This window comes from Cervus elaphus, chromosome 1 (assembly GCF_910594005.1).
Source record: "Cervus elaphus chromosome 1, mCerEla1.1, whole genome shotgun sequence".
Lineage (NCBI taxonomy): Eukaryota > Metazoa > Chordata > Mammalia > Artiodactyla > Cervidae > Cervus > Cervus elaphus.
In genome coordinates, this window is record NC_057815.1 from 95,192,640 (window position 1) to 95,264,728 (window position 72,089).

The 72,089-nt window shown below is 38.4% G+C and overlaps 2 protein-coding genes and 1 pseudogene across 2 annotated transcripts; 2 read left to right on the forward strand and 1 right to left on the reverse strand.

Annotated features, from left to right (window-relative positions):
- The first annotated feature begins 10,542 nt into the window (after positions 1-10,542).
- LOC122700613 (olfactory receptor 8H1-like) lies at positions 10,543-11,490 on the forward strand. Its single transcript, XM_043913619.1, has one exon. It carries the CDS (start codon positions 10,543-10,545, stop codon positions 11,488-11,490), a length of 948 nt encoding a protein of 315 aa, XP_043769554.1.
- An 18,408-nt stretch (positions 11,491-29,898) lies between these two features.
- Positions 29,899-32,997, forward strand: LOC122703231 (annotated as a pseudogene).
- A 2,096-nt stretch (positions 32,998-35,093) lies between these two features.
- LOC122700622 (olfactory receptor 9G4) lies at positions 35,094-36,032 on the reverse strand. The gene has a single exon (XM_043913656.1). It carries the CDS (start codon positions 36,030-36,032, stop codon positions 35,094-35,096), a length of 939 nt encoding a protein of 312 aa, XP_043769591.1.
- Positions 36,033-72,089: the final 36,057 nt, after the last annotated feature.

Consider the following 72,089-nt stretch of genomic DNA (forward strand, 5'->3'; position numbering starts at 1 on the left):
ATACAGTGCCTCACATAATGTTATCCCCATTTCATAGATGAGCAAAATAAATCTTTTGTTTAAATTATCTGTAATACTAAATACTGCTTTTTATTTTAAATTTTGTATTATGTAGTCTCACTTGCATAATGTGAAATTAACTGGGACAATCCCATTTAACTTCTCTCTTTCTGCCTCTGTCTCTGTCTCTCTGCCTCTCTCACACACACAAAATCTAAGCACATTAAAAATGACTGTTATATATTTTTTTTTTCCAGAGTGTTTCTCACATTGCTCTGGCATGGGAAATTGTGAAAATGGTGTCTTTCTCTCATCAAAATATCTTCTTTAAACCTTCCTCTCTCTTTCCTCAAAGTTTCATTTCAAATGTGTTTGTCTGTCTGACCAGATCTCCCTTTTTCCTTCTTTGGCAACAGAGTCACTCTTGTATTGTAAATAACTTGTCCGTCCCACACCTGGTAGGGCTGTCAATCATGAGACCCCGCCTCCCCCAAATCACTGAGGTAAGTACTTGCTCCAGCAGAGGAAATCAGTGAGGAAACCCCAGCACTCTGGACGCGGCCACCAGATTACTAAGCACGAGCTGGGTCAAAATCAGCATTTGTTTCTCTTGAAGGGGGTCAGATGGAGAGAGAGATAGTAAATGGAAACTATTTCTTTACTATCTTCTCTGAATATTACTATATTTTAATGCACTAAACCTAAAAACCAAGTAAACAGTCAACCAAAGTATGGTACAGATATGCTGTTTCCACCTTCTGCCTCCAAAATAGGCATCTGGGTTAATTTTAATTAGGATTGTCTATTCTTATGATATAAAACTCAGAATCAGCTCAGCTCAGTCCCTCAGTCGTGTCCGACTCTTTGCGACCCCATGAATTGCAGCACGCCAGGCCTCCCTGACCATCACCAGGTCCCTAAGTTTACTCAAACTCATGCCCATCGAGTTGGTGATGCCATCCAGCCATCTCATCCTCTGTCGTCCCCTTCTCCTCCTGCCCCCAATCCCTCCCAGCATCGGGGTCTTTTCCAATGAGTCAGCTGTTCGCATGAGGTGGCCAAAGTACTGGAGTTTCAGCTTCAGCATCAGTCCTTCCAATGAACACCCAGGACTTATCTCCTTTAGGATGGACTGGTTGGAACTCCTTGCAGTCCAAGGTACTCTCAAGAGTCTTCTCCAACACCACAGTTCAAAACCATCAATTCTTCAGTGCTCAGCTTTCTTCGCAGTCCAAATCTCACATCCATACATGACCACTGGAAAAACCATAACCTTGACCAGATGGACCTTTGTTGGCAAAGTAATGTCTCTGCTTTTCAATATACTATCTAGGTTGGTTGGTCATAACTTTCCTTCCAAGGAGTAAGCGTCTTTTAATTTCATGGCTGCAGTCACCATCTGCCATGATTTTGGAGCCCAAAAAAATGAAGTCTGACACTGTTTCCCCCGTCTCCCCATCTATTTCCCATGAGGTGATGGGACCAGATGCCATGATCTTAGTTTTCTGAATGTTAAGCTTTAAGCCAACATTTTCACTCTCCTCATCCACTTTCATCAAGAGGCTTTTTAGTTCCTCTTCACTCTCGGTCATAAGGGTGGTGTCATCCGCATATCTGAGGTTATTGATATTTCTTCTGGCAATCTTGATTCCAGCTTGTGCTTCTTCCAGCCCAGCGTTTCTCGTGATGTACTCTGCATATAAGTTAAATAAACAGGGTGACAATATACAGCCTTGATGTACTCCTTTTCCTATTTGGAACCAGTCTGTTGTTCCATGCCCAGTTCTAACTGTTGCTTCCTGACCTTCATAAAGGTTTCTCAAGAGGCAGGTCAGGTGGTCCGGTATTCCCAACTGTTTCAGAATTTTCCACAGTTTATTGTGATCCACACAGTCGAAGGCTTTGACATAGTCAATAAAGCAGAAATAGATGCTTTTCTGGAACTCTCTTGCTTTTTCAATGACCCAGCGGATATTGGCAATTTGATCTCTGGTTCCTCTGCCTTTTCTAAAATCAGCTTGAACATTTGGAAGTAAACGGTTCACGTATTGCTGAAGCCTGGCTTGGAGAATTTTGAGCATTACTTTACTAGCATGTGAGATGAGTGCAATTGTGTGGTAGTTTGAACATTCTTTAGGATTGCCTTTCTTAGGGATTGGAATGAAAACTGACCTTTTCCAGTCCTGTGGCCACTGCTGAGTTTTCCAAATTTCCTGGCATATTGAGTGCAGCACTTTCACAGCATCATCTTTCAGGATTTGAAATAGCTCAATTGGAATTCCATCACATCCACTAGCTTTGTTCGTAGTGATGCTTCCTAAGGCCCACAGGACTTCACATTCCAGAATGTCTGGCTCTAGGTGAGTGATCACATCATTGTGATTATCTGGATCATGAAGATCTTTTTTGTACAGTTCTTCTGTGTATTCTTGCCACCTCTTCTTAATATCTTCTGCTTCTGTTAGGTCCATACACTATCTGTCCTTTATCAAACCCATTTGTGCCTGAAATTTTCCCTTGATATCTCTAATTTTCTTGAAGAGATCTCCAGTCTTTCCCATTTTGTTGTTTTCCTCTATTTCTTTGCATTGATCACTGAGGAAGGCTTTCTTATCTCTCCTTACTATTCTTTGGAACTCTGCATTCAAATGGGCATATCTTTCCTTTTCTCCTTTGCTTTTTGCTTCTCTTCTTTTCACAGCTATTTTTAAGGACTCCTCAGACAACCATTTTGCCTTATTGCATTTTTTTCCCCCAGGGGATGGTCTTGATCCCTGTCTCCTGTACAATGTCATGAACCTCCGTCCATAGTTCATCAGGCTCTCTGTCTATCAGATCTAGTCCCTTAAATCTATTTCTCTCTTCCACTGTATAGTCATAAGGGATTTGATTTAGGTCATACCTGAATGGTCTAGTGGTTTTCCCTACTTTCTTCAGTTTAAGTCTGAATTTGGCAATAAGGAGTTCATGATCTGAGCCACAGTCAGCTCCTGGTCTTGTTTTTGCTGACTGTATAGAGCTTCTCTATCTTTGGCTGCAAAGGATATAATCAATCTGATTTTGGTGTTGACCATCTGGTGATGTCCATGTGTAGAGTCTTCTCTTGTGTTGTTGGAAGAGGGTGCTTGCTATGAACAGTGTGTTTTCTTGGCAAAACTCTATTAGCCTTTGCCCTGCTTCATTCTGTACTCCAAGGCCAAATTTGCTGTTACTCCAGGTGTTTCTTGACTTCCTACTTTTGCATTCCAGTCCCCTATAATGAAAAGGACATCTCTTTTGGGTGTTAGTTCTACAAGGTCTTGTAGGTCTTCATAGAACCGTTCAACTTCAGCTTCTTCAGCATTACTGGTTGGGGCATAGGCTTGGATTACCGTGATATTGAATGGTTTGCCTTGGAAATGAACAGAGATCATTCTGTCATTTTTGAGACTGCATCCAAGTACTGCATTTTGGACTCTTTTGTTGACTATGATGGCTACTCCATTTCTTCTAAGGGATTCCTGCCCACAGTAGTAGATATAATGGTCATCTGTGTTAAATTCACCCATTCCAGTCCATTTTAATTTGCTGGTTCCTAGAATGTTGACATTCACTCTTGCCATCTCCTGTTTGACCACTGCCAATTTGCCTTGATTCATGGACCTAACATTCCAGGTTCCTATGCAATATTGCTCTTTACAGCATCAGACCTTGCTTCTATCACCTGTCACATCCACAACTGGGTATGGTTTTTGCTTTGGCTCCATCCCTTCATTCTTTCTGGAGTTATTTCTCCACTGATCTCCAGTAGCATATTTGGCATCTACCGACCTGGGGAGTTCCTCTTTCAGTATCCTATCATTTTGCCTTTTTATACTGTTCATGGGGTTCTCAAGGCAAGAATACTGAAGTGGTTTGACATTTCCTTAAAACCTGGTTCATGGACAATGCCTAGCATACAGTGACCGCTCAGTGACTAAAGATTTCACTGTGGCTGCTTAGGAATATGCCCCTATAGATGGGAATACTGTTATAGGAACAAATGTATAAAATAATGCAGGCTATCTATTCACCTCCAAGTTCTTTTTAATGTGTATTAAAAATGATGACCTTGAAAAGAAAAGTATTTAAAGGAATTTTTTTTTGCCACAATATAGGACTAATAGAGTTGTACAAGGTATCAGGGATATGAATGCTTCCTCATGGTCCAAAATGATTGCTCAAGTTCCAGCCATTAAAGCTGCATTCCAGGTCTCAAAGGGGAGCTAGCTGAGAAGAAAGGCACTCTCTGAAAGTATAAGAAGACTTCCTATAGGTACCTCACAAATCTTCCACTTACCTGTCAGGACTTAGTAACATGTCAACACCCAATTACAAAGGACAGTGAGAAAGGCAGTCTTTTATACTGGCTTCCCCGGTAGCACTAGTGGTGAAGAACCCACCTGTCAGTGCAGGAGACATAAGAGATGTGGGTTCAATCCCTGGGTTGAGATCCCCTGGAGAAGGAAATGGTAACCACTCTAGTATTCTTGCCTAGAGAATCCCACAGACAGAGAAGAGTCAGACACAATGAAAACGACTTAGCACGCATGCATACAGGTTTCAATGTACCAACCAAACATAGGTCATCTATTAAAGATGGGCAGAATGAAATATGGGATCTCTCTTGAGTAGTTTCTGCCACAGAAGTAGATGGGGTCCGTTTGACTTCTCCTCATCTATTATTTTTCCTCAGTGATCTGACTATGATGATGCCATCAAAACAATAGCTAGAAGTATAAGCTTTACTGTCTGAGGGTCCAAGTCAGAACCCCCAGCCCCACTGCAGACCAGCTGCATGATCCTGACTCCACTGCAAGATGCACCCCACCCCTCACGCGCTCCTTCTGTGGTAGTGCTGGCCACAGTTTGGTTTGTCTTTATCTGCAAGCCTCTCTCCTCTCAATGCAATGTAAGCCCCATGGAGGAGGGGTCTTTGCTTGTGTGGCTCACAGATAAATCCTCAGAACCTGGGATACTGCCTACCAAGCATCATGCTGTTCTAAGTCATCACAAGTGTATTTGTTAATTGTATGAATTATTTTGGCAATTAAAGCTCCTGTTGAGAAGAATATTTAATAAGAATAGTCCAGTTAAAAATATTTAGGATTTATGATTTAAATAGGCAAAATAATATTCCATAAGAAATCTTTTCAAATATTATACATACATACACAGAAAAATACTGGAAGAATGTAAACAAATGATTTAACACAAATGTTCTGTACAGACCAACCATATTATAAAGGACTTTTGTTTTTTAATGTCCCATTATCTCATAAAATAGATTGTAAACATTGATATATTTCTGAGTTCTACATATATTATACAAATATACATATACAAGAAATAACTGAAAAAAATATATGAAAATATCTGCAGTTTGTATATGTGACTAGTACAACTACATATGATTTTTTATCTCTTTCATGTTCTATTTTCCAAATATTCTAGAGTGATGTTAAGTACCAGCTCCAGAAGTGTCTTTTATTGTTTTTCTTAGACAACGACTAACCCTTGAATAATGTGTTGGGGTGCCAATCTTCTTGTGTAGTTGAAAAATTGATGTGCAATTGAGAGTCTTCCCTCTGTTTTTGTGTTTTTGTGGGTCATCCAGTTCTGCAAATTCAACTGGGGATCCTTTAGTAATGCAGTAGCTACAATTGAAACAAACTGATGCATAAACGGACCCCTGCAGACAGAAGAGGCGATGTTTAGATGGCATCGGTGACTCAGTGGACATGAGTCTGAGCACGCTCGGCAGTTGGTGGTGGGCAGGGAAGCCTGGCGCACTGCAGTACAGTTCAGTCCAGTTCAGTCGCTCCGTCGTGTCTGACTCTTTGCGACCCCGTGGACTGAGGCACGCCAGGGCTCCCTGTCCATCACCAACTGCCGGAACTTGCTCAAACTCATGTCCATTGAGTTGGTGACACCATCCAATCATCTCATCCTCTGTTTTCCCCTTCTTCTCCCGCCTTCAATCTTTCCCAACATCAGGGTCTTTTCAAATGAGTCAGTTCTTCACATCAGGCGGCCAAAGTATTGGAGTTTCAGCTTTAACATCAGCCCTTCCAATGAATAATCAGGACTGGTTTCCTTTAGGATGGACTGGTTGGATCTCCTTGCAGTCCAAGGGATTCTCAAGAGTCTTCTCCAACTCCACAGTTAAAAAGCATCAATTATTCACCACTCAGCTTTCTTTAGAATCCAAATCTCACATCCATACATGACTGCTGGAAAAACCATTGCTTTGACTAGATGGACCTTTGTTGGCAAAGTAATGTCTTTGCTTTTTAATATGCTGTCTGGGTTGGTCATAGCTTTTCCTCCAAGGAGAAACCATCTTTTAATTTCATGGCTGCAATCACCATCTGCAGTGATTTTGGAGCCCCCAAAAATATTCTCTCACCATTTCCATTGTTTCCCCACCTATTTGCCATGAAGTGATGGGACCAGATGCCATGATCTTAGCTTTCTGAATGTTGAGTTTTAAGCCAACTTTTTCAAGCCTTAATTAGTTACTGTGTGAATATGCCCTTTGGGACACAGGGAAAGTCTAGGAGGGTGAAAGTCTTCTTTGTACAAATAAAAAGCTGGGGGACAATGTTTTTGTACTTGAGAGGGCCCCATGGGTTCCTCTGCATTTCAATCCCACTTTTTTTGATAATCTTCAACCTTGTGGGGAACAAGTGATGGACAAGAAAAGAAATGCCATGTGCATAGAGATGTTAATCATAAACTCAGCAGGGGAGCTCAGTTTTAGGAGGACCTGCTTTCAACTTGACAAAATAAATGGTATGAGTGGACTAAAAAAAATGTACAACTTGAGAGTTGTGAGTTAAGTTTTATTGGGGGCAAAATTAGGACTGCAGCCCGGAGGCAGCATCTCAGATAGCTCTGAGAGACTGCTCCAAAGCGGCAGGGGGTTGGTCAGTATATAAGATTTCAGTGAAGTGAGTTCAATACAATGAAGCATTTAGTCTACAAAAGGTTTTTGTTAGTCATAAGGATCTGAGGTCACCATGAAGGGATTTAGTGCTTAATGCTTCTCTAGATATGAGGAGATGCAAGGACTGAGATCATAAAATTTGTTCCTAAAAATTCCAACTATCTAAAGACCTCTCCCACCAGATTCCCTGGAGCACAGAGTGCCTCACTCCACCCTGAACACCCTCAAGGGATGTTGAAGGTCAACGTCTATAGCAGCATGGAGTTCAGTCTCCATAGAGGAAGATGGCAAATGCCTTTGTTGTTCAGTCATTGGCAATGCTCTTGGTAAGTGCCAGTTTCTATTTGACATATGAGAGTAGCCTGAAGACATACCATTAAATGTGAACAAAATGAGTTTCAACTTTGGGACATCATTGAGCAAGAAAACCTTGGTCCTGGTAATTTTGAAGTTATCATTGTTACAGAGGTGGTATTTACATTAAAAATTACCATTAGTTTCTCAATCGCTGGCTTAACTCTCACAGTTGCCTATTGTCAAATAGGTTTACAATGCTTTTTTTTTTTTTTAATTTCCAAAGACGTCTGTTGTATCAAAACTAAATTTGTTGAGTAGAATCGCCCTGCAAAAATATAACACATACAAAAGTAGCTCCTTTATCAACACCAATAAGTTATCACCTGAAAGTGCAGTATGAGCAGCCTTCCTTCTCTGTAAGAGTCACTTTTAAATCTATGTTAACATGGATTTAATTATCACAAATCAGCAGAAACTTTATAATAATATTGTAAGCTATTCTTAGTCTGTCCCTTTTAGACTCTTCCTTTGTTTCCTCATCTTGCTAAATCATCCTCAATGCAATACTTGTCCTGGTCTAGGCATGGGTTGGAAAAGAATTTCCAGACAATAGACAGAATGAGAGGGAAATAAAGTTTATTAGAGCGGGAGACACTGTTAGAACAGCAGGCCAGCTCAAGGGAGAACTGACGTTGAACACAGGTCCTTAATCCACTTTTATACTAAGGGTACAAGGGGTGGGGTAGGGGTCTTGAGGGTCATTTGCTGACTGGATGAGGCAGGTATACTGAGCGGGGGTACGAGTAAGGCAAATGCCTTCTCCCCTCCTATGGGGCAGCGGGGGAGACAAGTTATACTGCTCAGGAGGACCTGCAACCCATTAATAGTTACAACCTGGGGGAGGGAAGGATGATAAGGGTCTGGTTTTCCTGTTCCTGCATTCCAGGACCGTCCTTGCTTTTATCTGCTCTTTCATCCTTGGTTCACCACAATGCAGTATTTGATGAACATCTCTGGAAGAAAGTTGGTCATGGAGTATCACTCAATGCATAATGCATGAAATTATGGGTTTTATGACAGGACAGCATAACATTGGTCATAGTATGTTGTGAAATTTTAGTTATATAATGCAGATGGATACTAAATATACAGTATGATAAAAAGTATGCAAATCTAGAGGCACCCAAATAAGCATTTATGAACCAGAAAAATTAAGAAAACTTTATCAAATATTACAAGAGGTTGATTATTTTCATATCATTTTTGAATTTTATTATATTCTCATTTTGTATCTTTATTTTCACTGATATGTTTTAGTATGCAACAGTTATTTTAGAAAAATCAGTTGTTATCATAAATTATACATATGCAAAAAAGAACACAAGGACATTTTTGGAGATTTTTGGATAGGTTTAGAGCTTTGATTGTGGTGATGGCATCATGGATATATACAGAAGTCCAAACTCATCAATATGTACCTAGTAAATGAGTGCAAATCTTCCTGTATCAATTATATTTCAATAAAACTTTAAAAAAATTAGTTCTTACCTTGCCTAGAATTCCCTTCACATTTTGAGATTTCATTTTGTTTCTAATAAACATAGTAACTCCTATAATGTTACAGATTTAAATATAAAAGTTTCATTGTGAAAAATGTGTCATTTTGTCCCTAATGGTTCCAGTCATAAAGTAATCAAGCATTTTTCTAGAAATAGTTTCTCTATCACCACATGCATAAAGCTAGAGCATCACAAAGGAAGATTAAGCCATCATGCTCTTCACTGTCTGACTCCTAAGAGAAAAGATAACTAGCTTTTGAAAACATTAGCATAGCTACACTTAGTTTAAGAAATATTGCCCTTGGGGACATACAAAATAATATTCCTTGAAACTAGTCCACAGAGATGATGAAATTTTGCATTAACATCAGTCCCCAGTATGTGAGGTACCTTGAAATTGTTAATATAAGAGGCAAGACATACTCTGCTCTGTTTACTTACATGGTAGAGCCTTGATGTTCTTTTTAGACACAACTTCCAGGCAAAATTTACACATGATCACCAGCTGAACAAAATTTCTATGTTGATTAACTTTTCTCTCAGAATAAAGCAAAATGAATGCACTAAGAAGTCAAAAGAACTTATCTCAAAGAAAACAAATATTACAGAAGTTTTTGACTGAAAAGATCTTCATGTTTCATTGTGAGCAAAATTTGAGTTTGACATACTTCTAGACAGATAATATTAGAAGAAAATGATTTTTCACTAACTTGGCCTCCTGGTAAGTACTATTCTCAAATTTGTTAGGTTCTTTTTTGTTAGACTTTTGTTAGGTTCAAATATAATAAGGAATTATCAGAAGTCTCTGCATACAGATACCATTTTTTAAATGATATCTGTATCATTTCTCACAGATATCATTTAAATGATTTCTATATCATTTCTTACTGACATTATTTGAATGATTACTTGCTCTATCATTTCTTCTTCTTACCCTAAGAAGTTCCAGGACTTGTGGATCCAGAAATATAAAATTGATGTAATTAAGGTCTGCAAGGAAATTGCTAATTTTAGAAGAAATTTGATTTTAATAGTCAAATTAGGAAAATGCATATTTTGGAAATTAATATGAATATGAAGCTATAATTTTGACACTGTTTACAATTAAGAAGTCAAGAGGTTGATATTTATTTTTCATTAGTATTGAAGAATATTTGAATGCAGTGAACAGTACATAATACATTAAAACAATTCTACCACTGTTCCTTTTATATCTAGCATTTATTTTCAGATTTGCTGAAATTAATTATAAATAGGAATAAAGCATCATGAGCATACTCTCTGGGATCAATTCTATCTTGGTAGAATTACAGAGGAAACATGAAATAGCCCTGACTGGAAAAATTATCTAAATTCTCTGTGCACTTTTTCTCACCTAAAAAATGTGGGTAATAGTAATACCTATGATGTAATAGTCTAATGAAAATTAAACATTTTAACAAAAGGAAATGGTGTTAGGGCTATCCTAATTGTTTTTAATATATTAGCATTTATTATATTATATCCAAGTGTCAGTTTATACCTGTTTCTATATGTATATATTTGGCAATCAAATTAAGATGTTTCTCTTCATACTCTACACACTTCATTATTATCACATCCTAGAAACACTAAGCTAACATAAATTTGTCATGTCATCAATGAAAATGCAAACTATTTGAAGACATTTTCCCTGAGTATCAACTTTGATATCTCAACAGTTTGGAGCATTTGGACACTATGGGCAGAAGGAATATCACACATGTGTCTGACTTCATCCTCATGGGACTGACAGACTCTGAAGAGATCCGGCTGGTCCTCTGCACCCTCTTTCTCCTGATATACCTGATCGCTGTGCTGGGCAATGTGGGGATGATCCTGATAATCCGCCTGGATTCCCAGCTTAACATTCCTATGTATATTTTGCTCAGTCACTTGTCATTTCTTGACCTCAGCTACTCAAGTGTCATCACCCCTAAAACCTTAGACAACTTACTGACTTCCAACAAGTATATCTCACACCTGAACTGCTTCATCCAGATGAATTTTTTTATCTTCTTGGCTGCCACTGAATGTTTCCTTCTCTCCTCCATGGCCTATGATCGCTATGTAGCCATCTGCGACCCTCTGCATTACCTGGCTGTTATGTCCACTAGACGCTGCTGCTCCATACTTTTTGGATCTTATTTGATTGGCTTTATGGACGCCTTTGTCAATGTGCTTTGCATGAGCAGATTGCATTTCTGTGACTCCAATGTAATCTATCACTTTTTCTGTGAGACACCCCCGATCGTAGCGCTGTCCTGCACTGACACGCACGCCATTGAAATCATTATATCCACATTTGCTGGCTCCACTCTACTGGTGTCTCTTATCATGGTGTCTGCATCCCATGTGGCCATCTTGTCTACCATCCTGAAAATTACTTCCACTTCAGGGAAACAAAAAGCCTTCTCTACTTGTGCCTCCCATCTCCTGGCAGTCATCGTCTTTTATGGCACTACAATTTTTACATATGCAAAACCAAGTAAGTCCTACTCTTTGGGAAAGGATCATGTGGCTTCTGTGTTTTATACTATTGTCATCCCCATGTTAAATCCACTCATATATAGTCTTGGAAACAAAGAAGTGAAAAATTCTCTCAGAAGAGTCATGCAGAAGAGAAAAGGCCCCAAACAATTAAAATAACAGTGATGAAAAATTTTAAAGCTCATTTTTCCCCATCCCTATAGTGTATTTCCTTGCTTTCTCTACAGAAACAAATGGAATTAATAATATTTATTATTTATGTATTTATGTTGTTATTGAACCATCCTGATTAACTAAATACAATGTCAAATATTTCTAAGAATATGCCTTTAGAAATCTACATTGTAACTGGAAATCATGAACCATGTTAAATCATGGTCTATATACATACATTTTTAAAGGCAACTGGTTTGCAAAGTGAAAGATTAGTTTTCATCTTTGAAATTATATCAAACAAGTTCACATGCATAAACCAACTTCCCAGAATTTTATGATGGAAAATAGCTCAGTTCTGGGAATAGTAAATTATTTTGGAAATTATTTCCTTTACTTTGTGGAGAATCAACATAACAGAGTGATTATGAGCACTTGCCCAAACCCAACCAACCATTCCAGAATTTAGATTCTAGATCTGCTGCACTTTTACTTATATAACCCTTTAAAGCTTGCTGAAAGTTTAAGTTTCAAGTTTCCTTAAGAAAAATAGTAATTTATCTTGCTCAAGATAAATAATAATTCCAGGTCCACAAATATTCTGTAAAGATTAAATCAGATAATGATGGCATTTAAGGACGTACGAATAAGCTCTGGCCATTATTGTTTGAACACTCATAATCCTGCAGTATTTTATATGTACATGGCTTTTTCTTATTGAATATTCACTTTTTTATGAATTACTTTTGATTGATTTGGTTATTTTCTGCAATACAATGAACTAAATCAGGTAGATACACACACATCCCCTCCCTCTTGGATTGAACCTCCCCCCAAAGAAATCATTTTAAAAGGCTTACTTCTGTGACATGTCAACAAGCTTCAGTACACTCCTTCTTCATTGAAATTCTATGTATTTTAAGACCTCATTGCTTTTCTCCTGATTTCTATAGGTTTGGCATGATTATTAAAAATAGTTTTTTTTTTTACTTAAACGCTTGTCTCATTTGTATTAATATTTTTAGCAAAGACAAGTTGTAAAGCTACTAAATTACACTGAAATCAAATGTTGCAGCAACCTATTAGCTTTATCAGGTAGAGTGCTAAAATTTCCTTTATTTAAAAATTTTGTACATTACCTTTAATTTTCTCTACATAAAGCATAAGAATATATTAAAAATTTTCCAACTATTTCATAATTTTCTATATTTTTGTAATTAAATAGATCATTATATTCAAATAATAATGATTACAAACTTTTTTTTAAATTTATATTGGTTTCTATCTAAAATGATATCTTTTTTTTTTTTTACAAAGTACTTTTTAAATGTTAAAATTCAAACTCTCTTTTAGGAAATAAATGTTTAAATTATTTTTACCAAATCAAAACTCTCGATAAATTTATTTGTCTTGCATTATTTTCCCCTTCTTTATTTAAAAAATTTCCTTTCATATTTGAATGCCATTAAATTATGAAGATTTATTTTTGCTCTCATATTCGCATTTCCTAGACTTTATATTTACAGATATTGTTACTTGCTTTCACTTGCATATGTTTAAGAATAACTTTTTGGCTCCTCTCTCCTCTTTCAAAAGCATATTACCTCATTTTATTTTTATGGGCAATTTTTTATTTTTCTAGTCTATTTGACAAACTGACTTTACCTTGATATCAAAGGGATACATTTTTGCAGTGGTTGTTGTTCAGTTGCCAATTCGTGTCCAACTCTTTGAGACCCTATGGACTTCAGCACATCAGGATTCCCTGCCCCTCACCATCTCCCAGAGTTTGTACAAGTTATACAGTGAGGTATAGCATAAAACAGCAAAATTTAATTTCTTTTTTTTTTTTTTTTTTGAGATTCAAGGTAATTCTTTTTTTTTTTTCTGTTTTTTTTTTCCATTTATTTTTATTAGTTGGAAGCTAATTATTTTACAATATTGTAGTGGTTTTTGCCATACGTTGACATGAATCAGCCATGGATTTACATGTGTTCCCCATCCTGATCCCCCCTCCCACCTCCCTCTCCACCCGATCCCTCTGGGTCTTCCCAGTGCACCAGGCCCGAGCACTTGTCTCATGCATCCAACCTGGGCTGGTGATCTCTTTCACCCTAGATAATATACATGTTTCAATGCTGTTCTCTCGAAACATCCCACACTCGCCTTCTCCCACAGACTCCAAAAGTCTGTTCTGTACATCTGTGCCTCTTTTTCTGTTTTGCATATAGGGTTATCGTTAACATCTTTCTAAATTATACATATATGTGTTAGTATACTGTATTGGTCTTTATCTTTCTGGCTTACTTCACTCTATATAATGGGCTCCAGTTTCATCCATCTCATTAGAACTGATTCAAATGAATTCTTTTTAATGGCTGAGAAGTATTCCATGGAGTATGTGTACCACAGCTTCCTTATCCATTCGTCTGCTGATGGGCATCTAGGTTGCTTCCATGTCCTGGCTATTATAATACTTAATCCCTATAATGTGTCTAAGCTCAAAGAATTGATAACTTTTAAAGACTAGAAATAACAAGGGAATATTTCATGCAAAGATGGGCACAACAGACAGAAACAGCAAGGACCTAAGAAAAGCAAAAGAGAGTAAGAAGAGGTGGCAAGAATATACAGAAGAACTGTGCAAGAAAGGCCTTAAAGACCCAGATGACCACAATGGCATAGTCACTCACCTAGAGCCAGACATCCTGGAATGTGAAGTCTAGTGGGCCTTTGGAAGCATCGCTATGAACAAAGCTAGTGGAGGTGATGGAATTCCACCTGAGCCATTTAAAATCATAAAAGATGATGCTGTTAAAGTGTTGCACTCAATATGTCAGCAAATTTGGAAAACTCAACAGTGGCCACAGGACTGGAAAAGTTCAGTTTTCGTTCCAATGCCAAAGAAAGTTCAAACTACAGTACGGTTGCTCTCATCTCACATGCTAGCAAGGTAATACTCAGAATCCTTCAAGATAGCCTTCAACAGCATGTGAACCAAGAACTTCCAGATGTACAAGCTGGATTTAGAAAAGGCAGAGGAACTGGAGATCAAATTGCCAGTATCCATTGTATCAGAGAAAAAGCAATAGAATTCAGGGGGAAAAAAATCTTCTACTGCTTCATTGACTATGCTAAAAATTTTATATGGATCACAACAAACTGTGGAAAATTCTTGAAGAGATGGGAATACCAGACCAGCTTACCTGCCTCCATGAAAAACCTGTATTCAGGTCAAGAAGCAACAGTTAGCACCAGCCATGGAACAATGGATTGGTTCAAAACTGGGAAAGGAGTAGGTCAAGATTTTATATTTTCATCCTGCTTATTTAACATCTATTAAGAGGACATCATGTGAAATGCACACCTGGATGAAGCACAAGCTGGAATCAAGATTGCCGGGAGAAGTATCAACAACCTCAGTTGTGAAGATGATACTACCCTAAAAACAGAAAGTGAAAAGGAACTTAAGACTCTCTTAATGAAGTTGAAAGAGGAGAGTGAAAAGCCTGGATTAGAACTCAACATTCAAAAAACTAAGATCATGGCATCTGGTCACATCACTTCATGGTAAATAGATGGCAAATGTAAACAGTAACAAATTTTATTTTCTTGGGATCCAAAATCACTGTGGATGGTGACTGCAGCCATGAAATTAAAAGACACTTGCTCCATGGAAGAAAAGTTATGACATGGAAGAAAATCTATGACAAACCTAGTCAGCATATTAAAAGGTGAAAGATTTATATGATCTGAAGAAAAACCAGAATATAGACAGCATATTAAAAAGCAGAGACATCACTTTGTGAACACCTGTTCATATAGTCACATCTATGGTTTTTCCAGGAATCCTGCATGGAGGTGAGAGTTGAACCATAAAGAATGATGAGCACTGAAGAAATGATGTTTTCAAACTGTGGTGCTGGAGAAGACTCTTGAGAGTCCCCTGGGCAGCAAGGAGATCAAACAAGTCACTCCTAAAGGAAATCAACTCCAAATATTCTTTGGAAGGACTAATGCCGAAGCTGAAGCTCCAACACTTTGGCAACCTGATGCGAAGAACCAACTCATTAGAAAAGATCCTTATGCTGGGAAAGATTGAAGACGAGAAGGGGTGATAGAGGATGAGATGGTTGGATGGCATCACCAACTCAGGGCACTTGAGTTTGAGCAAACTCCGGGAAATAGTGAAGACAGGGAAGCTGTTTTATTGCCATCTACACAATCGCAAAGAGTCGGACATGACTTAGCAACTGAACAACAATGATATGCGTGTTTGTGTGTATGTGTATAAACATGAAGTGCTAGGTATAGAATATCACTGCGACATTTGCAAGGTATATTTAGAGACTCTCATTTCTCCCGATTGGGCAGAAAAAATTCATTAAATCTATAGTATTAAAAAGAGAAACTGGGTTTTCCTGTTATTTTTCCTTGACAAGAGACTTGAACATAAACCCTGTTTAATGTACTCTCTCTTCAACATTGATACAAAATGGCCCCTGGAAAAGATGAAAGTCTCAGTACTGCTTTAATTGTGCGTGAATCGTTTAGAAGTAATGGAAGTTGGGTAATCTTATTTAAATGTTTATTGAAAAGAACTGAAAATTAATCCATAAAGTACTTATTAGGAGAAAATATGTGGGATTGTACTTCTCTCTCTCAGACAAGATTGTAAGTTTTTTGAGAGAAGAGTCTGTTTAGTCATAGTTTGGCTATTGCTATCCACAGCATGAAACAAACACATATGTAGTATTTATGATATTTACAATAAGTAAATGTATTCTTTGCTCTTTTTGGCTTGTGGAAACAAAGTGATGAATTTATTAAGATCAATGATTCTTCCTTAATCATGTTTATAACTTGCCTTGGAATTTGGACCATCCTGTGCATATTAGCACTCAAAAAAACATTAGTTCAGTTGAAAATTCTATCTAGAATTCTTTCAAAAACATTGCTTACTGGTATATTAAAAATGGCATAGAGATTAATAGACTTTTGAAAATGATTTTTACCTTTAGTGGTTAGGATATGGAAATGAGTGTACATAGATCTGTATTTGTTCATATGATTTCAAATCATTGGAGTCAAGATTTTAGGATTTCTTTTGTATCATACATCGAAAAGAAACTTCCTGTAGTGATAACTGATCTTCAGTTTTGGGATAATTGAAGACAATTCATGTGAAGGGATCTATGAGTACACATATATATGTTTGGTTTAAATTTTTAATTTTCTTCTCAGATATGTATTACTGGTGCCTGATGCCAGCAAACTTCATTTTACAATAAAAATATTTACATTATAAAATATTGTAAGTGACAACTGATGAAACACACTATGCATTATTTTAAAGGCTTATTGAGGATACTGTCTTAATTCATCACTCATTCTCTTTATTAATTTAACATTGATTTTTTTTCCTCTAAGCACCATGTCTGAGTCAGAGTAGTTGCCTTCAAGATATTTCATTATCATTATTGAAAATTATTAAAATGATTATATTCTTTCTCAACCCGGGATTTTCATCCATGCGTCATAACTACAATGCTCAGATTTTGATAATTGTATGAAACATCCTCACCGTTGAACCTTCTTTACATTTACTGTGGTTCTAATTGTATATATATTTTCATTTTCACTTGTATTGAATATATACTGTTCTGTAGATAATTTCAAGATTTTGAATTTATTTAATGCTAATAAAATCAGGTATCTAATTTTTATTTCTGTGCTTTAATATTGCCTTGCTATTCTCTTTCTAAGAGAAAAACAGGCCACACTTTTTTTATTAAGCATAAGAAGTGGAAATATATTTTATTTGTTCAGAGTTATGATTAAATGTCCATATATATTTTTCAAAATGTCCTAGTATTTATCCCTGGTATGCTTTCCATCATTCTAGATTAAGGAAAAAAGGAATATATATATATTTTATACAGATATATCTGTATATATATATGGAAGTGATAGTGTTAGGCACTCAGTCATGTCTGACTTTTTGCAACACCATGGAATGTAGCCCTCCAGCTTCCCTGTCCACTGACTTCTCCAAGCAAGAATGCTGGAGTACATAGCCATTCCCTCCTCAAGGGGATCTTCCCACCCCAGGGGTCAAACCCTATTCTCCAGCATTGCAGACAGATTCTTTACCATCTGAGACACCAGGGAAGCCCATATGCATATATATATAGCATAGTTAAAACTTAATCAATTAGGGAATGAAGCTAGACCATCATTAAATTAAGAGAGATTTTAAAAATCTCTGATCATGCTTTGGTTTCTGACATGACACAGTGAATGGTATAAGAATAGTTTGAAATCAGGAAAAACACTAAAATGAACATAATGAGTTCCAGTGCTAGAAAATATTAAGTAAGAAAAACTTTCTCCTCATAGTTTTGCATTTATTATGGTTTTTGAGGTGGCTTTTAGTTATAAAATGAGAGTGGATACTGAATATACAGTATGATAGTGATTATGCAAATCTAGAGGTATACAGATAAGTACTCCATGACAAAAATAATTGGGAGAAATTCATTAAATTGTTACAACAGTTTTGGGTTTTTTCATATCATTCTTTGAATTTTGTTGTATTCTTGCTTTCTTTTTAACAAACATATTTACTCCCTAAATAATATTACACATTTAAATATCAAACTTTTTTTGTCAAAACGTATCACTCTGCCCCTGACGATTTTAGTCATAGAGTAGATATTTTGCCAGAAATAGCTTCTCTACCAACCTGGGCATAAATATAGAGCATCACAAAGGTAGACCAAGCCATTAGTCCCTTCATTTTGTGGCTCCTAAGAGAAAAGATAACTAGCATCTCAAATCCCATCATAGCTGCTTTTGGTCCTTGAACTTTTGTCCCTGGAGACAGGCAAAGAAATCTTTCTTGATAACTGGTCCACAGGGATGAGCAAGCATTTCATTATCAACAATTCCCAGTATATGACCTACGCTGGAAATATTAGGAGGAGATGAAAAGCATGCTCTGCTCTGCTGATGTACCTATAGAGTGGGGCCCTGAAACTCTTTCCAAGCATAACCTCCTGGAAAATTTTACATTTGATCAGGAGCTGAATGAAATTTCTAGTTTGATTTACTTTTCCCTACAGAAGAAAACAAAATGATTGCATTAAAAATTAAAAATAATTTATCTCAAAAAATAACCATGTTTACTACAGAAAATTTCAACTGACATGATATTCACATTTTATTTGTGAGAAAAATTTATGGCTGACATACTTCATAGACAGATAATATTGAAAGAAGTATATTTCACCAACCTTGGCCTCCAGTAAGTATTATTCTCAAAGGTAGAAGGTTTTAGGTAGAATCAAATAAAATGGAGATATTTTCAGAATATGTACAGTGATATAATTTAAACCTTTCCCTAAGTAATACCAAGATTTGTAGAACCAGAAATACAGAGTTGACGTTATCAGGGTCTGCAATTAATGTGTGTATTTAGAAACAAAATTTTGGAAGAGATTTAATTTTGAATTATCAAGTTGTACAAGCATCCTATTGCTTGAAGATTAATATCAATATATGGTCTATAATTTAGTATATGCTACTGAAGTTCACTAAAGTTAAAATCAATATTTCATTAATACAATATTAAATATATTGGAAATGAAAGAACAGTGCATGGTGCATTAAACTGTATATATCAAACAATTATATATATATATGAATTTATCTATATCAAATTATCAATTATATATATCACAAACAATTTTTTTGTGTTTTTTTTAATTTTTGTTCATTTATATTTATTAGTTGGAGGAATTACTTTACAATATTATAGTGGTTTTTGCCATACGTTGACATGAATCAGCCATGGATTTACATGTGTTCTCCATCCCGATCCCCACCCCCACCTCCCCGTTCCCTACCCACCCCTCTGGGTCTTCCCACTGCACCAGCCCTGAGCACTTGTCTCATGCATCCAACCTGGGCTGGTAATCTGTTTCACCCTTGATAGTATACTTGTTTCAATGCTGTTCTCTCTGAACATCCCACCCTTGCCCTCTCCCACAGAGTCTAAAAGTCTGTTCTGTACATCTGTGTCTCTTTTTCTGTTTTGCATATAGGGTTATCATTACCATCTCTTTAAATTCCATATATATGATTTAGTATACTGCATTAGTCTTTATCTTTCTGGCTTACTTCACTCTGTATAATGGGCTCCAGTTTCATCCATCTCATTAGGACTGGTTCAAATGAATTCTTTTTAATGACTGAGTAGTATTCCATAGTGTATATGTACCACAGCTTCCTTATCCATTCGTCTGCTGATGGGCATCTAGGTTGATTCCATGTCCTGGCTATTATAAACAGTGCTGCGATGAACACTGGGGTGCACGTGTCTCTTTCAGATCTGGTTTCCTCAGTGTGTATGCCCAGGAGTGGGATTGCTGGGTCATATGGCAGTTATATTTCCAGTTTTTTAAAGAACCTCCACACTGTTCTCCATAGTGGCTGTACTAGTTTGCATTCCCACCAACAGTGTAAGAGGGTTCCCTTTTCTCCACAGCCTCTCCAGCATTTATTGCTTGTAGACTTTTGGATAGCAGCCATCCTGACTGGCGTGTAATGGTACCTCATTGTGGTTTGGATTTGCATTTCTCTGATAATGAGTGATGTTGAGCGTCTTTTCATGTGTTTGTTAGCCATCTGTATGTCTTCTTTGGAGAAATGTCTGTTTAGATCTTTGGCCCATTTTTTGATTGGGTCATTTATTTTTCTGGAATTGAGCTTCAGGAGTTGCTTGTATATTTTTGAGATTAATCCTTTGTCTGTTTCTTCATTTGCTATTATTTTCTCCCATTCTAAGGGCTGTCTTTTCACCTTGCTTATAGTTTCCTTTGTTGTGCAAAAGCTTTTAAGTTTCATTAGGTCCCATTTGTTTATTTTAGCTTTTATTTCCAATATTCTGGGAGGTGGGTCATAGAGGATCTTGCTGTGATTTATGTCAGAGAGTGTTTTGCCTATGTTCTCCTCTGGGAGTTTTATAGTTTCTGGTCTTACATTTAGATCTTTAATTCATTTTAAGTTTATTTTTGTGTATGGTGTTAGAAAGTGTTCTAGTTTCATTCTTTTACAAGTGGTTGACCAGTTTTCCCAGCACCACTTGTTAAAGAGGTTGTCTTTTTTCCATTGTATAGCCTTGCCTCCTTTGTCGAAGATAAAGTGTCCATAGGTTCGTGGATTTATCTCTGGGCTTTCTATTCTGTTCAATTTATCTATATTTCTGTCTTTTTGCTAGTACCATATTGTCTTGATGACTGTGGCTTTAGAGTAGGGCCTGAAGTCAGGCAGATTGATTCCTCCAGTTCCATTCTTCTTTCTCAAGATTGCTTTGGCTAATCGAGGTTTTTTGTATTTCCATACAAATTGTGAAATTGTTTGTTCTAGTTCTGTGAAAAATACCTTTGGTAGCTTGATAGGGATTGCATTGAATCTACAGATTGCTTTGGGTAGTATAGTCATTTACACAATATTGATTCTTCCAATGCATGAACATGGTATATTTCTCCATCTATTTGTGTCCTCTTTGATTTCTTTCATCAGTGTTTTATAGTTTTCTATGTATAGGTCTTTTGTTTCTTTAGGTAGATATACTCCTAAGTATTTTATTCTTTTTGTTGCAATGGGGAATGGTATTGTTTCCTTAATTTCTCTTTCTGTTTTCTCATTGTTAGTGTATAGGAATGCAAGGGATTTCTGTGTGTTAATTTTATATCCTGCAACTTTACTATATTCATTGATTAGCTGTAGTAATTTTCTGGTAGAGTCTTTAGGGTTTTCTATGTAGAGGATTATGTCATCTGCAAACAGTGAGAGTTTTAGTTCTTCTTTTCCAATCTGGATTATTTTTATTTCTCTTTCTGCTCTGATTGCTGTGGCCAACACTTCCAAAACTATGTTGAATAGTAGTGGTGAGAGTGGGCAAAATTCCAGCATATTGAGGCTGAATTTTTTTGTTATTATATACCTAAAATTTTTGCAGGTTTGCTGAAATCAATCATAAATAAGAATATAGATACTATTATGGATATTCCTTCTGAGGTCAATCTACCTTGGTAGAATATCAGATCCAATATTTAATAGCTCTGACTGTGGTTGGGTTAACTAAATTCACAGTGCTTTTTTTCTCATATGAAGAATGTGTCAAATGGTACTAACTATGGTATAATACTCTCATGGTAATTAAATGAATTTATAATGACAAGCTTCCAAACACTATCGGTCATTCTAACTATTCAACTGTACTAGGTTTTCCTACATTATACCCTAATATATAGTTACCCTTATATCTATATTTGGTAGTCAAATTAAGAGTTTTCTTTTCATACTCTCTACAACCTTGTTCTGACTTTCTAGAAACATTAAAGTATAACATCAAATATAAATATATCATGTTGTTTATAAAAACTCAAAATTTGGGGGGAGGAGTCAGGATGGCAGAGGATAGGATGGGGAGACCACTTTCTCCTCTACAAATTCATCGAAAGAACAATTGAACGCTGAGCAAATTTCACAAAACAACTTCTGATCGCTAGCAGAGGACATCAGGTGCTCAGCAAAGCAACCCATTGTCTTCAAAAGGAGGTAGGACAAAATATAAAAGATAAAAAGAGAGACAAAAGAGCTAGGGATGGACACCCATCCTGGGAAGGGAGTCTTAATAGAGGAAGTTTCCAAACACCAGGAAACCCTCGCACTAGTGGGTCTGGGGGAAGTTTTTGAACCTCGGAGGGCAACCTAACTGGGAGGAAAAATTAAATAAGGCCCACAGATTATGCGCCTAAAAGCAACTCCCAGCAGAAAAGTACCCCAGACGCCCACATCCGCCACCAGCAAGTGGGGGTGGAACGGAGAGGAGCGGGCGGCATTGCTTAGGGTAAGGACCAATCCTGAAGGCCCTGAGAGCAATTGGAGGGAGCTTTTTTAAACTGTGGGATAGCACGAGAGAAAATTAACCAGTCCAAACACACTGCCAGCTGTTCACAAAACAAAGGGACTGAGAAACTCCAGAGAAGAGCTAGCCAGTGGTGGACCGGTCCATCCCCGCCGGAGGTAGGAGGCAGGGGGGAGGGGAAAGGGGCAAACTCGGCCCCAGTGGTGGCATCCCCTCCCATACTGCAAAGAGGCCTCCAGTTTCTATCCAAAGACTTCCTGAGATTCTGGATGGTCGACATCCCCCACCGCCAGGAGTGTCGCGGCTAGAGGCCAGCTCCTGAGAACAAACACAAGCTGCTGGCACCCAACCTGCGCGCGCAGAAACTGAGGCTGGGGCCGCGGAGGGGAGAGTGCGCCCGTCAAGCCCCTGGCTGCCTGAGCCTCTCAGGCCAGGGAAAGCACAAAACGCAGACACAACCGAGTCCGTACTTTTGTGGAGTACCCGAAAACTGGAACCCCACGCAACGCAGGGCCCGCTCCATATAGAGCAGCTGGGAGCCTGAGCAGTGTAGACGGGAAAGCACACACACCGGTGAGCAGGGGCAAACCCAGTGTGGCGGGAAGACGGTGAGTGCTCCCCACACACAGCGATATCTGTCTGCAGCGCCCCGCCATCCCTGTATAGCAGGACTGAACTAGCAAACCTGAACAAGAGACCACCTCCGCCCACCTGTGTCAGGGCGGAAATTAGACACCGAAGAGATGGCAAACAGAAGCCAAATAAACAAAGGGAACCGCTTCTGAAAGGAGCGGTGCAACAGATTAAAATCCCTGTAGGTAACAACGACTACACCGGAAAGGGCCTATAGATATCGAGAAGTGTAAGCTGGAATGAGGAGCTATCTGAAACTGAACTGAACCCACACTGACTGCAACAGCTCCAGAGAAATTCCTAGATATATATATTTTTTTTATTTAAAAAATTTTTTTCTTTCCTTTTCTTTTTTATTTTTTCTCTATTATTTTCTTTTAAAATTCCCTATTATTCCCCCATTACTCCTTAATTTTCATTTTCATAGATTTTTACAATTTTTTTAATTAAGAAAAATATTTTTTTCTTTTTTTTTTTTCTTTTTTTTCTTTTTCTTGTTTTTCTCTTTTATTTCCTTTTAAAGTCCTCTAATACTGTGTATTATTCCTTAATTTTCATTTTCATTTCATTATAACCTTGCAAAAAAAAAAGAAAAAGAGAGAGAGAGAGAGAAGCCCTATTTTTAAACTGAACTTCATATATATTTCTAAAATTTTTTTTGGTGCTTTTGTTTTTGTTTTTAAATACTGTATTTTAAAGAGTCTAACCTCCATGCTAGATTTTTAATCTGTGTTTTTTAGTATGTGATATAAATTTTGGACATTTAAGAATCCAATATTCAGTTCCCATTTCTATTCAGGAGTGTGTTGATTACTCTCTCCCACTTTTGACTCTCTGTTTTCTCCCTCAGAACACCTCTATTTCCTCCTTTCCCCTTCTCTTCCCAATCCAATTCTGTGAATCTTTGTGGGTGTCTGGGCTACGGAGAACACTTTGGGAACAGATAACTGTGTAGATCTGTCTCTCTCCTCTTGAGTCCCCTTTTTCTCCTCCTGCTCATCTCTCTCTCCCTCCTCCCTCTCCTCTTCTTCATGTAACTCTGTGAACCTCTCTGGGTGTCCCTCACGGTGGAGAATCTTTTCACCATTAACCTGGAAGTTTTATTATCAGTGCTGTATAGTTGAAGAAGTCTTGAGACTACTGGAAGAATAAAACTGAAATCCAGAGGCAGGAGACTTAAGCCCAAAACCTGAGAATACCAGAAAACTCCTGACTACACGGAACATTAAGTAAAGAGAAACCATCAAAAAGCCTCCATACCTACACTGAAACCAACCACCACCCAAGAGCCAATAAGCTCCAGAACAAGACATACCACACAAATTCTCCAGCAATGCAGGAACATAGCCCTTAGCGTCAACATACAGGCTGCCCAAAGTCACACCTAACACATAGATGCATCTCAAAACTCATTACTGGACACTCCATTGCACTCCAGAGAGAAGAAATCCAATTCCACGCACCAGAACACTGACACAAGCTTCCCTTACCAGGAAATCTTGACAAACCAATCGTCCAAACCCCCCCCCCTCCAATGGGTGAAACCTCCACAATAAAAAGGAACCACAGACCACCAGAATACAGAAAGCCCACTCCAGACACAGCAATCTAAACAAGATGAAAAGGCAGAGAACTACCAAACAGGTAAAGGAACACGAAAAATGCCCACCAAGTCAAACAAAAGAGGAGGAGATAGGGAATCTACCTGAAAAAGAATTTAGAATAATGATAAGAAAAAGGATCCAAAATCTTGAAAACAAAATGGAGTTACAGATAAATAGCCTGGAGACAAAGATTGAAAAGATGCAAGAAATGTTTAACAAGGACCTAGAAGAAATAAAAGAGTCAATTAAAAATGAATGATGCAATAAATGAGATCAAAAACACTCTGGAGGGAACCAAGAGTAGAATAACGGAGACAGAAGATAGGATAAGTGAGGTAGAAGATAAAATGGTGGAAATAAATGAAGCAGAGAGGAAAAAAGAAAAAAGGATCAAAAGAAATGAGGACAACCACAGGGACCTCTGGGACAATGTGAAACGCCCCAACATTCGAATCATACGAGTCCCAGAAGAAGAAGACAAAAAGAAAGGCCATGAGAAGATACTCGAGGAGATAATAGCTGAAAATTTCCCTAAAATGGGGAAGGAAATAGCCACCCAAGTCCAAGAAACCCAGAGAGTCCCAAACAGGATAAACCCAAGGTGAAACACCCCAAGACACACATTAATCAAATGAACAAAGATCAAACACAAAGAACAAATATTAAAAGCAGCAAGGGAGAAACAACAAATAACACACAAAGGGATTCCCAGAAGGATAACAGCTGATCTATCAATAGAAACTCTCCAGGCCAGAAGGGAATGGCAGGACATACTTAGGGTAATGAAAGAGAATAACGTACAACCTAGATTGCTGTACCCAGCAAGGATCTCATTCAGATATGAAGGAGAACTCAAAAGCTTTACAGATAAGCAAAAGCTGAGAGAATTCAGCACCATCAAACCAGCTCTTCAACAAATGTTAAAGGATCTTCTCTAGACAGGAAACACAGAAAGGTTGTATAAACGTGAACCCATCAATATTGTCAAAATGGCTATTCTACTCAAAGCAATCTATAGATTCAATGTAATCCCTATCAAGCTACCAACGGTATTTTTCACAGAACTAGAACAAATAATTTCACAATTTGTATGGAAATACAAAAAACCTCGAATAGCAAAAGTAATCTTGAGAAGGAAGAATGGAACTGGAGGAATCAACCTGCCTGACTTCAGACTATACTACAAAGCCACAGTCATCAAGACAGTATGGTACTGGCACAAAGACAGAAATATAGATCAATGGAACAGAATAGAAAGCCCAGAGATAAATCCACGAACCTATGGACACCTTATCTTTGACAAAGGAGGCAAGGCTATACAATGGAAAAAAGACAACCTCTTTAACAAGTGGTGCTGGGAAAACTGGTCAACCACTTCTAAAAGAACGAAACTAGAACACTTTCTAACACCATACACAAAAATAAACTCAAAATGGATTAAAGATCTAAATGTAAGACCAGAAACTATAAAACTCCCAGAGGAGAACATAGGCAAAACACTCTCCGACATAAATCACAGCAAGATCCTCTATGACCCACCTCCCAGAATATTGGAAATAAAAGCTAAAATAAACAAATGGGACCTAATGAAACTTAAAAGCTTTTGCACAACAAAGGAAACTATAAGCAAGGTGAAAAGACAGCCCTTAGAATGGGAGAAAATAATAGCAAATGAAGAAACAGACAAAGGATTAATCTCAAAAATACACAAGCAACTCCTGAAGCTCAATTCCAGAAAAATAAATGACCCAATCAAAAAATGGGCCAAAGATCTAAACAGACATTTCTCCAAAGAAGACATACAGATGGCTAACAAACACATGAAAAGATGGTCAACATCACTCATTATCAGAGAAATGCAAATCAAAACCACAATGAGGTACCATGACACACCAGTCAGGATGACTGCTATCCAAAAGTCTACAAGCAATAAATGCTGGAGAGGGTGTGGAGAAAAGGGAACCCTCTTACACTGTTGGTGGGAATGCAAACTAGTACAGCCGCTATGGAGAACAGTGTGGAGATTTCTTAAAAAACTGGAAATATAACTGCCATATGACCCAACAATCCCACTTCTGGGCATACACACTGAGGAAACCAGATCTAAAAGAGACATGTGCACCCCAATGTTCATCGCAGCACTGTTTATAATAGCCAGGACATGGAAGCAACCTAGATGCCCATCAGCAGATGAATGGATAAGGAAGCTGTGGTACATATACACCATGGAATATTACTCAGCCATTAAAAATAATTCATTTGAACCAGTCCTAATGAGATGGATGAAACTGGAACCCATTATACAGAGTGAAGTAAGCCAGAAAGATAAAGAACATTGCAGCATACTAACACATATATATGGAATTTAGAAAAATGGTAACGATAACCCTATATGCAAAACAGAAAAAGAGACACAGAAGTACAGAACAGACTTTTGAGCTCTGTGGGAGAAGGTGAGGGTGGGATGTTTCAAAAGAACAACATGTATATTATCTATGGTGAAACAGATCACCAGCCCAGGTGGGATGCATGAGACAAGTGCTCTTGCCTGGTGTACTGGGAAGACCCAGAGGAATTGGGTGGAGAGGGAGGTGGGAGGGGGGATCGGGATGGGGAATACGTGTAAATCTATGGCTGATTCATATCAATGTATGACAAAACCCACTGAAAAATAAATAAATAAATAAAGGGGAAAAAAAAAAAAAAAAAACGTGAACCCAAAACAACAAAGTAAATGGCAATGGGACCATACCTATCAATAATTACCTTAAATGTAAATGGTCTGAATGCCCCAACCAAAAGACAAAGACACATACAGACTAAAAGTGAAGGGCTGGAAAAAAATATTTCACACTAATGGAGACCAAAAGAAAGTAGGAGTCGCAATACTCATATCAGATAAAATAGACTTTCAAATAAAGGATGTGAAAAGAGACAAAGAAGGACACCACATAATGATCAAAGGATCAATCCAAGAAGAAGATATAACAATTATAAATATATATGCACCCAACATAGGAGCACCACAATATGTACGGCAAACACTAAAGAGTATGAAAGAGGAAATGAATAGTAACACAACAGTAGTGGGAGACTTTAATACTCCACTCACAACTATGGATAGATCAACTAAACAGAAAATTAACAAGGAAACACAAACTTTAAATGACACAATGGTCCAGCTAGACCTAATTGACATCTATAGGACGTTTCACCCCAAAACAATCAACTTCACCTTTTTCTCAAGTGCACATGGAACCTTCTCCAGAATAAATCACATCCTGGGCCATAAATCTAGTCTTGGTAAATTCAAAAAAATTGAAATCATTCCAGTCATCTTTTCTGACCACAGTGCAGTAAGATTAGATCTCAATTACAGGAAGAAAATTGTTAAAAATTCAAACATATGGAGACTAAACAACACGCTTCTGAATAACCAACAAATCATAGAAGAAATCAAAAAAGAAACCAAAGTATGCATAGAAATGGATGAAAATGAAAACACAACAACCCAAACCTATGGGACACTGTAAAGGCAGTGCTAAGGGGAAGATTCATAGCATTACAGGCCTACCTCAAGAAACAAGAAAAAAGTCAAATAACCTAACTCTACACCTAAAGCACCTAGGGAAGGGAGAAGTGAAGAACCCCAGGGTTAGTCGAAGGAAAGAAATCTTTAAAATTAGGGCAGAAATAAATGCAAAAGAAACTAAAGAGACCATAGCAAAAATCAACAAAGCTAAAAGCTGGTTTTTTGAAAAAATACACAAAATTGACAAACCATTAGCAAGACTCATTAAGAAACAAAGGGAGAAGAACCAAATAAACAAAATTAGAAACGAAAATGGGCATACACACCGAGGAAACCAGATCTGAAAGAGACACGTGCACCCCAATGTTCATCACAGCACTGTTTATAATAGCCAGGACATGGAAGCAACCTAGATGCCTATCAGCAGACCAATGGATAAGGAAGCTGTGGTACATATACACCATGGAATATTACTCAGCCATTAAAAAGAATTCATTTGAATCAGTTCTAAAGAGATGGATGAAACTGGAGCCCATTATACAGAGTGAAGTAAGCCAGAAAGATAAGGACCAATACAGTATACTAACACGTATATATGGAATTTAGAAAGATGGTAACGATAACCTTATACACAAAACAGAAAAAGAGACACAGATATACAGAACAGACTTTTGGACTCTGTGGGAGAAGGCGAGGGTGGGATGTTTCAACAGAACAGCATCGAAACATGTATATTATCTAGGGTGAAACAGATCACCAGCCCAGGTTGAATGCATGAGACAAGTAAGTGCTCGGGCCTGGTGCACTGGGAAGACCCAGAGGGAGCGGGTAGAGAGGGAGGTGGGAAGGGGGATTGGGATGGGAAATACATGTAAATCCATGGCTAAATCAAGTCAATGTATAACAAAAACGACTACAATATTGTAAAGTAATTAGCCTCCAACTAATAAAAATAAATGAAAAAAAAAGGTTAAAACTCAAAAATAAAACTATAAAAGCAATAAGAAATTCAAATGATGTAGAAATTTATAGTACTTTGTTACTTATGCAGTAATTACAAATTACATTTAAAATTGATTCTTTAGAATATTGTTATATATTTTTCCTTACTGTCAATTACATAAAACACATAGGTAATTCTGTGTACTTTATAACCCTTTTATTATATACCACCCCTCTGTATATGTTTTCCCAAACATATACGTGTGTAGGTTTGTTATTTATTTTTCCATGTAATTTAATATTTTCTTATCCCAAGAGATATTACTAAGTTGCATGAATCTAGAAAGACTGTAAAGTGTCCCAACATATAAAAGCACTTAAAAAATACTTTACTGTTTTAAAAAATATGTAAAATAGGAAAGTCTACATGGATATAGAGAACAGATTTGTAGTTAGCAAGGGTGAGGGATTGGGGGGAGGGATGGAGTAGTAGATTGGCTTTAGTAGATGTAAGTTATTTTATACAGAATGGACAAACAACAACATCTTAATGTATTGCAAAGAGAACTATATTCAGTATACTATGATGAACCATAATGAAAAAGAATATAAAAATGTATATATATTTACACACATATATATATACATGATGAATACACACACACACACACACATATAAATGAAGTGCTACTTCATTTATACATGTACTTATAAATGAAGTACTGTAGAAAGAATGCAACATTGTTGTACTTCAATTTGAACAATAAATGGAATTAATATTTGATATAAACAAGTAAGTAAATTTTAAGCTATGAAGTAACACATTTAATAAAAAGGAAAATAGACACTACAAAGAGCACCAAAATATAAAAGACAGATATTGCAAATACATCCTCTCTTTATTTCAACAATCTTTCAGTTCAGTTCAGTTCAGTCTCTCAGTCTTTGAGACCCAATGAACCGCAGCACACCAGGCCTCCTTGTCCATCACCAAACCCTGGAGTCCACCCAAACTCATGTCCATTGAGTCAGTGATGCCATCTAACCATCTCATCCTCTGTCATCCCCTTCTTTTCCTGCCTTCAATCTTTCCCGACGTCAGGGTCTTCTTCAATGAGTCAGCTCTTTGCATCAGGTGGCCAAAATATTGGAGTTTCGGCTTCAACATCAGTCCTTCCAATGAACACCCAGGACTGATCTCTTTTAGGATGGACTTGTTGGATCTCCTTGCAGTCCAAGGGACTCTCAAGAGACTTCTCCAACACCACAGCTCAAAAGCATCAATTCTTTTTTATTATTATTATTATTATCTTTTTTTTATTAGTTGGAGGCTAATTACTTCACAATATTGTATTGGTTTTTGTCATACATTGACATGAATCAGCCATGGATTTACATGTATTTCCCATCCCCATCCCCTCTCCCACCTCCCTCTCTACCTGATCCCTCTAGGTCTTCCCAGTGTAAAAACAAAACAAAACAAACAAACGAAACATCAATTGTTCTGCGCTCAGCTTTCTTTATAGTCCAAATCTCATGTCCATACATGACTACTGGAAAAACTATAGCCTCGACTAGATGCACCTTTGTTGGCAAAGTAATGTCTCTGCTTTTTAATATGCTGTCTAGGTTGGTCATAATTTTCCTTCCAAGAAGTAAGTGTCTTTTAATTTCATGGCTGCAATCACCATCTGCAGTGATTTTGGAGCCAAGAAAAATAAAGTCTGTCACTGTTTCCATTATTTCCCCATCTATTTGCCATGAAGTGATGGGACCGGATGCCATGATCTTAGTTTCCTCAATGCTGAGCTTTAAGCCAACTTTTTCACTCACCTCTTTCATGTTCATCAAGAGGCTCTTTAGTTCCTCTTCACTCTCTGCCATAAGGGTGGTGTCATCTGCATATCTGAGTTTATTGATATTTCTCCCAGCAATTTTGATTCCAGCTTGTGCATCCTCCAGCCCAGCATTTCTCATGATGTACTCTGCATATAAGTTAAATAAGCAGGGTGACAATATACAGCCTTGTCATATTCCTTTTCCTATTTGGAACCAGTCTTTTGTTCCATGTCCAGTTCTAACTGTTGCTTCCTGATCTGCATACAGGTTTCTCAAGAGGCAAGTCAGATGGTCTGGTATTCCCATCTCTTTAAGAATTTTCCAGTTTATTGTGCTCCACACAGTCAAAGACTTTGGCGTAGTCAAAGGCTTTTGACATTTCATGCAAAGTTCAGCTCATTAAAAGACAGAAATGGTATGGACCTATCAACAATCTTTACTAAAGCAAGAAATAATAGCCAACTTCAGAAATTTAGAACTGCATACTGTTAAAGTTCATGGGGTCACAAAGAGTCGGGCACAACTGAGCGACTGAACTGAGCAGCTAAAGTAATTAAACTAAGAAGGTATTAGACTGAGGAGGCTCTAAAGTCTCAGTAGACTGTACACAAAATAAAACCCAAATCTGAGAATACAAAGATCAGAAAATGAAACATAAGAAAGAAAAAACAATCACAAACAGCTAACTCTACTTTCCCCAGGAAGGCAACAGCTTAATATGTAACCAATGAAATATTTTGTTGTTTTGTTGTGATTCCACATCTTCTGTATAAAATTTTCTCCCCTAGCTCCTAATCCCTGGAGTGTTCCTAGCTATTTTCAGTTTGGAGCTGCCTGATTCAAATTGGAGTGTGCTTAAAGAAAGCCTTGAAAATTCCCATCTGCCAAAGTTTATTTATTAACAATATATATGTAATGGCAAGGTCTGAGTGGTTTTCTTACAAGATGAAAACTCTTTTTAGAATGATCACTTTCATTATTAGATCCTGGACTTCAAGGTTCACTGTTGATACACTGACATTAATTTAACTATTTTCTTTACATTGAGCCCTGTGATTGAAGCAGGACTCCCATTTTCTCTCCTTTTAGGGGAGATTCTCTTCAGCCACAGAGAGAAGCGGCCACGCGGTGGCTGAGTCCATCCTTTGTTGGCTTCACAACAGAAGCCAGGACGCCGCTGGTCCAGTTTGAGGAGCTCCTTGGTGTCCACTCTGCACTGTGCTCCGTGACCCTTCTAGTGCTAATCTGCAGTGACTCTCAACTGCACTCACCCAAATGTTTTTCCCCTGGGAATCTGTCTTTTCTGGATTTCTGTTATTCCTTTGTGTACACACCAAAGGTCCTAGTGACCTGCATCTCTGAAGACAAGAGCATCTCCTTCACTGGCTGTGTGGTCCAGTCTTCTTCTCTGCAGGGCTGGGATACAGTGAGTGTTATCTGCTGGCTGCCATGGCTTTTGACTGCGAGATGCCCATTTCCAATTCCCTGCTCTCTGCTCAGGTCATGTCAAGGAGACTGTGCATCTGTTTGTCTGTATATTCCTATACTGGGGGTTTTGTCAATGCAATAATAAGCCCCAGTAACACACTCAAACTGAATTTTTGTGGTGACAATGCTATTGGTGACTTTTTCTGTGATGTCCCTGGTGAGGTTGGCATGTGATGTGAAAGAGTCCTACCAGGATATACTGTACTTCCTCCTGACCTCCAATGTGATCATTCCCATTCTGCTCATAATTGCATCCTACCTCTTCATCATGACCACCATCTGGAGGATCCGCTCCACCCAGGGCCGCCTCAAGGCCTTCTCCACCTGCTCCTCCCCCCACCCCGATTTCTGTCACCTTGTACTATGGCTCCCTTCTCGACATCTACTCCTCCCGTCCAACTTCCAGCTATCCCTCTGAGAGGGGCAAGATAGTGTCTATATTTTACACCATGGTGTTCCCCATGTTGAACCCCATGATCTATAGTCTGAGGAATACAGATGTGAAAGAACATCTGAAAAAACCCTTCATATTAACATAATCTAAAGTCTAAATTGACATGAACTTCTCAAATCAGTGCTCAGTGATAACAGACTTCTTTAACGGAAGCTTGGGTCAAAGAATTAAAGAATACCAGGTTGAGAAGATATTGTTTTGCTTTAGTCATCATATTATAATCTATACTTTAAAACATAGGTTCAATTTAATATTACTATAATTTTAAAAGCAGCATTCATAATTAATGCAAAATACAAGTGTGCATATTTTGTCTGGAATTCAAAAGGCTTGAATTTTACTTTACTAACCCCCCCCTCCCAGATTTGACCCAATTAATTTTCTTTACCTAGTGGGATTTATGGGAATATGAAGAAATTGTCTTATTGATTCTGGGGGGTTTAGGGGGGAAAAAAAAAAACTTACTTCTCATCACGTACTTAGAGCTTCTGTGGAAATAAAAGAATAAGCAATGTTTGCATTGCAATGAAAACAGAATGGCCAGTGGCTTGTTACTTAAAGAATGTATATGGAAAAGAAAGAGCAGATGCATCAGAGCTAGTACAGTGAAGTGGCTGCAACTATTTGGTTTAAATTTTTAATTTAAATGTGTTTATCAATGTCAGTACTACAAAAGTAGCTAAAATTTTTCAATAGCAAAGTTCTAACTCATGAGATGCAGGCTGCTCATTCATGATATGTGACTAATAATCCTTAATTTGCAGGGTTGTAAAGAGTATTAAAAAATGCCAACTGACCCTGCCATCCACTGAAAATGGAACTGTAAGTTTCTTTGTACTTAATATTTTCTGGCGGGAAAAAGGCCTTGGGTCTAGAACACAGTGGGGCTTGTTTATTGGCTTTTCAGTTTCCGTTTGTTCTCCTTGTTATTTTCCTTCAGGGGACATGTGGGGGTCCACAGTGAGAGAGAAGGGAAGTGAAAATGTTAGGCACTCAGCTGTGTCCCTTGTGATCCCATGGAAGGTAGTCCACCAGTCTTCTCTGTCCATGGAATGGGACCCATCAGGCTCCCCCGTCCCTGGGATTCTCCAGGCAAGAATACTGGAGTGGATAACCGTCCCCTAGCTGCTAAAGAGGAGGAGGCAATGGCACCCACTCCAGTGCTCTTGCCTGGAAAGTCCCATGGGCAGAGGAGGGGGGTTGCACAGAGTCAGACACAACTGAAGTGATTTAGCAGTGGCAGCAGCAGCTGCTAAAGAATCCACCTACAATGCTGGAGACCTGGGTTCAATCCCTGGGTTGGGAAGATCCCCTGGAGAAGTTTCCGGCTACCCACTCCAGTATTCTGGCCTAGAGAATTCTGTAGACCATGGAGTCACAGAGTCAGACACGACTGAGTGACTTTCACTTTCACTTTCTCCAGGGGATTGACCAACCCAGGGGTTGAACCCAAGTCTTCTACATTGCAGGTAGATTCTTTACTATCTGAGCCACCAGGGAAACTGATGGCAGGCTTTTGTCTGTGAGAGATCGCTGTCTCTCAGGATTATACACAATCTAAAAGACACATATTTCTAATGATTTGAAAAGATGTTTGTTTGTTTTCAGTTTAAAAATGATGAAACAGTTGGCTAATAGTAAATTGACACCAGTTTTACAAAGACACAAACTGATGAAAATATTTTCCATGTACTCATCTAGAGCTCTATGAATAAATATGGAAGGAATTACTAGCTAAAAACTAAATGTGTATAAAATCTTGAGTAGTTTATAAAAATTTAGCCACCCGAAATCTTTCCCCATGGAATGAAGTTCACAGACTAGTGTTCAAAGTCAAACTATGTGCACAAAGCCCATTGAATTCCTTTTATCTGGAAGACCTCCCAAAGATAAGCAAGTAGAGAGATTTTATGAAAATCTAGTACTTAAGATGGATAATACAGTATTTTAAAATGTCAAACAATCTAGCATTATATGTATATAATAATTTAATCACAACAAAAGAGCATTAAAAAAGAAAAATGATTTGATTAATGTTTCATCTTTTAAGTATAACATCTTGTACTTACCTGAAATATGGCAATATTTCCAAACATGTTTATAAACCAATAACTTGGAAAATGCAATGAGAGCTTTCTGAAAAAAAAAAAAAATATATATATATATATATATATAAAACTTTCATCTCTGTGGCCTTATGGTCTGTGTTGCTTTCCAGAAGGCCTCTTTGATGTCTTTGTTTCTCAGGCTATAGATGAGAGGGTTGAGCAGTGGGTTGATCACAGTGTAGAACAGGGCAGCCATTTTGTCTCTCTTCAGGGAGTAGGTGGAACTTGGCCTTGAGTACATGAAGAGCAAGGATCCATAGAAGAGCATGACCGAGACCAGGTGTGAAGCACAGGTGGAGAAGGCCTTGCGCCTTCCTGAAGCTGTGCGGATCCTCAGAATAGCCAGAAGGATGTTGAAATAGGAAATTATGATGACAAGAATGCTGGAGAGGATGGTGAAACCCACAACACCCAGGAGGACCTGCTCATAGACCTTGGTGTCTGTACATGACATCTTCACCAGTGGTGGTGCATCACAGAAGAAGTGGTCAATGATATTTTTGCCACAGAAACTCAGGCGAAAGGTGTTGGCAGTGTGGGTGATGGCATTCAAGAACCCTCCTATGTAGGAGCCAGCAACAAGTCCGGTACAGAGAGAAGGGGACATAGAACTTGAATAAAGTAGCGGGTTACAGATTGCCATGTGGCGGTCATAGGCCATGACTGCTAGGAGGTAGCACTCACTGTAGGCTACAACACAGGAAAAGAACAGCTGGGCTCCACATCCAGCCAGTGACATACGCTTATCTTCTGAGATACAAGTAGCCAGGATTCTGGGAGTGTACACAGAGGTGTACCAGAAATCCAAGAAAGAGAGATTGACAATGAAAAAATACATAGGTGTGTGCAGGTGGGAATCAATACGAATTAAGATAACCAGGGTCATGTTACCAGACAAGGTGATCAAATAGAGCATCAGAAATATTCCAAAAAGAATCAACTGCCACTTGGGGTCTGATGAGAGGCCCAATAAGATGAATTCAGTCAGGATGGTGTGATTTCCAATTTCCATGTCCACTAGGAGAAAGCTTGATAACATAATGAGATAAATAAGATAGTGATTTTTCTTTTGAAAGAAATAAGTAGGGTATCAATTAAGTCAGCAACTACTGGGAGGCATATTAAACCCTCATTATGTAGATAAAATACATAGTTCATTCTGTGACATGGTAAGACCACTAAATTGGAGAAAACATCTGCTTTTAAAATTAAGACTTTCCCTTACTAATTGTTTAACGTAGAACTAGTAATTTGGCCTCATCAAACAGTTCAGCAAAATATGACCCCAACAGGTTGTCTGGTTGAGTTAAGCAGATATACAGGGAAACATCCCACCAAATGTCTGGTACATGATGAGTGCTCAAAAAATATGAGTATTCTGTGTGTATTATTGAACATTTTTGTGTCAGGAATCATGCAGATATTTCTACAAATATCAGTACACTGTAATGTTCCTGCCACTATTAATACAATAGAAATATTTACATATTCCTCTCTATATATTTTTGCTTAGCGGCTAGCGGCTCAGTTGTGTCTGACTCTTGTGACCCCACTGATGTACGTAGACCGCCAGGCTGCTCTGCCCATGGGATTTCCCAGGCAAGAATTCTGGAGTGGGTTGCCATTTCCTTCTCCAGGGTATCTTCCTGACCCAGGAATTGAGTCCAGGTCTCCTGCATTGCAGGCAGACTCTTTACTGACTGAGCTATGAGGGAAGCCTCATATATACCTATATTCCACTATGTTCAGATAGTATCCTAAATCCATACTTAATCTGCTTAATCCATTTCACAATTTATAAGGTATTATGTTAATCCTCAACTTCCCAGGTGGCTCAGTGGTAAAGAATTCATCTACAATGCAGGAGACATGAATTCATTCCCTAAGTCAGGAAGATTCCCTACAGAAAAAAACTGGCAACCCACTCAGTATTCTTGCCTGGGAAACCCCATGGGCAGAGGAGCCTGGGAAGTTACAAGACCATGGGGTTGCAAAAGAGTCAGACATGACTTAACAATTAGTAACAGCAGCAATAAAATTATAATCCTCATGTGTTAGTAGTTGAAGAAACATTTCCAATGCCCTAGGACTTATCAACAGTACAGCTGGTATTTGAGCCCAGAATTTCCTTTATGAAGAACACAAGTTCTCAGCTGTTAAGCCATTGACCTCTCTTAAAAATAGGTAAATACATTTTTGTCTTGTTCCCCTATAATCCTTGGGCAACCTGAATTTCTTTACCTACAAAGTGAGATTTAAAGCTATTTTTAATAATGTTTTTATTCTGCACTTTTATATAGTTTATGTGAGATTTATTACATAGTTTAACATTTTTGGATTCAGAGAACTTTGAATATTAGAAAGAACAAACTTTTTGATGTCAAGGCAACATTGAGAAATCATGAATCCTTCCAGCTTTGTATCTTGAACTTCCAGAACCCTCAAAGAGAAGCTACAAGAAGGTATCTGATGTAAGCTAAAAGAAGGTACCTAATGTAAACTCTATAGAATTAGTGCTCATGCTCCAAGAGCTAGTTTACTTCCCCCTCAAGTATAGAGGCAGTGAAATAAAGCTAAAGCTAAGAGAACTGTGATTTACTTTAGTATTAAAACATTCATCTTTGATTTAAGCCAGAGACAATGCTATACCTAGAATGCAAATCTAAATTTTCTACCTCAAGGTCTATTGGTTTGGTTCCACTTGTTACTTGTGAGGTAGCTCAATCTTTCCAAGAAAAGGTATCCTAAACTTTCAAATGTATTGATACATGATGTGTTCAGAGAGGATGTGACTTCATTAATGACACATTGGTAAAAGCAACTTTGGAGTCCTGAAGACCATTCCATTTCTTTTCAGTATATACTGGATTTCTTCTCATTAACACACCAAGCACAGACGCTTTAGTCTTATAGTCAAGATTCTATATACTGGCTTTAACTTAAGCTTTTATAAACCTCCCTCTCACTTCTTGTCTTTATCTACTAAAACTTCAACCAAAGTATATTACTCACATGACTGATCCCCACACATCATGGGGGCTTCACAGTTACAGTGCTGTTGTTATTCATTTGTACAATATGACTTCTTTCTGAATATGCTCAAACTTGGTAGAATTATCTCTGGTGGAGTTTTTTGGTATTATAGTGTTAACACATAAAATGGTGCATTATAGGTACTTCCCTTGTGGCCTGGTGGTTAGACTCTGCTCTCCCAATGCAGGGGACCCATGTTCAATGCCTGGTCAATGTCTTGTGACCATAAATTAATTTTCTACATTCATGACTCTACTACTTTTCTTAAATAAGTTCATTTGCACCTTTATGTTATATTCTGCATATAAACGGTATATGGTATTTGTCTTTTTTTTTTTTTTTTTTCATTTATTTTTATTAGTTGGAGGCTAATTACTTCACAACATTGCAGTGGGTTTTGTCATACATTGACATTGTTTGAGATAATTGTCTGATGTAATTGTCACTCAGTATGACAATCTCTAGGTCTATCCACGTTGCTCCTAAAGGCATCATTTGTTCTTTTTTGATGGCTGAGTAATATTCCATATGTACCACCATAAACATAAAGCTCATTTTTAACACAATATAAATTTAGGAAAAAAAACTAAAATATCTGAACAGAACCAGTTATTACTCTTGTACAGCTGCCCTCTAAAGAGTTAACTGGAAAAAATAAATAACTGTTGTGGTCTAAGCTCAAAGTCTTCTCAGAAGTAGAGATATTTAAAAGACCCCCCAAAGATGAGTTCAATGCTAGCCCATTGTCAGGGGTAATGAGAGCAGGAGAGGATATCCATGAGAAGAAAGAACATATATCAGGTTGCTAACATGACAGGGAATCTGGTAAGCCAAGAAACAGAGTGATTAACTTAAGATTGGGTTAAGTTAAGAGGAACTAGGAATGAGCCATAGAAGTTATCAGCTCACTAAGCTCACCAGAAACCATATTAGGGACTTCCCTCTTGAAACTGAAACAACTGGAAATATTGCCATCCTGAGGGAGTAACACCATCAGGTTTGCATTTTCAAGGTTTACTCTGGCTGCAGATCAGACAATGGATTGAAACTCCTCTTAACTGGAGTTTCTCTGAAATCCTTGGTCCTCTATTACCTCTAAGTTCAGTCTTCTGATAAAGGCAGGAAAGAGACATTCACAAACTGATAGGGACTATATAAACTGGGGACTTATCTTAATAAGCAAGACTCAAAGACTCTCAGTCTCAATATATCTTCTTACCAGGAAGGTGTATTTATACAATGATTTAATCTCCAAAGACTAAGAAAGTCTTAAAGACAAGATCCATTCAAAGTATTAACTGGTAGTGAAAGCATCCCTTCTGTATTTTTTTTCCTCTAGAAATTACAAGATCCTGGAAAATGTGAATTAATAAATTTGGTGAAAACTTTAGAACATTCTATAACAAGATGGAACCTCATAGTCACACTGAATTCTCTGTGAAACATAATTGCATCACAAATGAATCATATTATACTTAGTACTAAATCTCTAATGTTTAAAAGATAAAGAGGGTTTAGGACTCGGTGCATGAACTGCAGGGTGTACTAGTTAAAAAATAGAAACAGTTTTTAAAATAAAAAAAAAAAGGGAAAGAAGTTAACTAACCACAAAGCAATGATCTCTGTGATATACATACTTAAATGACCATAGCACTTTACTGATTTCGTGATGTCTAGAGTAGATCTGTTATTACATCCTGTGATCTGGCATCATCTTGGGGTTTGTTTTGATAGTTTGCCACATTGGCGGCACCATGCAGAGGCCAAGCCTGGATCTCAAGAAACATCGCATGTTTCTCTTCTTGCTTTTGGAATCCTGACACCACCAAGTAAACAAGCCTGTTAGTTTTCTGAATAATGAGACATCTGGCTACATTCTCTTTGTGACTCCAGCTGACAGCAAGTTGGACCCAAGACATGTGAGTGGATCCACATGTGAGAGGTTAAAAATCCTGCCACTGAAAAATTTTAAGTTTCTTTCTAATACTGACATTCTATAAGAGATGAGTAATAAATAATTTGAAATTCATGTATTTAATGATGAATGCCTAGTTTCACCCCCCAAAACTGATCCATCTGCTCATTTCCCCTAGAACCCACCTGTCAATGCAGAAGACATAAGAGACGCAGGTTTGATTCCTGGGTTGGGAAGATCCCCTGGAGGAGAGCATGGCAACCCACTTCAGTATTCTTGCCAGGAGTATCCCCGTAGACAGAGAAGCCTGGCGGGCTACAGTCCATAGGGTCCAAAGAGTTAGACACGACTCAAGCAACTTAGCATGCATTCACGCACATGTTAGGAATCAACCTACTCTGCTTCTCTCCTGTCTTCTCTTCAAACTTCCAAGAAATTCTGGTGTCCCTGCCTTCAAAACATGTCCTGAAAGGACTTCCCTGGCAGTCCAGGGGTTAAGACTCTGTGCTTCCAATGCAGGGGCCACGGGTTCAATCTGTGGTCAGGGAACTAAGATCCCACATGCCCTATGGTGTGGGCGGGGGGAGAAAACAAAGTTTATCCAGAGTCAGAGCACTTCTCACCACCTCCACTGGTGTCATCATGATCCAAACGGCCACCATTTATGCCATGAATATTGAAAAATCCTTCCAACTGCTCTACATACTTCTTCCTTTATAGCCTGTTTTCCAAGTATCATTTAGTAAAAAAAAAAAGAGGGGGGCAAGCCACATCACCCCTGTTTAAAAAAAAAAAACTATTATGTGTTCCAATATATTTTAAGTTGCAGTGAAATTTCACAGAGTGGCCCTAATGTCCTCTATGAGCAGGCCCTCTGGTCCCTACAGAGCCTTATTTTCTAAGACTCACTCTATTTCTGGTCCAGCCTTGTAGATTTCCTCATTGTTCTCAAGAACAGCAGCCCTGCCCCAACACAAAGATTCTTTTGTGTTGAGAATCTGGGTTTCCTGTCTGTTTCCTGTGTGAACTGGAAAACTGTCTGTTTCCTATGTGAACACTATTCCCCAGATATTATCAAGACTCATACTCTCAGCTCCTTTAAGTTCCAACCAATTGACATTTTCTGCCTTTTCTCCTCATCCTCATTGCTCTATTTTAACTTCTCTATCCCCTTCCAACCAAACACCCCCATGTTTATCCTGCTCAGACCTGCTCTTTTTCCCCAGCCATATGGCCATCCTCTTCTTTTTATTAAGTTTATGGTTTACTTTTTGCCTTCAAAATGTAACAACACAGGTCAGAAAGACTTCTCTGTTTCATCTACTGCTGTATTCCAAAGTATGGAAGGGTTCTTAGCATCTGATTGGCATTTAGTCAATATCTCTGAAATTAATTAATGGGTAATTTCCATTTATGATTTGAAGATATCTCCTTTCTAACCTTGCTCAAACTCTCCAGGACACATCTCCCCTCAAGCGGTCAGTGTATTATGTCACTGTTAAGAAAAAAGTGTAAATAAAACAGAGACTCACAGCCACCAAGATGGACTGAAATAAATCCCAAATTTTAGTTAAACTGCAATTAAAAAGTGAATAAAATAAAACACAGAAAACTGTCAGAGCCAGTCCTGTTGAGCCTCCCATATAAAAGGAACTCATATGTCGTGTGACCCTTGAAGCAGCTCTGTCCCTTTCTCCCTTCACTGGAGCTCTTAAAATTCAAGGGAAGAAGGCATCTTTCTAGCGCCAGAAAATGAGGACCAAGAAGGAAAATATCGCTCACTAGCCGTTTAAAGAGCAGAGCATTCTCAGAACCACTAGAGTAAAAAAGCATGTCTTTTTTTGCCCTCTTATTTTCTCTACTCTGTACATGAATATATGATGACCCAGCATAGCTACCACATTGAATTAGAATTCTAAATGAAGGTTACATATAACATGAATGAAATTCAAGGTAGAAGATTGTGTGTGTGTGTGTTTGGCATAAGAATGACCCTTTGAGAGCCAGGCCAGACTCTGTCTGAGGTCATGGAAAAGCCAGAGCACTTAGTTGCCACTGACCCTAGCTGCTTACCCTTAATCAGGAAGGACACTCCTGGAAGTGACACCCTCTTCCCTCTCCTCTGATGCTTTGGGGAGCTTTGTTAGATCTAATATAAGTGTTTTCTCAATAGTCCTTTGGGACCTCTTCTACAGAGCATCCCAGAAATACGTGCCTCCCTCACCAAAGACACAGTTAAAGCTCATTTGGAGCATGGGGATAATATATTAATTAAGATAAGATGAAATGAGTATTTCATTAAAAGTCATCTCTCAAAATGAAACTGTCACAATTCAATTGTACATGTGTGTGATAGTAGATGCTCTCCAAATGGTACTAATTAGACTATTCTAGAAATTATCATGTGATTCATTGTGTTTTTTATTTCCACCATTATATGTTCCACTGTCTGTCCAGGCTACACTTCTTTGTCTCGGTCACTGGGAAACACCTATCAATCCTTGGTGTCAATGCTTGAATGGCAACCCTCTTGGGCTTCACTTGTAGCTCAGTAGGTAAAGAGTCTGCCTGCAGTGCAGGAGACCCGGGTTCGATCCCTGGGCTGGGAAGATCCCCTGGAGAAGGAAATAGCAACCCACTCCAGTATCCTTCCCTGGAAAATCTCATGGACAGAGGAGCCTGGTGGGTGGGCTGCAGTCCACCAGGTCACAAAGAGTCAGACACGACTGAGAGACTAACACACTAAAATTCATATGTTGAAGCTCTAACCTCCAGTAAGTTGGACTGTGGCTGTATTTAGAGATAGAGCCTTTATAAAGGTGATTCAGTTAAAATGAGATGATTAGGATGAGCCTTAATGCAATCTGACTGGGATCTTTATAAATTTTTTTTTAATGGAACAGAGACACAAAGAGATATCAAGAATGCATGTGCACAGAAAAAGATTCATGTGAGAAAAAAAGCAAGAAAGTGTCCACACGTCAACAAAGAAAAGAGACTTGGCACACGAACCACACTGGCTCTTGATCTTGGCCTTTTCGTCTCCAGAGCTGTGAGAAATAGGTTTCAATAGTTTATGACACTCAGTCTCTGGTGTTTTGTTATGGCAGCCCTAGCAAACTAATACACTCGCTTATCAATACTGGGGCTTTTATTTTAATAAACCTTGTGTTTTCTGTGTATAAAGCTTATGAAATGTGATGAATCATAACAAAGCATTCTTTCATATTCATTAATTCTTATATAAAACTGAACAAAGAAATATAAACATTCATATGACCTCAATTGCTATCAATTTTTGCTTTACCTCATTGAGATTTTCACTCTGAATATTTTCTTGAATGCAAAGGTTCTGGAAATCTATCTCTATAGTTTATTTCTCTCTATGTCTTAATTTTTGTGTGCTTCATACATAGCTCATCTTTGTCCTTCATTCTTATAGATGTTAGGGAATTTTTTTTTTAACTACATGACTTTAAAGATATGTGCTCTTTCTTATGTGTATTGTCAAGGAAATCTTTTTATTATAGCAAGTGAAAATAAGAAAATCAGGAAAGAAAAATAAAGTTATTTTGAATGACATTTTTATGAATCTTAAAAGTATACACTTTTAAGAATTTTTTAAGAATAAAATTAAGAATTTTTAAATAACAAGTCAATCAGGACAAACCCTAACACAGAAGCAACATAGGATGAAGGAGTTGTGTGTTGGGGAGACTTGTACCTGCCTGTGTTTAACCCTCCCAGGTACAGTCAATAAGAGGCTTTCACCATATGCTAGCACCATAGCCTATGTCTCAGAACCTCAGTCCTTTCCAGTAAATACTCTTATCTTTTCAATAAACACCAAGCAATTTTAACCATTTGTTAGCTGAAGAACTCTGCCCTGCTACAACTTGGTCATAGCATTGGTCCTCAAATATATCTCCCTAGGGCCAAGAGTGGGACTTCCCAAGTGGCAGTAGTGGTAAAGAACCCAAATGCGAATGCAGGAGACATAAGAGATGCAGGTTCAATCCCTGGGTCAGGAAGATCCCCTGGAGAAGGGCATGACAATCCACTCCAGTATTCCTGCCTGGAGAATCACTCACACATGCAAGGAACAGAGGAATCAAGATATTTCTTCAAAGTTGTACTTAAGTTGGTAGATCCCTGCTTGTATTATCAGTTGGATAGTCCCAGATTTAATCTGCAGCAAATGAAACTCTCCACGTGATACTTAAAATCTCTTATTGACATGTTTCTATGAGTCCACAGGTGACAGGTGGTAAAGAATGCACCTGCAATGCAGGAGACACAGGTACAGTCCCGGGATTGGGAAGACCTCCTGGAGAAGGAAATGACAACCACTCCAGTATTCTTGCCTGGAAAATACCATGGACAGAGGAGCCTGGTGGGCTACAGTTGACAAGGCCACAAAGAGTTGGACAGAACTAAGCGACCAAGTACACATACATGTTTCTGTAACATAGGAACTGATCCCTCAATTCCTTGCTCTCCACCTGTTGTTCACTCCATGATGCCACTGGTGATCACTGAAGTAGTCTGAGGCCACTGATGCAATGTTACCAAGTGCCACTTCCCACGAGGCTGTTTATATGTCTAATCTTAAAATATATGAACGATCCAATTCTCAGTTTAGTTCAGCCACTCAGTCATGTCTGACTCTTTGTGACCCAAAGGATGGCAGCACACAAGGCCTCTCTGTCCATAAAAACTCTTGGAGTCCACCGAAACTCATGTCCATTGAGTTGGTGATGCCATCCAACCATGTCATCCTCTGTCGTCCCCTTCTTAGCCTGCCCACAATCATTCCCAGCATCAGGGTCTTTTCCAATGAGTCAGCTCTTCACATCAGGTGGCGAAAGTATTGGAGTTTCAGCTTCAGCATCAGTCCTTCCAATGAACATCCAGGACTGATTTCCTTTAGGATGGACTGGTTGGATCTCCTTGTAGTCCAAGGGACTCTCAAGAGTCTTCTCCAACACCACAGTTCAAAAACATCAATTCTTCGGTGCTCAGCTTTCTCTATAGTCCAACTCTCACATCCATACACAACTACTTGAAAAACCATAGCATTGACTACACGGGCCTTGGCTGGAAAAGCAATGTCTCTGCTTTTTAATATGTTTTCTAGGTTGGTCATAACTTTCCTTCCAAGGAGTAAGCGTCTTTTAATTTCATGGCTGCAAACACTATCTGTTGTGATTTTGGAGCTGAGAAAAATAGTCAGCCACTATTTTCACTGTTTCCCCATCTATTTGCCATGAAGTGGTGGGACCAGATGCCATGATCTTAGTTTTCTGAATGTTGAGCTTTAAGCCAACTTTTTCACCCTCTTCTTTCACATTCATCAAGAGGCTCTTTAGTTCTTCTTCACTTTCTGCCATAAGGGTGGTGTCATCTGCATGTCTGAGGTTATTGATATTTCTCCCGACAATCTTGATTCCAGCTTGTGCTTCCTCCTGCCCAGCGTTTCTCATGATGTACTCTGCATATAAGTTAAAAAAGCAGGGTGACAATATACAGCCTTGACATATTCCTTTTCCTATTTGGAACCAGTCTGTTGTTCCATGTCCAGTTCTAACTGTTGCTTCCTCAGCTGCATACAGGTTTCTCAGGAGGCAGGTCAGGAGGTTTGGTATTCCCATCTCCTTCAGAATTTTCCACAGTTTATTGTGGTCCACACTGTCAAAGGCTTTGGCATAGTCAATAAAGCAGAAATAGATGCTTTTCTGGAACTCTCTTGGTTTTTTGATGATCTAGTGGATGTTCTCAACTTGATCTCTGGTTCCTCTGCCTTTTCTAAAACCAGCTTGAACATTTGGAAGTAAACGGTTCACATATTGCTGAAGCCTGGCTTGGAGAATTTTAAGCATTACTAGGGTGTGAGATGAGTGCAATTGTGTGGTAGTTTGAGCATTCTTTGGCATTGCCTTTCTTAGGGATTGGAATGAAAACGGACCTTTTCCAGTCCTGTGGCCACTGCTGAGTTTTCCAAATTTGCTGCCACATTGAGTGCAGCACTTTCACAGCATCATCTTTTAGGATTTGAAATAGCTCAACTGGAATCCCATCACCTCCATTAGCTTTGTCAGTAGTGATGCTTCCTAAGGCCCACCGGACTTCACATTCCAGGATGTCCGGCTCTAGGTGAGTGTGAGTGATCACACCTTCGTGATTATCTGGGTCGTGAAGATCTTTTTTGTACAGCTCTTCTGTGTATTCCTGCCACCTCTTCTTAGTATCTTCTGGTTCTGCTAAGTGCCTACCATTTCTGTTCTTTATTGAGCCCATCTTTGCATGAAACGTTCTCTTGGTATCTCTAATTTTCTGAAGAGATCTCTCGTCTTTCCCATTCTGTCGTTTTCCTCTACTTCTTTGCACTGATCACTGAGGAAGGCTTTCTTACCTCTCCTGGCTATTCTTCGGAACTCTGCAGTCAATGGGTGTGTCTCTCCTTCCCCCTTCCTCTCCCCTCCCTTCCTTCCGCAGCTGTCTGTGAGGCCTCCTCGGCAGCCATCTTGCTTTTCCGCGTTTCTGTTTCTCGGGGACGGTCTTCCTCCCTGCGTCCTGTACAGTGTCGCGGACCTCTGTCCACAGCTCCTCAGGCTCTCTGTCTGTCAGATCTGGTCCCTTAAATCTATTTCTCTCTTCCACTGCATAATTATAAGGCATTATGTTCTTCGGAACGCTGCAGTCAATGGGTATGTCTCTCCTTTCCCCTTTCCTCTCCCCTCCCTTCCTTCCGCAGCTGTCTGTGAGGCCTCCTCGGCAGCCATCTTGCTTTTCCGCATTTCTGTTTCTCCGGGACGGTCTTCCTCCCTGCGTCCTGTACAGTGTCGCGGACCTCTGTCCATAGCTCCTCAGGTTCTCTGTCTGTCAGATCTAGTCCCTTAAATCTATTTCTCTCTTCCACTGCATAATTATAAGGCATTTGATTTAGGTCATACATGAATGGTCTAGTGGTTTTCCCCACTTTCTTCCATTTAAGTCTGAATTTGGCAATAAGGAGTTCATGATCTGAGCTACAGTCAGCTCCCAGTCTTGTTTTTGCTGACGGTATAGAGCTTCTCCATCTTTGGCTGCAAAGGATATAATCAGTCTGATTTCGGTGTTGGCCATCTGGTGATGTCCGTGTGTAGAGTCTTCTCTTGTGTCATTGGAAGAGGGTGTTTGCTGTGACCAGTGCGTTCTCTTGGCAGAGCTCTCTTACCCTTTGCCCTGCTTCATTCTGTACTCCAAGGCCAAATCTGCCTGTTACTCCAGGTGTTTCTTTACTTCCTACTTTTGCATTCCAGTTCCCTATCATGAAAAGGACATCTTTTTGGTGTTTTAGTTCTAGAAGGTCTTGTAGGTCTTCATAGAACCATTCAACTTCAGTTTCCTCAGCATTTCTGGTTGGGGCATAGACTTGGATTACCGTAATACTGAGTGGTTTGCCTTGGAAATGGACAGAGATCATTCTGTCATTTTTGAGATTGCTTCCAAGTACTGCATTTCAGACTCTTTTGTTGACTATGATGGCTACTCCATTTCTCTCAAGGGATTCCTGCCCACGGTAGTAGATATAATGGTCATCTGAGTTAAGTTCACACATCCCAGTCCATCTTAGTTCATTTGTTCCTAGAATGTCAATGTTCACTCTTCTCATCTCCTGTTTGACGGCTTCCAATTTGCCTTGATTCATGGACATAACTTTCCAGGTTCCTATGCAATATTGCTCTTTACAACATCAGACCTTCCTTCCATGACCAGTCACATCCACAACTGGCTGTTGTTTTTGCTTTGTCTCCATCTCTTCATTCTTTCTGGAGGTATTTCCCCACTGATCTCCAGTAGCATATTTGGCACCTAATGACCTGAGGAGTTCATCTTTCAGTGTCCTATATTTTTGCCTTCTCATACTGTTCATGGGGTTCTCAAGGCAACAATACTGAAATGATTTGCCATTCCCTTCTCCAGTGGACCACATTCTGTCAGACCTCTCCACCACGACCCATCCATCTTGGGGGGCCCCACACGACATGGCTTAGTTTCATTGAATTAGACAAGGCTGTGGTCCTGTGATCAGATTAGCTAGTTGTCTGTGATCGCGGTTTCAGTCTGTCTCCCCTCTGATGTCCTTTCTCAGTGCCTACCGTCCTTCTGCGGTTTCTCTTACCTTGGACATGGGGTGTCTACTCTCGACCACTCGTCACTCCAGCATTGTGCAGCCACTGCAAATTGAACCCAATTCTATTTGAATATTTATCTCCTGAGACTGCTCTAAGACCAATATCTGTTATGAAAACCTGGCAGGTAGCAGAAGGCCACACAAGCTGTTTAATTCGATGGAGATTTAATCAAGGAATTATTATAAAGGGAGGCATCTGGCTTACAGAATGTCCAAAGAAATTGGCTCAAAAAAAAAAGAAAAAAGAAATTGGCTCAATGGTAAAGAATCTGCCTGCCAATGCAGAAGACATGAGTTCAATCCTTCAGTCAGAAAGATCCCCTGGAGAAGGAAAGGGCAATACACTTCAATATTCTTGCCTGGACAATCCCATAGACAGAGGAGCCTGACGGGCTCCTGTGTAAGGTCACAAAAGAATCCAACACAGCTGAGTGACTAAAGAACAACATTATAATGCTCTATCTACGGCAGGCAAATATAACGGGAAAAAAAATCTGTTAAAAGGAATTATCTTCCGTACTTTCCAATAAATTTTGTCCTGAAATTAAACTTAACCTTAAAAAAAAAAAATTAGTCTATTTAAAAAGATGGAAGGAGGTGATTGTTTTCTGAAAAGAAAGTTGAACCTGAAGCAGGTTAAACATAAAGGGGTCAGTTGAATGGAGTTTTCATTTTCCTTCTACATACTCTAGGGATTTTGACTCTTTTTAGTAACAGGCATGAATTAATATAGCCTTCTAATAGAAATTTAAAAGAATTATTTCCCTCTATAAACATATTAAAAGCAATTAATGACACTGTTTATGAATGATGTTTTTTAATTTTTCTTTATAATTATTTGTGTCCATATGTGTACAGTCAAAATCTCCAGTCCAACTTCAGCATAACAAGGAAGGACACTTTTCTTGGAGAAATCTTGCCACCTTGTGGTGTATAAAAATAATACTATGCTTAAAGTATTCACACTTGTGTTCATCAAGAAGCGCTGTCCTTTAGCCAGGCTCTGCTGCCCTAGATAGAATCCATACCCTTCCATGTGTCCATAATCTAGAATCCTAACTCTAGTATTTATAATGCTGAATAGTTTACAGATATTTGCAGTTGTATATTTCCCTGTCTCTTCTCTAAACCACAAACCCCTAAGAACACTGGGTGAGTTTTGCCCTGAGTCAGATATGACTGAGCACGCATGCAAGAAGTAAAACACAATGTTTTGATACACACATTTATATAGTGCAATGAGTGCTATATCCAAGCTAATTAACACGTCCATCTTTTCACATCATCGTGTGTGTGTGTGTTGAGATCACCTGAGATCTACTCCCTTAGCAAGTTTCCCATATAAGATAATTACTAGCTATGATCACCATGCAGCACTTTGGGTTTCTCAAGCTTATTCATCCTGCATAACTGGAACTTCATACACTGTGACCAGCATCTCCCTCTTTCCCACACCTCCCTGTCCCTGATGACCACTCTGCTCACTATTTCTATGAATTTGACTTTTTGAGAGTTCACATGTAAGTGGGATCATGCAGTATTTGTCTTTTTATGCCTGGCTTATTTGCTTAGGATAATGTCCTCCAGGGACTTACCAGGGCACCTAGTGACAAAGAATCCACTAGAAATACAGGAGACACAAGAGATGCAGGTTTAATCTCAATTTCCTGAAGTAGGAACTGGCAACCCACTGCAGTATTCTTGCCTCAGAAATCCCGTGGACAGAGAGCCTGGTGGGCTACAGGTGATGGGGTTGAAATGAGTTGGACACGATTGTGCTCAACTGAGCACACTGTCCTCCAAATTCACCCATGTTGTTGCCAAACACAGGATTTCCTTCATTTTAAAATTAAGGGTATAGATATAGATATATCACAATTTCTTTATCCACTCATTCATCAATGGACATTTAGAATATCCAGTGTACTGATTTCATTTTCTTTGGATACATATTCAGAAATGAAATTACTGAATCATATGATAGTTCTGCTTTTAGAGAAACCTCCAAACTCTGTTCCATAAAGCCTATGGCAATTTTCCCTCCCCACAATGCATGAGGGTCCTTTTTCTCTACATCTCTGACTGCACTTGATATCTTTTGTCTTTTTGACAATAGTCATTCCAATAAGTATGAGGCGACAAATCATTATGGTTTTAATTTGCACTTTCCTGATGATTAGTGAAGTGGAGTATATTTTTATATACCCATTGGTCATTTGTATGTCTTCCTTGGAGAAAAAAATGTCTATTCAAATCCTTTGCCCATTTTTGAAATCAACTTCTTTGATATTTTTTTACTACTAGGATGGCTGAGATCCTCACATTTTGAACATTAACTCCTTATCAGATCTATGATTTGCAAATATTTTTCCAAACACAAGTTGTCTTTTCATAATGATGAACATTTTCTTTGTTGTGCAGAAGCATTTTTATATAGTCCACCTGTATATTTTTGCTTTTGATTTCTGGGCTTTTGGTGTCACATTCAAAAAGTTATTGCCAACGTCAAGGATATTTCCGTCTATGGTTTCTTCTAGTTTTTACAGTATAAAGTATCACATTTAAGTCATTAATCCATTTTGGGTTGACTACTGCATGTGCTGTAACAGCAGGGTCTTACCCATATTTCTTTTTTACATAATTAGTCATGGCTTTTTATTGAAACCCTCTCATGTTTATCTTAAAACAGCATTGCCATGCCTTGTAATACCTATTTAAAATTATTTCATCAGTTCAGGGCCTCCCCTTTAGCTAGTATAATGCTTGCTCTATTATATATTTGCTCTGAGTGTGTTTATGTGTGTGTATACAGAATATACACATACAAAGTTTACATGCATTGAAAATATATAAAGCATATTTGCATATATTTGCTATATCCATTCAGCAGATTATACCAATCAACTATCTCTCAGAGAAAGTATTCTTTTTTTTTTTTTTTTAAAGCTAGCCAAAAAAAAAAAAAAAAAGCAAAGTTGATTTAATTGAGAGCAAGGGTCATTAATTCCCTGAGTACTCAAGAATTTTTCTTTCCCCTTACTGCCTCTGTCAAAAAGTACCAGGAAGCTCTGACTTTCTTTTTAAAAAATTCTCCTTTACTTTTCTATCACATATTTCTAAAATTCCACAAGAATATGATGGTCTTTTTTAATAGAATGTCCTTTGGGAATAGTCATGAGTTAATCATAACATGTTTAATGTTCTCTTTCAGTGTGATTAGTTATTTGAGCTTTCTTCCCTTCCCTCCTTGCTCTTTCCTCTGTTTTTTATAAGTATCATGGGACCCTGCAAGGAGTAACTGCCTAATCATCAGCAGGACCAGGTTCTTCATATTGCGCTTCTACCTCCATGACCTTAAGCCGATCAATTTTATCTATCAGTTCCGTCATCTCACAGAAAGAAAGATCAGCCCAGATGATTGCTAAGGTGGTTTTCCTTCTAACCCTTCTGGGATCAGAAAAACTTCGAGTGAGTTTCAAACCTGAGGAATCAGAAGTTAAATCTTCAGAGAAGCTATTACAGCAAAAAAAACTAACAAGTTTCCCATGCCAGTGTGAGACTTAAACTCCAAGACCCAACATTTTTACTGATCTTCTTTCTAACAAGATGCTTTGGGCATTATTAAGACTGATTGAGTGTTCAGAGATGGGCGATTACTAACCTTGAAAGAAATCATTTGCCTAACTCCTAAAGAAGTTTCAGAGGAACTAATTAATGAAGGCAGTCTTAAATAAGAAAACTTCCTGGGTGATAATTGCTGTTCAACTCTGAAATGTATCTCTTGAGGCCTGATACAGGGCCACAGCAAAGAAGACCTGACCCCGGGGAATCACAATACCTTTGTAAATTACCATAAGGTGCGGGGTAGTTCTTTCTAGCACTGTAAGTTGATTGATTGTTATCCTAGTTTCCTGAAGTTAGATTGTTTTCCCTACAAAACAAACAAAAGAAAAATTTATTCCCGTTTAGCAGAAACTGGCAAAGCCGGAAGATTAAATTGCTTTATAAAGGTCAGAAGCTATAGGAAAGGCTGTAATTCAAACTCTTGCTAGTTGAGGAACATGGGTCCTAGTCTTCAAAGGCTACATATTTTGTTATTCCCATTACATGACATTATAGAAAAGGCAGAAATATACAGACAGAAAAAGATCACTGATTGTCAGGGGTTTGAAGGAGGGTAGATACATGAAGTAGGTGAAGCACAGGAGATGTTACATTAGAAAAAATAAGAAAAAAGTGCATAGGATCTCTCTGTATTATTTCTTCTACTTATTTTTCATATTTCTCATAACTATTTCTCTTTATTTCATCTACAATTATCTCAAAATAAGAACTTAATTAAAAACAAAACCAAAAGAGTGTGTGTACTGCAGGAGGACACTTTTAGGTTGGAACACCAGCCCTTGATGTTGAGCAAGTTATTTAAAACCCCTGAGTTTCTGTTTCTTCAAGCATAGGTGCAAGCTAGTGGGACCCACAGAAAGTAATTACATGGGATAGTGCATATAATGTGCCTAGAAGATAGTAAGTGCTCAATAAATATTACTTCTCATTCTTGTTTAATTATCACTCTATTATCATCCAGACTATTGCACTAGCTCCTACCAGATCACATCACCTCTAGACACTCTTACCATCCTACAAAAAACCACCTTTCCAACAGGGTAAGAGACTAGTAAGAGAGTGGTCCAGAGACTTTTGCTACTTGCAAGGCCTGGTCCAATAGCAGCACACTGAGTGGCCTATGAGTGAAATCTTCCCTAGATCTGGGAATGAGCCTTCCCAACACCATGACACACAATGGCCATAAGATGCCCCCCAATCATGGTCAAATACGTGGCTATGAAGGGACCCTGCTGCCTGGACATTGGTACTTGCCAGCTGCCTCTACAAAGATTACATCATGTCCACTGCAAGCTGCTGACTTTCAACACCCCCCAAAAGGAGTTCAGGGTGGAAATCAAAAATAAGACACTCTGTGCTCTAGGAAAAACCCAGAAAAACCGGCCTTCAGACAGTCAGATGTTTTCAAGTAAAGATTTTATGAGCCCAAATTCTTGCATTTTCTCATACCTAGAGAAACAATAATGTCAGGAACCAATGTCTGGTCCTAATTCTCCTGGTAGCCCGTAAACAGCTTTTCTACTTCTATTAATCTTTGGACCATGTACCTTTAACTTTCTTGTTAAATTTGATTCTACCAGAATACAACAAATCTCCAAATAGTAGTATGACAAAAATATTCCCTGACCAATGCCTAGACAATGCTGAAACAAGTCACCTTATCATTCCATGGACTCTCATCTCCCTCTGTTAATGCATCCTGACAGAAAGCAGACAAAGGGAACCCAAAACCCCATGATGCCCCTGTATAGACTAAAGAAGCCAGAGTGGTCATCGCCCCTTTTCCCCCTAAGACTGGGTTCCCAAATGCCTGAAAAGAGAAATAGGTAGACAGTTAGACATGAACAGGATATCAAAAGGGACCAAAATTCAAAATCAAGATTTCCAAAATTTAAAAAAAAAAAAAAATGTTTATGGCTAATCATACAACTGTCAATTGGGGACCCCATGGTATATGGTTATCTAACTGTTCAGATGATATTAACAGTACTATATATGATTATGTTACTCAAGTAACATAGAAAATTACTAACAGTTCAATGAAACACTTCCATGAAAAGAACTCCTTGGCTGACTTGACGGCGAAATGGCACCTTTTCGCCCTCAAATCATCCTCAATAAACAAATTGGGCCTAAACAATGAAACATCTGAAAACTTGCTGCAAATACTGAAAAACTTGAAACTTGGACTAGATATTTCACAGACACCAATTGTAGTCATAGTATTTCTTTTATTATAATCAATCATATTTCATACAAACTTGGGTTCCCCTTCCTTTTGTTACAATTATACTTGTTGTTTACCATTGCCTTTATACAAAAATTGTTAAAACTAAACAAACTCAATTGGTCAAGATCCTTTTTACAAATATAATAAATAAGGGGGAATTGTCAGGGAACATTTAACAGGAGGATTCCTGCATGCTGTTTTCTATTTCTCATAAATCCTCTGTTCCTTATCAGTTCCTGGCAACAGGAATGAGTGAAACAGTATGCAGTTCTCAGGACTGAGATCTTGGGAAAGGGTATCTGCTTGGGTTCTTTTCAGTAACTCCCTTCAGTGACTTTTTTCTGCAACAGAGACCTTGTATGTATTAGACTATCCATATTGTGACTATTGATAAAATTTCATCCTGTGTAATAGCTGAGTAATCATCTTACTAAAGATATATAAGCCTGCATTTCTGCTAATAAAATACCCTTGCTCCATCAGAGCCTGGGTCCCTGTGTCTTTCTTTCTTTCCTTCTTCCTTTCTTTCTTTGTTTCTTTTTCTTTCTTTCTCTCTTTCTCTCCCTCCCTCTGGCTCTCTCTTTCACTTTCTTACTGTCGATCAGGACCACCAGGTTCCAGTCCATTCAAGGACCCCAACATTAGCTGCATATTTTACATTTCATTCATGTTGTAGCATGTATCAGAATCCCATTCCTTTATAAGGCTGAATAATATTCCACAATATGATACCCACCGGCAATGCAGGAGACCCCAATTTGATTCCTGGGTCAGGAAGATCCCCTGGAGAAGGGATAGGCTACCCACTCCAGTATTTTGAGCTTCCCTTGTTTCTCAGCTGGTAAAGAATCCACCTGCAATGTGGGAGACTTGGGATCAATCCCTGAGTTGGGAAGATCCCCTGGAGAAGGGAAAAGCTCCCCACTCCAGTATTCTGGCCTGGAGAATTCCATGGGTTTGCAAAGAGTTGGACAGGTCTGAGAGAATTTCCCTTTCACTTTCACTATATGAATACATCACTTTGATTACCCATTTATTTGTCAATGGATATTTGGGGTTTTTTCCACGTTTTTCACTATGATGAATAGTCCATCTATTGTCAGTAACTTTAGCCATGCAAGGACAAAGCAAATTGTGCTGAACAAATTGTGTTCAGTGTGCTACAATTAATATGTTTCCTTATTTTACCATGACATGAAATCTATTCAGCTTTATGATGACTAAATTATATGTGTCAGTGTGGCTGGGTCACAACGACTGTCTGTGGCCAAACATTATTCTACATGATTCTATGAGATGTTTTTGGGTAAGAAACATTCAAATCAGTGAATTTTGAATCAATTACCCTCCAGCAAGTGTGTGGGCTTCATATAATCAGTTGAAGACCTGAATATACTAAAACACTGATCTTTCCTGAACAAGAGAAAATCCTGTGGCAGACTCCTTTCATATTTGAAAGTCCAGCATTGGCTTCTCTTGTGTCTTCAGCCTGATGGTTGGACTTGAACTATAACATCAACCCTTTCCTGAATATTCACCCTGCAGAATTTATACTTGCCAGCCTCCATAATATCATGAGTTCATTAGTTAAAATAAAGGCCATTCTACTTATACACACACATCCTATTGGTTCTGTTTCTCTGGAGGACCCTAATACAAACACAAATGATAATAGCAAACAACTAGTGCTCCTTATGAAACAAGATGCTATTCCAGTCACTTCACAAACATTAGCTATGTAACTATTATTACTATTATTATCATTTTCACTCTATATATGTGGGTACAGAAGCTCAGAGATATTAAGTAACTTGTCCAAGTTCACACAGCTATTAAGTATAAAAGTAAGAATATAAACCCAAGTTCTGTTTTAATGCATATGATCTTAATTAGTATGTACTAATAATATACTTTTTCTCTAGATCTGAATAAGAATAGTGCTTTTCAAACTGCAATTTAAGTTCTATTAATGGGAGCAAAATCACTGTGGATGGAGATTGCAGCCATCAAATTAAAAGAGGCTTGCTCCTTGGTGGAAAAGCTATGACAAACCTAGATAGTATATTAAAAACAGAAACATCACTTTGCCTGCAAATGTCCATATAGTCAAAGCTATGGTTTTTCCAGTAGTCATGTACAGATGTCAGAGTTGGACCATAAAGAAAGAGCACTGAAGAACTGATGCTTTTGAACTGTGATGCTGGAGAAGAGTCTTGAGAGTCCCTTGGACTGCAAGGAGATTAAACCAGTCAATCCTAAAGAAATCAACCCCAAATATTCATTGGAAGGAATGATACTAAAGCTGAATCTCCAATAGTTTGGCCACTTGATGACAAGAATTAACTTTTTAGAACAGACCCTGATGCTGGGAAAGATTGAGGGCAGGGGGATAAGGAGGTGACAGAAGATGAGATGGTTGGACATGAGTTTGAGCCAATTCCAGGAGATAGTGAAGGACAGGGAAGCCTGGCATGCTGCACTCCATGGGGTCACAAGGAGTCAAACACGACTTAGTGACTGAAAAACAACATTGAGAATACTAATAAAATCTGTTTGGAAGGACAGAATAGAACAGAATTGCTTGAAGGAATAGAATTGAATAAAGCAGGAATAAAGTTTCACACTATATGGTCAAATCTATCAAGTTTTTTCTACAGTTATTTTAAGCTTAAAATAATGCACCACTAAGTCCACGTATCTTTTCTGGTAGTATGTTATGCTTATATTTACCCATCAGGATTTTCAAACCAAACCCCCACAAAATATCCATTAAATATATGTACCACCTCTTCTTTATTCATTTATCTATTTATGGACAATCAGGTTGCTTCCATATCTAGGCTTTGTAAATAACATTTCTTTGAACATTAGGGTACATATGTTTTCTCAAATAAGTGTTTTTGTTTTCTTAGAATAGATACCCAGGATTGAAACTGCTAGATGATATGGTAGTCCCAATTTTAATCTTTTGATGAACCTCCAATTATTTCTCATAGTGGTTGCTATAATTTACATCCCAACCCATGTGCAAAAAGGGTTCCCTTTTCTTCAAATTTCACCAACACTTATTATTTCTTGTCTTTTTTAATTTATCATTCTAACAGGTGTGAGGTGATACCTCACAGAGGTTTCACACAACCTTAAAAAAAATGAAAATTTGCTATTTTCCAACCAACATGGATGGTTGACCTTTAAGGTACAATGCTTACTGAGATAAATTAGATAGAAAAAGACAAATATTGTACATTTTCTCAAACACACACATGCATATATGTATTTATACAAATATAAATTTACGGCAAAAAGGCAAAATCTCAGTCTGAAGAGGCCTTGCAAACAGTTGAGAAAAGAAGGGAATCAAAAACCAAAGCAGAAACAGAAGGATATAAGCATCTGAATTCAGAGTTCCAAAGAATAGCAGGGAGAAATAAGAAAGCTTTCCTCAGCAATCAATGCAAAGAAATAGAGGAAAACAATAGAATGGGAAAGACTAGAGAGCCCTTCAAGAAAATTAAAGATGCCAAGGGAATGTCTCATGCAAAGAGGGGCTCAATAAAGGATAGAAATGCTATGGACCTAGCAGAACCAGAAGATATTAAGAAGAGGTGGCAAAAATACACAGAAGAACTGTACAAAAAAAGATCTTCACAGCCAGATAATCACGATGGTGTGATCAGTCACCTAGAGCCAGACATCCTGGATTGTGAAGTTAAGTGGGCCTTAGGAAGCATACTTACAAACAAAGCAAGTGAGTGATGGAATTCCAGTTGAGCTATTTCAAATCCTAAAAGAGGATGCTGTGAAAGTGCTACACTCAATATGCCAGAAAATTTGGAAAACTAAGCAGTGACCACAGGACTGGAAAATGTCGGTTTTCATTCCAATTCCTAAGAAAAGCAATGCCAAAGAATGCTCAAGCGCCTGAAAAATTGCACGCATCTCATACTCTAGTAAAGTAATGCTCAAAATTCTCCAAGCCAGGCTTCAGCAATACATGATCTGTGAACTTCCAGATACCCAAGCTGGATTTAGAAAAGGCAGAGGAACCAGAGAACAAATTGCCAACATCTGTTGGATCATCGAAAAAGTGAGAGAGTTCCAGAAAATCATCTATTTCTGTGTTATTGACTATACCAACGCTTTTAACTGGGATCACAATAAACTGGAAAATTCTGAAAGAGATGGGAATACCACACCCCCGACCTGCTTCTTGAGAAACCTGTATGCATGTTAGGAAGCAACAGTTAGAACTGGACATGGAACAACAGACTGGTTACAAATAGGAAAGTGAGTATGTCAAGGCTCCATATTGTCACCCTGCTTATTTAACCTATATGCAGAATACATCATAAGAAATGCTGGACTGGAAGAAGCACACTGGATTCAAGATTGCTAGGAGAAATATCAATAACCTCAGATATGCAGATGAAACCACCCTTATGGCAGAAAGTGAAGAAGAACTAAAGAGCATCTTGATGAAAGTGAAAAAGGAGACTGAAAATGTTGGCTTAAAGCTCAATATTCAGAAAACTATGATCATGGCATCTGGTCCCATCACTCCAAGGCAAATAGATGGGGAAACAGTGGAAACAGTGACGGAATTTATTTTTTGAGTTGGGCGGGGGGGGGGGGCGGCTCCAAGATCACTGCAGATAGTGAATGCAGCCATGGAATTAAAAGACGCTCACTGTTTGAAAGGAAAGTTATGACCACACTAGACAGCATATTAAAAAGCAGAGACATTACTTTGCAAACAAACTCCTTCCAGTCAAGGTTATGGTTTTTTCAGTAGTCATGTATGGATGTGATAATTGAACTATAAAGAAAGCTGAGTTCTTAAGAATTGATGGTTTTGAACTGTGGTATTGGAGACTCTTGAGAGTCCCTTGGACTGCAAGGAGTTTCAACCAGTCCATCCTACAGGAGATCAGTCCTGGGTGTTCCTTGGAAGGAGTGATGTTGAAGATGAAACTCCAGTACGTTGGCCACCCGATGGGAAGAGCTGACTCATTTGAAAAGACCCTGATGCTGGGACTAAGGGCAGGAGGGGAAGGGGACAACAGAGGATGAGATGGTTGGATGGCATCACCGACTCAATGGACACGGGTTTGGGTAAACTCTGGGATTTGGTGATGGACAGAGAGGCCTGGCCTGCTTCAGTTCATGGGGTCGTGAAGAGTCAGTCACGACTGAGCGACTGAACTGAACTGAACTGCACTGACGTATATCTATATATAGATATAGATATAGATATAGATATATGTGTGTGTGTGTGTGTACATACATATATATATAATTTTACTGCATTCCATCAGAAAGTCTTTCAAGCTTGAAATGAGTTAAAGATAAGCCCAAAGGACTGTGTTACTATAAACAGGCTCTGTGGACCACTCCATTTGTCAGAGTAGAACACAAATAGATATTTAGTTCCTGAGAAACACATAGCTCTTTGTGTCAAGGCCTTTCCCAAAACTGGTGGGTACAGCCAGGGATTTCATTTCATTTTTCAGGTTGAACATAAAACCCCACATCATTTACTGTACTGATTCCTATTGATGGGAGCTAAATGTGAGTGAAAAATCTTGTGCAAACAATGGCATTTAAAGAGACCAATTCCAAGGAGTCAGCAGAAAATATATATAAGTTCAGTTCAATTCAGTCACTCAGTTGTGCCCAACTCTTTGCAACCCCATAAACCGCAGCATGCCAGGCTTCACTGTCCACAATAACTCCAGAAGTTTACTCATTGAGGAGGTGCTGCCATCCAACCATCTCCTCTGTTGTCGTCCCCTTCTCCTCCTGCCTTCAAACTTTCCCAGCCTCAGGGTCTTTTCAAATGAGTCAGCTCTTCCCATCAGGTGACCAATGTATTGGAGTTTCAGCTTCAAAATCAGTCCTTCCAAGGAACACCCAGGACTGATCTCCTGTAGGATTGACTGTTTGGATCTCCTTGCAGTCCAAGGGACTCTCAAAAGTCTTCTCTAACACCATAATTCAAAATCATCAATTCCTCAGTGCTCAGCTTTGTTTATAATCCAACTCTCACACACATACATGACTACTGGAAAAATCATAGATTTGACTAGATGGACATTTGTTTGCAAAGTAACATCTGTTTTTTAATATACTGTCTAGTGAGGTCATAACTTTTCTCCCAAGGAGTAAGAGTCATTTAATTTTTTGACTGGAGTCACCAACTGCAGTCATTTTGGAGCCCAGAAAAATAAAGTCTGTCACTGTTTCCACTGTTTCTCCATCTATTTGCCATGAAGTGATGGGACTGGATGCCATGATCTTAGTTTTCTGAATGTTGAGCTTTAAGCCAACTTTTTCACTATCCTCTTTCACTTTCATCAAAAGGCTCTTAAGTTCTTCTTCACTTTCTGCCACAAGTTGGTGTCATCTGCATATCTCAGGTTATTGATATTTCTCCTGGCAACCTTGGTTCCAGCTTGTGCTTCATCTAGCCCATGGTTTCTCATGATGTACTCTGCATATAAGTTAAATAAGCAGCATGACAATATACAGACTTGATGTACTCCTTTTCCTATTTGGAACCAGTCTGCTGTTCCATGTCTAGTTCTAACTGTTGCTTCCTGACCTGCATACACATTTCTCAAGAGGCAGGTCAGGTGGTCTGTTATTCCCATCTCTTTCAGAATTTTCCACAGTTTATTGTGATCCACACAGTCAAAGATTTTGGCATAGTCAATAAAGCAGAAATAAATGTTTTTTTGGAACTTTCTTACTTTTTTGATGATCCAGCAGATGTTGGCAATTTGATCTCTGGTTCCTCTGCCCTTTCTAAATCCAGCTTGAACATCTGGAAGTTCATGGTTCACATTTTGCTGAAGCCTGGCTTGGAGAATTTTGAACATTACTTTGCTAGCCTGTGATATGTGTGTAATTGTGTGGTAGTGTGAGCATTCTTTAGAATTTCCTTTCTCTGACATTGGAATGAAACTGACCTTTCCCAGTCCTGTGACCACTGCTGAGTTTTTCAAATTTGCTGACATATTGATCGCTCCACTTTCACAGCATCATCTTTTAGGATTTAAAATAGCTTAACTGGAATTCCATCACCTCCGCTAGCTTTGTGCATAGTGATGCATCCTAAGGTCCACTTGGTTTCACATTTCAGAATGTATTGCTCTAGGTGAGTGATCACACCATCGTGATTATCTGGGTCATGAAGATCTTTTTGTACAGTTTTTCTGTGTATTCTTGCCACCTCTTCTCAATATCATCTGCTTCTGTTAGGTCCATACACTATCTGTCCTTTATCAAACCCATTTGTGCCTGAAATTTTCCCTTGATATCTCTAATTTTCTTGAAGAGATTTCCAGTCTTTCCTATTCTTTTTCCCCTCTATTTCTTTGCATTGATCACTAAGGAAGGCTTTCTTATCTCTCCTAGCTATTCTTTAGAACTCTGCATTCAAATGGGTATATCTTTTCTTTTCTCCTTTGCTTTTTGCTTCTCTTCTTTTCACAGCTTTTTGTAAGGCCTCCTCAGAGAGCCATCTTGCTTTTTTGCATTTCTTTTTCTTGGGGATAGTCTTGCTCCCTGTCTCCTGTACAATGTCATGAACCTCCATCCATAGTTCATCAGGCACTCTGTCTATCAGACCTAGTCCCTTAAATCTACTTCCCATTTCCACTGTGTAATCGTAAGGGGTTTGATTGAGGTCATACCTGAATGGTCAAGTGGTTTTCTCTATTGTCTTCAATTTAAACCTGAATTTTGCAATAAGGTGTTCATGATCAGAGCCACAGTCAACACCCAGTCTTGTTTTTGCTGACTGTATAGGGCGTCCTCATTTTTGTCTGCAAAGAATGTGATCAATCTGATTTTGGGGTTGACCATCTGGTGATGTCCACGTGTAGAGTCTTCTCTTGTGTGGTTGGAAAAGGGTGCTTGCTATCACCAGTGTGTTCTCTTGGTAAAAGTCTATTGGCCTTCGCCTGCTATTTTGTATTTCAAGGCCAAGTTTGCCTGTTGCACCATGTATCTCTTGACTTTTTCCTTTTGCATTCTTGTCCCCTAAGATGTAAAGGACATCTTTTTCTTTGGTGTTAAGTCTAGGAGGTCTTTGAAGTCTTACAGAACCTCTCAGCTTCTTTGCCATTAGTCATTGGGGTATAGACTTAGATTACTGTGATATTGAATGGTTTACCTTGGAAATGGACAGAGATCATCGTGTTGGTTTTGAGATTGCACCCGAGTACTGCATTTCAGACTCTCTTGTTGACTATGAGGGCTACTCCATTTCTTCTAAGGGATTCTTGCCCATAGTAGTAGGTGTAATAGTCATATGTATGAAGTTTGCCCTTTCCAATCCATTTTAGTTTACTAATTCCTAAAATGTCAATGTTCACTCTTGCCATTTCCTGTTAGACCACTTTCTATTTACCTTGATTCATGGACCTCATATTTCAGGCTCCTATGCAGTATTGTTCTTACAACATTGGGCTTTACTTCTGTCACTAGTCACATCCACAACTGGGTGGTTTTTTTGTTTTGTTTTGTTTTGTCTGCATCTCTTAATTATTTCTGGAGATATTTCTCCGCTCTCCTCCAGTAGCATATTGGGCACCTACTCACCTGGAGAGTTTATTTTTCAGTATCATATCTTTTTGCCTTTTCATATTGTTCCAAATTTGACTTTGGAGGACTGTGGGACTTGCTTACAGAACTTACACAGGACTAGGGAAACAGACTCTTGGAGGGCACAAACAAAACCTTGTGTGTATCAGGACCCAGGAGAAAAGAGCATTGATTCCAAGCCTTGACATATTCCTTTCCCCATTCGGAATGAGTCTGCTGTTCCATGCCCAGCTCTAACTTTTCCTTCTTTTTTTTTTTTTTAACTTTTCCTTCTTGACCTGCATACAGATTTCTTAGGAGGCAGGGAAGGTGGTCTATTATTTCCATTTTTGAAGAATTTTACACAGTTTATTGTAATCCACACAGTCAAAGGCTTTGGCATACTCAATAAAGCAAAAGTAGATGTTTTCCTGTAACTCCCTTGCTTTTTCTATTATCCAATGGATGTTGGCAAATTGACTCCAGTTCCTCTGAGTTTTCTAAATCCAGCTTGAACATCTGGATGTTCACAGTTCACGTCCTGTTGAAGCCTGGCTTGGAGAATTTTGAGGTGTATATGAAAGGAATGAATTCAGTGAATCGAGAAAGCTTACATCTTCCCATACACAGACTGCTAATTTTTTTTTTTTAACTTGATACGTGATCTTTGATGTTCACACTGCCTGCTCACTTTGTTGCAAACTTCTATATACCCTGACTTCCCCTCCTGCCTCCTTGGAGCAGTTTTCTCAGAGTTGCTGAGGTGCTGTCTCCCAGGCCTACGGTACTATAGATTCCCACCAAATAAAATATCTCTTTACTTTCAGGTTGTAACTATATTTTAGTCAACAGAATTTTCCAGACAAGAATACTGAATGGATTGCATTTCCTCCTCCAGGGTACTTCCCCACCCACAGATTGAACTCCCATCTCTTGTATCTCTTGCAATGGCAAATGGACTATTTTACCATTCCACCACCTGGAAAGCACCTAGAGATATCATTAAGACTCCTCATTTGTACCTCCAGAAATCCTCTCCTTCTAAAATTAATGTGTTTGCAATAGAAGGAAATAAGGTTTGCCCATTTGATAGTAAAAACATGAGTGGAAAATAACTGAGGACAAGAAAATATCCTGTCACTTTTGAAAAATATAACCTGTTACATTGGACAGAAATAGGATTAAATTATTGTTTTATCTAAAGAGAGGGTACATTCATTAGAAGAAGAGTTGACCAGTAATACAGCCATACACACACACACACACACACACACACACACACACACACACACACACACCCCTCCAAAATCAGGCTATAGGTGAAAGTTCCTATAGGTGAAAGTTCCATGTGTTATATGGAGTAAGGAACTATGGATTATCATTCTTAAAGGCAGCTTAACCAGATGCCACTAAATATTCAAATTTTAGCCGCCCCTCCCTTACCCATTTCCATATCCACCAAGCAAGCTCAAAGCCAGCATATGCCCCCCCACACACAAACATAGATGTTCTTCAGGGGGCCTGAATAAATGAGGTCATGTGTTTCATTCTCTATAGAAACTACATTTGTTGTTCAGTCACTCAGTCATGTCTGACTCTTGAAATTCCAAGGACTGCAGCATTCCAGGCTTCCCTGTTCTTCACTATTTCCTAGAGTTTGCTCATCCAGTCATCTCATCCTCTGTCATTCCCTTCTCCTCCTGCCTGTATATTTCCAATTAGTTGGTGCCTTGCATCAGGTGGCCAAAGTATATATCTAGTGATAAAATCATAAATGAGTAATAAAATCATGAACTCTGCTTTCATGTATTATCTTTTGGGGAGTTTTGTCAGGCTTTTAGATATCATTGTCCTGTGATATTCTTTGGCTCAAGTCAAAGCCATCAATCCAATTGTCCTTAACATGAAGATTCTGTACTTGACAACATAGCTAGATTCAGACTAGAAGTGTCTGAAGTAAATATTTTTATAAGAATTTTGGGCAATTGCTCAGTTTTCTCTCAAGGCACTTTATGTTCATGGACTAAACTTTCAAACAGTAATGAGTCTGCTTTGGTGGAATATTCAGCTGATGTACACATGTACTCTTATCTCCATTCTCTGCAGATGTGGAAATAAATGATCACCTGAGTACATCATAGACTTAGTGATGGTTATTAACTCACCAAGTAGTCTCTTTCCCAGCCCTATGGACAATCAGACAATTGTATGGTAATAATTAGTTCAGTTGATTCCAAAGAGAAGCAAATTGGGTATAATATAGTTTAGGCTAAATAAGTAGAAAACTAAAAATCTGTTAGAATCACATGTTTGTCTTTTTTTTTTTTTTCCATATCCAAAGGTGACCTGTTAATCCTCCACGACACAGCTACTTTCTTTCATTTGTCAAGACAGTGAAAGATTATTATCTCACTGATATCACACGAAATCCTTGTCTTTCTAGTCAAGTGAATATGGGTAATTCATTTAGCCATGGTCAGATAAAATATTTAGCTAAAGTGCACTCCAGATATTATAAAAAACTTTATTTTACAAATAAGCAAATGAAGATCTCACGAAAGTCATATGACATGTGGTCTCGTAACCATCTTGTGGCAAAGATGCAGGCTGACAAAGGGCAGGTTAGCTCCACGATAAATGACCTCAAGAGAAATAAGACTGAGATTTTATCAAGGGTAGAATTGACTCCAACTTAAGCCAGATTCATATTCACTGATCTTTCCAGGTTCCAAAGTGTATTCACAGTCACAGTCATCCACAGGGCATGATTTGACCTCTCTGTGAACGTTCTTGGTGCCCCAGCTTAAGAAAATATGTAAACACTTGCTCACTTGACTCACCTAAACACTGGCATTATCTGATATGGCATATTTTAAGTAGCATGAATTTAGCTTAAGGTTTTATTCGCCTACTACATTTGGAATGCAAATACACCTGGGAAATTCTTACCAGTCAGGAAACACTCAGTAACTTTTCTTTTTTTTTTTTTTTTAATTAATTTATTTTTTTATTAGTTGGAGGCTAATTACCTCACAACATTTCAGTGGGTTTTGTCATACATTGATATGAATCAGCCATAGATTTACACGTATTCCCCATCCCGATCCCCCCTCCCACCTCCCTCTCCACCCGATTCCTCTGGGTTTTCCCAGTGCACCAGGCCCGAGCACTTGTCTCATGCATCCAACCTGGGCTGGTGATCTGTTTCAGCATAGATAGTATACATGCTGTTCTTTTGAAATATCCCACCCTCACATTCTCCCACAGAGTTCAAAAGTCTGTTCTGTATTTCTGTGTCTCTTTTTCTGTTTTGTATCTAGGGTTATCGTTACCATCTTTCTAAATTCCATATATATGTGTTACTATGCTGTAATGTTCTTTATCTTTCTGGCTTACCTCACTCTGTATAAGGGGCTCCAGTTTCATCCATCTCATTAGGACTGGTTCAAATGAATTCTTTTTAACGGCTGAGTAATATTCCATGGTGTATATGTACCACAGCTTCCTTATCCATTCGTCTGCTGATGGGCATCTAGGTTGCTTCCATGTCCTGGCTATTATAAACAGTGCTGCAATGAACATTGGGGTACACGTGTCTCTTTCAGATCTGGTTTCCTCAGTGTGTATGCCCAGAAGTGGGATTGCCAGGTCATATGGCAGTTCTATTTCCAGTTTTTTAAGAAATCTCCACACTGTTATCCATAGCGGCTGTACTAGTTTGCATTCCCACCAACAATGTAAGAGGGTTCCCTTTTCTCCACACCCTCTCCAGCATTTATTGCATGTAGACTTTTGGATAGCAGCCATCCTGACTGGCGTGTAATGGTACCTCATTGTGGTTTTGATTTGCATTTCTCTGATGATGAGTGATGTTGAGCATCTTTTCATGTGTTTGTTAGCCATCTGTATGTCGTCTTGGGAGAAATGTCTGTTTAGTTCTTTGGCCCATTTTATGATTGGGTCATTTATTTTTCTGGAATTGAGCTGCAGGAGTTGCTTGTATATTTTTGAGATTAATCCTTTGTCTGTTTCTTCATTTGCTATTATTTTCTCCCAATCTGAGGGCTGTCTTTTCACCTTACTTATAGTTTCCTTTGTAGTGCAAAAGCTTTTAAGTTTCATTAGGTCCCATTTGTTTATTTTTGCTTTTATTTCCAATATTCTGGGAGGTGGGTCATAGAGGATCTTGCTGTGATTTATGTCGGAGAGTGTTTTGCCTGTGTTCTCCTCTAGGAGTTTTATAGTTTCTGGTCTTACATTTAGATCTTTAATCCATTTTGAGTTTATTTTTGTGTATGGTGTTAGAAAGTGTTCTAGTCTCATTCTTTTACAAGTGGTTGACCAGTTTTCCCAGTACCACTTGTTGAAGAGGTTGTCTTTTTTCCATTGTATATCCTTGCCTCCTTTGTCAAAGATAAGGTGTCCATAGGTTTGTGGATTTATCTCTGGGCTTTCTATTCTGTTCCATTGATCTATATTTCTGTCTTTGTGCCAGTACCATACTGTCTTGATGACTGTGCCTTTGTAGTAGAGTCTGAAGTCAGGCAGGTTGATTCCTCCAGTTCCATTCTTCTTTCTCAAGATTACTTTGGCTATTCGAGGTTTTTTGTATTTCCATACAAATTGTGATATTCTTTGGTCTAGTTCTGTGAAAAATACCTTTGGAAGCTTGATAGGGATTGCATTGAATCTATAGATTGCTTTGGGTAGAATAGCCATTTTGACAATATGGATTCTCCCAATCCATGAGCATTGTATGTTTCTCCATCTGTTTGTGTCCTCTTTGATTTCTTTCATCACTGTTTTATAGTTTTCTATGTATAGGTCTTTTGTTTCTTTAGGTAGATATACTCCTAAGTATTTTATTCTTTTTGTTGCAATGGTGAATGGTATTGTTTCCTTAATTTCTCTTTCTGTTTTCTCATCATTAGTATATAGGAATGCAAGGGATTTCTGTGTGTTAATTTTATATCCTGCAACTTTACTATATTCATTGATTAGCTATAGTAATTTTCTGGTAGAGTCTTTAGGGTTTTCTATGTAGAGGATCATGTCATCTGCAAACAGCGAGAGTTTCACTTCTTCTTTTCCTATCTGGGTTCCTTTTACTTCTTTTTCTGCTCTGATTGCTGTGGCCAAAACTTCCAACACTATGTTGAATAGTAGTGGTGAGAGTGGGCACCCTTGTCTTGTTCGTGATTTCAGGGGAAATGCTTTCAATTTTTCACCATTGAGGGTGATGCTTGCTGTGGGTTTGTCATATATAGCTTTTATTATGTTGAGGTATGTTCCTTCTATTCCTGCTTTTTGGAGAGTTTTAATCATAAATGAGTGTTGAATTTTGTCAAAGGCTTTCTCTGCATCTATTGAGATAATCATATGGTTTTTATCTTTCAATTTGTTAATGTGGTGTATTACATTGATTTGTGGATATTAAAGAATCCTTGCATTCCTGGGATAAAGCCCGCTTGGTCATGGTGTATGATTTTTTTAATATGTTGTTGGATTCTGTTTGCTAGAATTTTGTTAAGGATTTTTGCATCTATGTTCATCAGTGATATTGGCCTGTAGTTTTCTTTTTTTGTGGCATCTTTGTCTGGTTTTGGAATTAGGGTGATGGTGGCCTCATAGAATGAGTTTGGAAGCTTACCTTCATCTGCAATTTTCTGGAAGAGTTTGAGTAAGATAGGTGTTACCTCCTCTCTAAATTTTTGGTAGAATTCAGCTGTGAAGCCATCTGGTCCTAGGCTTTTGTTTGCTGGAAGATTTTTGATGACAGTTTCGATTTCCTTGCCTGTGATGGGTCTGTTAAGATCTTCTATTTCTTCCTGGTTCAGTTTTGGAAAGTTATACTTTTCTAAGAATTTGTCCATTTCATCCAAGTTGTCCATTTTATTGGCATAGAGCTGCTGGTAGTAGTCTCTTATGATCCTTTGTATTTCAGTGTTGTCTGTTGTATTCTCTCCATTTCCATTTCTAATTTTGTTAATTTGGTTCTTCTCTCTTTGTTTCTTAATGAGTCTTGCTAATGGTTTGTCAATTTTGTTTACTTTTTCAAAAAACCAGCTTTTAGCTTTGTTGATTTTTGCTATGGTCTCTTTAGTTTCTATTGCATTTATTTCTGGCCTGATTTTTAAGATTTCTTTCCTTCTGCTAACCCTTGGGTTCTTCATTTCTTCCTTCTCTAATTGCTTTAGGTGTAGAGTTAGGTTATTTATTTGGTTTTTTTCTTGTTTCTTGATGTAAGCCTGTAATGCTATGAACCTTCCCCTTAGCACTGCTTTTACAGTGTCCCATAGGTTTTGGGTTGTTGTGTTTTCATTTTCATTTATTTCTATACATAGTTTGATTTCTTTTTTGATTTCTTCTATGATTTGTTGGTTATTCAGAAGCGTGTTATTTAGCCTCCATATGTTTGAATTTTTAACAATTTTTTTCCTGTAATTGAGATCTAATCTTACTGCACTGTGGTCAGAAAAGATGACTGGAATGATTTCAATTTTTTTGAATTTTCCAAGACCAGATTTATGGCCCAGGATGTGATCTATTCTGGAGAAGGTTCCATGTGCACTTGAGAAAAAGGTGAAGTTGATTGTTTTGGGGTGAAATGTCCTATAGATATCAATTAGGTCTAGCTGCTCCATTGTGTCATTTAAGGTTTGTGTTTCCTTGTTAATTTTCTGTTTAGTTGATCTATCCATAGTTGTGAGTGGAGTATTAAAGTCTCCCACTACTGTTGTGTTACTATTAATTTCCTCTTTCATACTCGTTAGTGTTTGCCGTACATATTGCGGTGCTCCTATGTTGGGTGCATATATATTTATAATTGTTATATCTTCTTCTTGGATTGATCCTTTGATCATTATGTAGTGTCCTTCTTTGTCTCTTTTCACATCCTTTATTTGAAAGTCTATTTTATCTGATATGAGTATTGCGACTCCTGCTTTCTTTTGGTCTCCATTAGTGTGAAATATTTTTTTCCAGCCCTTCACTTTTAGTCTGTATGTGTCTCTTGTTTTGAGGTGGGTCTCTTGTAGACAGCATATATAGGGGTCTTATTTTTGTATCCACTCAGCCAATCTTTGTCTTTTGGTTGGGGCATTCACCCCATTTACATTTAAGGTAATTATTGATAGGTGTGGTCCCATTGCCATTTACTTTGTTGTTTTGGGTTCACGTTTATACAACCTTTCTGCATTTCCTGTCTAGAGAAGATCCTTTAGCATTTGTTGAAGAGCTGGTTTGGTGGTGCTGAATTCTCTCAGCTTTTGCTTATCTGTAAAGCTTTTGAATTCTCCTTCATATCTGAATGAGATCCTTGCTGGATACAGTAATCTAGGTTGTAGGTTATTCTCTTTCATTACTTTCAGTACGTCCTGCCATTCCCTTCTGGCCTGGAGGGTTTCTATTGATAGATCAGCTGTTATCTTTATGGGAATCCCTTTGTGTGTTATTTGTTGTTTCTCCCTTGCTGCTTTTAATATTTGTCCTTTGTGTTTGATCTTTGTTAATTTGATTAATATGTGTCTTGGGGTGTTTCGCCTTGGGTTTATCCTGTTTGGGACTCTCTGGGTTTCTTGGACTTGGGTGGCTATTTCCTTCCCCATTTTAGGGAAATTTTCAGCTATTATCTCCTCGAGTATTTTCTCATGGCCTTTCTTTTAGTCTTCTTCTTCTGGAACTCCTATGATTCGAATGTTGGGGCATTTCACATTGTCCCAGAGGTCCCTGAGGTTGTCCTCATTTCTTTTGATCCTTTTATCTTTTTTCCTCTCTGCTTCATTTATTTCCACCATTTTATCTTCTACCTCACTTATCCTATCTTCTGCCTCCGTTATTCTACTCTTGGTTCCCTCCAAAGTGTTTTTGATCTCATTCATTGCATTATTCATTTTTAATTGACTCTTTTTTATTTCTTCTAGGTCCTTGTTAAACATTCCTTGTATCTTTTCAATCTTTGTTTCCAGGCTATTTATCTGTAACTCCATTTTGTTTTCAAGATTTTGGATCATTTTTATTATCATTATTCTAAATTCTTTTTCAGGTAGATTCCCTATCTCCTCCTCTTTTGTTTGACTTGGTGGGCATTTTTCATGTTCCTTTACCTATTGGGTATTTCTTTGCCTTTTCATCTTGTTTAGATTGCTGTGTCTGGAGTGGGCTTTCTGTATTCTGGAGGTCTGTGGTTCCTTTTTATTGTGGAGGATTTACCCAGTGGGTGGGGTTAGACGATTGGTTTGTCAAGGTTTCCTGATTAGGGAAGCTTGTGTCAGTGTTCTGGTGCGTGGAACTTGATTTCTTCTCTTTGGAGAGCAATGGAGTGCCCAGTAATGAGTTTTGAGATGGGTCTATGTGTTAGGTGTGACGTTGGGCAGCCTGTATGTTGACGTTCAGGGCTATGTTCCTGCGTTGCTGGAGAATTTGCGTGGTATGTCTTGCTCTAAAACTTATAGACTCTTGGGTGGTGGTTGGTTTCAGTGTAGGTATGGAGGCTTTTGGACAGTCACTTATTACTTAAAGTTCCATGTAATCAGGAGTTTTCTGGTGTTCTCAGGTTTTGGGCTTACGTCTCCTGCCTCTGGATTTCAGTTTTATTCTTCCTGTAGTCTCAAGACTTCTCCAAATATACAGCACTGATAAGAAAACTTCTAGGTTAATGGCGAAAAGATTCTCCCCCGTTAGGGACACCCAGAGAGGTTCACAGAGTTACATGAAGAAGAGGAGAGGGAGGAGGGAGATAGAAACGAGCAGGAGGAGAAAAAGGGGGACTCAAGAGGAGAGAGACAGATCTACGCAGCTGTCTGTTCCCAGAGTGTTCTCCGTAGCCCAGTCACCTACAAAGATTCACAGAATTGGATTGGGAAGAGAAGGGGAAAGGAGGAAATAGAGGTGTTCTGAGGTAGAAAACAGAGAGTCAAGATTGGGAGAGAATAATCTTCGGTTTAAAAATAGGGCTTCTCTTTTTTTTTTTTTTTTGTAAGGTTATAGTGTATTGAAAATGAAAATTAAGGAGTAGTAGAGGAGTACTAGAGGACTTTAAAAGAAATAAGAGAAAAAGAAAAATAGAAAATAGAAGAGAAAAAGGAAAGAAAAAAGAAAGAAGAAAAAAGAAAAAAAAAGAAAAAGAAAAAAAAAGGAAAAAGAAAAAAGAAAAAAAAATTTTTTTTCCCCTAATTAAAAAAATCGTAAAAATCTATGGAAATGAAAGTTAAGGAGTAATGGGGGAGTAATAGGGGATTTTAAAGGAAAATAAAAGAGAAAAAATAAAAAAGAAAAAAAAAAAGAGAGAGAAAGGTAAAATTATATCTAGGAGTTTCTCTGGAGCTGTTGCGGTCAGTGTGGATTCGGCTCAGTTTCAGATAGCTCCTCGTTCCAGCTTACACTTCTCGATATCTACAGGCCCCTTACGGTGTAGTCGGTGTTTCCTAGAGGGATTTTAATCTGTTGCACCAGTCCCTTCTGAGGCGGTTCCCTTTGTTTATTTGGCTTCTGTTTGCCGGTCTCT

Bases quoted from the DNA above. Each gene is read 5' to 3' on its own strand.
- LOC122700622 (XM_043913656.1), bottom strand. From the start codon at position 36,032: ATGGAAATTGGAAATCACACCATCCTGACTGAATTCATCTTATTGGGC.
- LOC122700613 (XM_043913619.1), top strand. From the start codon at position 10,543: ATGGGCAGAAGGAATATCACACATGTGTCTGACTTCATCCTCATGGGA.